Consider the following 69,144-nt stretch of genomic DNA (forward strand, 5'->3'; position numbering starts at 1 on the left):
AAAATTATGATGCTGTAAGTTAGGGAAGGAAAACTACTTCTGTCACTGATGGAAACACCTGAAGTGCTTGAGGATGTTTCTGAAAAAGTCTGAAATATTCCCAATTTACAAATGAAGAAGAAATCTCATCTGATCCTGTCTGTCTTAATGACAAGGCCAGTAACACCAGCTGCAAACAGAATTTGGGAATGCTCAGAAACTGAGGTTTTGATCAGATTTTAAGCACCATTTGTAGTGCAGCACTGAAAGGTTGAGGCATCAACCTGATATTCCCTCCCCTCACTATTGCCATGGCAAAAGTGCCCCCAGGCAGTGATGCTTTATCAGCTGGGGCTTTTCTGGTCTAAAGGTAATAAAGGTTTAAAAGGTGGCAGACACTGAGCAGGGAAACAGCAGCTGTGCTGCTCAGGCTCCAAAAAAAAAAAAAAGTGGGTGTTTGCAAATAGAGAAATTTTAAAAATCCTGCTGAGCTGCTCAGCTAAAAGTTACAGGTTAGAGCCAAAATTCAGAGTTTATTTTTTTTTTTTAAATGAATAAATTTCTCCCAAGCTCAGCCCAGCAAAAGTTTCGTGGTGCTGCTCAAGCTGGGCTGGAAAAGTTTGCAACCAACCTCTGTGACCAGAATCTGATGTGAAAAAGTGACTTGAAACCTCAAGGAGAAAGTTGCATTTAACCCAGCCAGCATTTTATTTTTCAAAAGGCAGTGAAATGCTGCTAATGAAGTACTGTTACCCCTAAAAACCTTCCAGTTTTTGTAAATTATGTGGATTTAGAACATAAAGAAGAAATTTTGGCCTTTTATGGTGTTATTTTTCTGTGTGAACCCCCCGTGGTGAGGCTGAACTTACATCAGTATAATTCCAATTAATCACCACCCTAAACCAGGCTTCTTGCAGCAGGAACCTTTGTACATATGTAAAGAATCTTGATGTTCACCTTGTAAATATAATGTATTTTTATCAGCAAACTGAAAATTCTGCTGCAGAGGTGGGAAAAGAACCAATTTCACTGCTCTGCATCAAGCAGCCTCTTGATGATGCAAATTCATTTTGCTGGTGGTTTCTTGTGGTTACTTTCCACAAGTCTGGGTGATTTAAAGTTCAAGCAAAGTTTGTCACCACTTCCTGCAGATAACCTTGTCCAGAAACGTTCAGTGCAGCTGAATTTCAACGCAGCAATTTTCTTCTTTATTGAGTGTATTTTACAGCTACTGACTACCTGGGTGCTTGAATCTTCAGTAACAGAAGTGTATTGAATACACTAATTATCAATACACAAATCAATAGTTGAAGTGTACAGGGGGAAAAATGTCATTTTTTTTTAAATTTTAAAATCTGGCTGTAGAACCCTTTAACCAGCTGGCACCTGCTTAGTAATGGGATCAGAGGGCTATGGAAGAAAAAAGAGATTTAGTTTATATCTTTAATTTATATTTCTACCCACATGTAATAAGAAAGATTATCACAACTAATAGAAATATTGCCTTTTCTCGCCCCTTACTTAGTTTTATTACATATATTTAACATTTGAACCAGATCATTGCCCTTTCAGTCATTAGGAATTTACCAATTACTGCAGAGTTGCTTAAAATGTTAAGAATTTGCTAAAGCAGTAGAGTGCTAGAGCAAGAATAAGCTCATAAAGCAAATATCTTTCAGCCCAGAAGATGCAGAACTTTCATCCTTGGGTGTGAGGAAAGGGGAGAGAGGAAACATTAATTAAAAGCCCCATCCCTGGAAGTGTCCAAGGCCAGGTTGGACGGAGCAACCTGGGGTGGAACTGGATGAGCTTTAAGGTCCCTTCCACCCCAAACCAGCCTGGGATTATTAAACCTGTGTTTGTACAGTGATGAATTACTGTTATTAGCACTCAGATGCTGAGCTGTGTGTGCTGGGACCAAAAAACCTTCAAATTACCTCGTTCAGAGCTGCTGGGAGCTCGTGTCTTAATTAGGGTGCTCGGAGAGGGCGGCTTTTAATTGTGCCCCTGCCCTTTTCGGGGTTTGCCGCGTGTGTGAGGTACGGACGTGTGTGCGCTGGGGCTGTGTGAGCACAGCTGCGCTGTTTGGGCACAAGATTCCCGAGATCACCGCTGGAAAAAAACCGTGGGATGGAGCTGATGGAGATTTCCAGCAGAAATACGGGATGTCTTCATTTTGCAATTAGTCCTCGGAGAAGCCGGGGCGGTATTGGTGGATTTTCGGGCTGCGTCCGGGAACCGCTCGGACCCCGGAGCAGCAGGCACCGCTAATTACCGCCGTTTATTAACGCCAATTACCCGCGCAGGAATGGTCGCAAATAACGCGCAGCCACTGGAAAGCACCCACAGCCCTGGCCTTGGGACCCCCGGAGGGGCGGGACCGCGGGGGCCATGGCGTGGTGCTGCGGTGCCCCCCGAGCATCCCCACCCCGCGCGTTACCCCCCTCCCAACCCGAGCATCCCCCTCTCCCCGCGCGGGCGGACGCGGCCCCTTTAAGAGCCGTGCGCGCGCGCGGGGCCCCCCCCCCCCCCCCCCGTCCTCCCCCCCCCCCCCCTTCCTCCAGCTCCCGCGCTCCCATTGGCTCGCAGTAAATGGGCTGCGGCCGCGCGCGGCCAATGGGCGGCGTGTTGCTATGTGGCGGCGGGCGGCGATTGGCCCGCGGCGCTGCCACTCAGCCGCGCGGCCGGGTATAAGAGGCGGGGGGGGGCGGGCGGGGGCGGCGCTGAGGGCTCTGTGCGCGTCGGCGGCGCCGCGCTCGCTCCGCGCCGGGACGCGCTCGGGGCGACCGCGGTGAGTGAGGCACCGGGAGAGGGGGGACAGCGCTGGGGGGGGCTGAAGCCGAGGATCTGGGGGGTCCCGGCCCGCGGGGCGGCTGGAGTTGTGTGGCTGCGCGGAGCTGCGCCACAGCCGCGTCCGTGTGTCGCCGTGTCCGTGTGTCGCCGCGTCCCCCCTCCATTCACCTCGCTGGCCCCGGGGGGCTCCCCCCGCATCCTTCACCGGCACTGACGGAGCCCCTCGGGGCTGACGAGGGGCGAGCGGCCGCCTTTGTGTGCGGGGGAAGGCGGGAGCGGGTCGGTGGGATCCCCCCGGCTGGGGATGGACGGGAGGGACCCCCGGGAGGCAACGAGGAGCAGCAGCAGGAGGAGGAGGAGGAGGAGCAGAGACGGTCCTTCCTCGCCGCCCATCTCGCTGTAAACGCTCGATAACCCCTCGGTGGCCCCGCACGGAGCTGTGCGGGAGGCTCGCGGTGGGACCCCTGCCATGGGACCCCCGGGAAGTGCAGCATCTTCTCCGGGAGCGGGGCGATCCTGCCCCGTGTCCCGCACCAGCAGCAGCAGCTCTGTATTTATTTACCAACACTCCGGAGCCCCTGGAGACCGGGCCCTGCCCGCTGCAGGCGGTGGCTCCGGCGGTGACATCACGGCACGGGTGGCACAGGGCACCGGGATTAGCCTCTGCAAGGGGCATTCCCGGCCTTGTCCCGGGCACTTTTGGCTCATGGAGCACCGAAACCAGGCGCAGGGTGGCTCGGCCGGGCTGTGCGGCTGCTGTCGCCGCTGGTTGAGGGTGTAGCAGCCTCCCCTGCAGGGTGACAGGGTGAGGGGCTTCCATAGAAACCTCTGGGTTTGATCCACAAGTCTGAGCTGACGGGAGTAGCTCTGGGGCGAGCTGCGGGGTCGTAGCTTCAGGTTTTAACGCTGATTTTTTTTTTTTTTTTTTTTTTTTTTGAAGCCGAACCGATTCGAAACTCTGCGCTTTGTAAGGTGATTTTAACGGGGTGAGGGGGGGAAAAAAAAAAAAAAAAAAGAAGTGGAATCCTCGCCTCCTTCTCCTGCAGTTGACTGGAGCGAACCTGCCCCCGCCTTTGTGTGTAAATACAGCCCGAGGAGGGCCTGTCAGAGGCCTGTCAGCCCGGTGACAGCAGCTGGGAAGGGAGGGACACACACAGCACCTGCCCTGCTGCCAGTGCCTTCCTCGGGGCCTGCTCCTGCTCCGGAGGAGGATTTTCTCCTAATGCGTTTACAGTTACTTAAAGCTTATGCCGGGCAGTGCAGAGAGGCCTGTGTTGAGTTAGAGGGTTGTAAACAAGCAGATACTGAGGGAGCTTGACTTCTAATCCGTGAGAGGATTCTGCCTGGAAAGGATGTGTTTTTGTGACTTCATTCTTGCAGAGCACTCCCACTGATTTTTCTCTGAGCTCTCATCGTGTCGGATCCACGCCTCTGGTTCCTTGTAAACCTTGTTTGCTGTGTAACTGCAGTGCTGGAATAGGGAATTAAGATGTTCTCCTTTTCTCCCTGGATCCCTGATTCTTGTTTCCTGCTGAAAGGCCGTGTACAAGTGAGCGTTGTGCTTTGAAGCTGAGGTTGGGAATGCTCTGGGGAGGGCAGAGACGTTGCTTTCATCTGATGAAGATGTCAAGTACATCCTTTATTTATTTATTTAATTTTTTTTTTTTAGCCTTCTTTGCAGGTGTATCTTTCACAGTGCCAGGATTGGACTAACTGGCAGAGCTGTGTTGGGCCTTGAGCTCCCTCATGTCCTCCAGGTTCAGAGATTTTAAAAAAGGGATTTCTTTCTTTGCTGCTTGGCGGCTGTAGTTGAGTCAGGGTTGTGTTGAGGAAGACAACATCCCTACCTGTAAATCCACATTCCCTCAAAAGCTCCTTGACTCATGGAATGAATACCTGTTGCAGAGAGAGAATTTAATTAAGGAACTGGTCACTCTGGGTAGGTCCTGGCTGGCAGTTTAGAAAGTGGGAGCTCCTTGATCTTGCTGTGGTACTACAAAAGCATTGTAAGGATTGCAGGGGAGCAAAAACCATTTATTTTGTGTTCTTGCATCACCACGTGCGTGGAAGCCTCTTGAAGAGACACCAATAAAGCCAGGCTTTCATTGGGCTTTGGCCATTAATTGGCAGAGGTTTGTTTGCTTGAGCTTAAGCAGAGTCTTCATTAGAGGTCAGCTGTGGAGTGCTGGAGCAGAGGAGTTTAGGAGGGGTCACTAAGTGGAGTCTGGAATGGAGAAACTCAGTTCTCTTGGCTGCTTTGAGGCTGATCAGGGTGTCCAAGGCAGAACAGGGGAGCAGAGTCTATTTATCACACTGAAATCAGGATATTCAGCTTTCTTTTTCCCCCCTCCTTGATAGAGACCTGTAAGTTGGTCCTTCAGGATCCTTTTTTCTGTACCTGTTTATTTGCAGATCTTCTCTTCCAGATCTAATCACAGTAACTAACAGCTAAGGACAGGTTTCCCTTGCCTTCCAGAAGCCAAGGCTAGTCCATGAAGAGATGGGCTTATTCCTTCTCAAGGGTTTTTGAGTTCTTCAGGACAGGTTTTTTAGCTCACAAATCATCGTGTGTGTTGGTGGTGTGATGCCCACTGAGGATCTGGATTTCTGTCTCCCAAAACAAAGACATTTTATAGTTGGTCTTTTTTAGGAGAATAAAAACATGGTTTTCCACAAATGCTGTGTCTTGGGCCTGATCACATTCCCTGTTGCCCCCACTGGTCCCTGCTCTTCATCCTCCCTGGAGTTTGGCAGTTGGTTCTCCCCGAGTCTGTTTTCTGCCTTGTCATTTTGCCTTCTTGTCCCCATTTGTCAGGGCCAGCGGCTGTTCTTGCCCTGATTGTTCTGGATTCTTCTTCTCTGTGACCCTTTACTCAACAGCCACATCTTCCAGGCCTTTCTGAGAGCGTTTTCCCCTCTGGAGTGGGATGTGTTGGACATCAGGAGCAGCTCCCGTCTCCGGAAGCGTCACTGGACTGGCCAAGCCACTTAAGGCTGCAGGAAATAACATAATTAATGAGACTTAGTTCTCCCACATCTTGTACCTGACAATCTCAAGTCACTTGACAATGCTAATTAAAGCTAATCACGCTCCTCTGTTTTTAGTAAATAGCTATTATCCCTGCTTCACTCTTGCTTTAACAGATGATAGTGCCAGGCAGTGTGAGTCAGTGCAGGTAAGGGAGTGTAGGAGCTGCCTTCCTGTCTCCTCACACATCCAGCTAGACATCAGTCCTTTTACACCTGCTCAGGTGTTGTATGGCACATTAAAATGTGTGGTGTTTTGCCGATTCACAAAAATAAATTGGTTTTTTGACTCTTTTTTTTTTTTTCCCACTGACATCGTGACTCGCACAGAACCAAACTCCCGCCGTCGAGCGAAGGCTCAAAAAAAAAGTAACTTAAAATTTCAAAAGCTGGGGATGCTTTGAATTTGCCCTTCAGAGGACTTTGGGATCCGCTGGGAAGGGAGGCAGAGTGGTGTCAGAGCTCTCTTCCCTTCTCCTGTTTCATGTTGGCACTCGCTGCACCGTGAGGACAAAACCGTGGTGTGACCTGGGCATTTCGGAGCCCTGGAGCTCTGGGAGGTTGAGGTTTCACTGATGAAATATTGCTAAAGGATGGCTCAGGCAAGATGTTACTGAAAACAGACTGTCCAGCAGCACAAAAAAAAATAAAAAAGGAGTTGGAGTTAATAATTAACTGTGGGGAAATAAGAAATCTCCACGAGAGCCCCAGGAACTCCCATCTCAAACATTGGTCAGGGCTGTGAGGGGTGAGTCAGTTCATGTACCTTGGCAGTCACATCCAGGCTGGAGAGGATATCCAGGAGGAACTAATGACAAAAACTGGCAAGGTAACAGCTGACTTGACCTTCTTAAACTAGATTCAGTTATAAAGTGTCTGTCATGTGAAGAATCAAGCTCTAAATCTTCACCTGACTTTGCCCCCTTGACACAGTGTTGCTAAAGGAGGGTGAGGACAGTGGCTGAACTGCCACTGGAAGTTCATCCCTTGTTAGTACAGTAACTGTTGCATATAAAAAGTGTTTCTGGCAGAGATGGGTCAGAATTCACCACCTTGGCTTTCCTGGGAGAAGAGTGAGATGTGCCAGAGCAGAAAGTAAAACCCCTGTCTGTCCTGTGACAGGTGAGCTGCTGGGCAGGGAAAAGATGCTCCTGGGAAGAACCCTCTGAGCAAACAGGATTTGTGAGCAGGTGAAAACTTCCAGGGCTCAGCAAGGGCAGCTTGCAAATAATAAGTCATGACAGGCAGCTATGGCAGATCCTTCTTTAGTGTCTTGGAGGATATTGGAAGGATCCTTGGAATAGATAAATGTTCTCACCGTGTTCCCTGTCAGTACCCAGCTTTTATCAGGGAAACAGATGATCCACCCAGCAGACCCAATTAATTGAATCCTAGTCATTCCTGCATTTGCCAGAAAGGGAGATAATAGAACCATCTAAGGAGCACCAAAAAAATGTAATGATAGGAGATTATTTGGACAGCCAGACTGTTCTGCAATTAAAACAAATCAAGATGAGAAGTTGGGAAGATAAAGAGCGTTTCCATTTTGTCAGTAAATGGTCAGTTGGGTGGGAAGAGCTTTTCCTTGATGCCTTAGTTCATATTGGTGCTGGAATAGCAAAGTGAGGGTCTTGTTTCTTTTTCTAGAAGTCTGTATGTTGGTAATACTGGCCAAGGCCTTGATCTGTGGCTCCAAATGTGACCATCCCTTGAATGTGGGGCTTTCCTGAGCTGAGGAATTGTGTTCTACAGTGTGTTGGAGCCATTGCTGTTCCCTCACTCGATTATCTCCTGTCTCCTTGGCTGCTTCAGATGAAGGAAGGGCTTTCACCCCATCCTGGGGGTGCTGGCACGACTTTTGCAAAATGTAAAGGAGAAAATAGAGTCATTTGTGTGTTAAATTTTGTGGGATTTGCTTGTAGGAGCACAAATAAGTGCTCCTTGTTTCCAAGGAGCCCTGCCCAGCTGTGGTGCCTCTCCGGCCTCTCCTGGAGCTGGACACGGGGTTTGGCTGGAGGTGTTGGATTTGGAGGTGGGCAGCCTGCAGCTCTAATCTTGCCATGCTGCTCCTTATCAGCAGCACAGCCTCTTCTGCATTGCAAAGATATTGCTGCCAGGCAACCCCTCGGAGAGTGGGAAGAGAATTCAGCCAGAGGTGTCACTCATTCCTCGGGAGAGGCTGGATCCTGCACTCCGTGTTCCTGTGGTTTCAGAGACAGGCCTGGAAAAGGTAATGAATTAAGAAGCCAGGCCTGTGAGGTGATGCCTGTCCTGGCTGTCCTGTGCCTGTGGAGGTGAAATTGGAAAGAATTTGATTAAAATTTCCAGAATTCTTTCCCTTCCCTGCTTCCCAGTGCTGTCCATGGCATGGCTGAGTGGGTTGTTTTGCTCTGAAGCTCATGGAGAGGTGAGTGAGCAGTTCTGAAAGAACCATCTTTGCACCATCTTCCCTGGGTTACTTTAACCTGTCCCTTCCCAGCTCTCTGAGTGCTGTAGTTCATACAAGAAAGGTTTTGCTTGGAATGCAGGAGTTTTCTGGACTTGCTTTTCACCACGTGGTTGCATCTGAGAACCTGAAAATGTGCTGTGTGGGTGTTATTAAAAAAAATAATAAGTGAGACTTTTAAATTTGGTTCAATCTCCAAATTGCCAGAAAGGAAATCAACTGTGTAAAGAACTGATTTTTAAAAAAATATTTTTTTAAATTACTTTGTTTTTAATAAGTTTAATGGATTTCAATGGATTAATAGTCTGTACAGTGACAAAGCCAGACAGACTTACATGAAATTCTAACCCAAAGTGAGTTTTAAAATTTACTCTTTGTTCCTTTGAAGTTTCAACTCATTTTTCTGTACTTTCTTTCTATAAAGTCTCTCCATCAGAGAGAGACCAGGGGGTTTGTTGTGGGGTCAGTGTCTGTTTTTGACGAGGAGAGTTGTGAGAGACCATGAAGTGACACATTGCTGATCTTAAAAAAAAAAAAAAAAAAAAAAAAAAATCAAATCCAACCTTTGAAATGTGGTTGGTGTAATCCCCGTGCCAGTTCTGCTGGGTTTGGTGTTCTGGCTGTTCAGCAGGGTAACGCTGTGGGGTTTTTCCTGCTGGGCTGCCTGTGGTATGTGGGGCACAGCAGGTGCAGGGGGTTGGCACCCTGCCATCCTGGATTCCCTGTGGACACACAGTCTGGGATTGCCTCCTGCTGCAGCTCCTCTTGAGGCCCTCTAGTGGTTTCCTGGCAGATGTTTGGGATGTTGTTTGCCATTGGTATCACCCTTTTCCATCCATCCATCCATCCCTCCCTCCTCTTTTCCCTCGTGGTGCAGGATGTTGTCTCCAGCCTGCAGAGATGAAGTGCCTTGCTAGGAGATACCCAGAGGGACAAAGGAGGTTAAATATATTCCTGGTTGAAGGAAGTCTAAGTGAGGAACCTGCTCCATTCTTTGTCTTGTAATTGTGTCCTTACATCTGATAAAAGTAAACACAGAGGATTCCTGCCCATCTTCTGCTATTTCTTGTTTTACTTTCCCGTTTCCAGTGTTTGGAGGATGAGCTGGAGGAGCCCAAGGTGTTAGAGAAGGACACTCATGGTTCATGTCACTGCTGTTGGTTGTGCTGGTGCAGCTGAGCTGCTTCCAGTGTCACCTCAGAGAGAGTTTGATGCCTTCCAGCAGCTCAATGCTGAAGGAGTAAAGCACATTGTGTTCACCCATCTGCTGTTTAAACTCCTTTCTGGCTTTCCCTTGTGTTCCATGTTTAAATTCAGAATGCTCATCCTTCCTTCCAGGCCTTTCCCAATGTACATCCCACCCTCCCACTCTCAGATGATCTGGTTCCCCTTTCCCAGAGCTGTCGCAGTCCTGTGGTGCTGAGGAGCTCCAGAGCTGCCCCAAACTGCCCCAAACCAGGAGCTCTTGCTGCTGTGCTCCATCCCCAGGGGATGAAAAGCTCCTGAGCTGTGCCAGGTGTCTCTGAGGGTCCAACACCTGACATTCATAACTTCCATTCCACAGGGAAGGAAAACTGGGCAGCAAACCCAGACCTCAGTTAGAGACCAACCTTCTTCCTTGAAACTGCAGTGCACTGAGTGATGTTAAGGCAGCTTTTGTCAAGAAAACCCTGGTAAGGGAGTGTATTTACCTCAGGCATTTTCTTAGAATCGTGCTCAGACCCTGGAGCAACACAGGCAGCCACAGTTTGGGACCTTGTAGACACAGAAAACTCTCCAAACCCAATTCCTCTTGTGCTTTCCTTGTGCTGGGCATAAGCACATCTCAGGCTCTTTCTATATTAATGAGAAGAGGCAAGGAAGAAAGGTTGAATTTCCCAATAGCTGGATTATTCCAGAGCTGTTACAGGCAGCTTTCTGTAGCATTTGGTATAATTCAATAAGCATTTCACAGGCTAAAGTTTATCTTTAAAATCAAATAATCCATAAAACAAACCCCCAGACCCAACAAACCTGTTGTTTGTCCTGCCACAGTGAACAGGAACATTTGCATCTGACCCTCGTTGCAAATGGGTTCTATTCAAAATGGGACTTGTGGGTGGTGGTTTTGGTCTCTACCATGTGACATATGGACATGCAGTGGCCTTGTCTGGCAAGTGTTTGGCACAGACTTTCTCCTTTTTTGTGTTTCCTGAGTCGCTGACAGCTTCGTGTGGAAAGTGGGTGTTGGACACCCACAGGTGGAGGGAGAATTCTGAACCAAAAATTGCCTGAATGGTGAAATGTGTGTCATGATTTTTCCCTTCCCGGAGCTGAATCTGCTTAAAACTCAGCAGGATTAGGCAGAGCAGCCCCAACATCCCCAGTGCAGGCAAGCAGAACACTCAGCTGATTCCCTCCCTGATAACCACAATAAATTGAAAGCTTTTTCTTTAGAATTCCTTCCTTTTGTCTAAACCTGTTACGAACTAATTAATAGGCACAAGTTTCTGTTCCGTTGACTCAAGTGTGTCCATCCCAGAGACAGATTTCTCTTCATTCTAAAAACCAGAGGCACATCCTAAGTTCATCCTCATGCCCTGGTTCTGCAGCAGAATGACTGCACCACTAGCTGTTAATTGTGTTTTAATTCAAATGTGTTTGTCACTAGTGCTGAAAAAATCCAGGAGGTTGGTTTTAGTGTTGCTGGGAGCCACAGATAGTCCTGAACACATCTCAGGGTGATATTTAAGACAGAAGTGGGTCCTTACAAGCTGCTGGCTGTGCTTGTAGGATGTAAGAATGCATTTCCTAGTGGTTTTTCTCTCCTCTGCCATACTGTGATGAGGTCAGAGGTCTTGGCAGATGAAGCACAGGTGATCAAACTGCCAGGCTGAGCCCTGGGTGAAGGCAGTGCTTTATAAATGATGGTCACCTGAAGTTTTTATTCAAGGCACTTCCTTAACTACATTTCCCACCAAGATCCTGGCTCCCAAATCTTTATTCCCTCCTTGCCTAAAGCAGAGAGATGGAGTTTGCCTCCTCAGCATAACCCAGAGAGCAGGAACTGCAGTTCATCTTAGTCTGTGCTCTGATATCATCTTGCTTTTTTTTTCCCTTTTCTCTGAAAGGTCAAATGTTTTTGCTGACGTTAACTGTGTTATGAGGTCAAACAAATGAATGCTCATGAAATGCTTTTGCAGAAAGCTGTGTGCAGCAGATAATTCTCTGTGTGTTCATCTCTCTGTCAGATAAATGCAGCTGTAGGATTTCCTGCTTTACTCATTGTTCTGGGGCAGTGATGCTTGGCAGGCCTGGACAGAGGGGTCAGCAAACTCCAAATTAAGGGCTTGCTGGTGTGTTGTTCTGCTTGGGATTCATTTATGTCTCCAGTGGGCTTGGGAGGGCCTGTGGGTTCTCCAGTTGATCAGGAAAGGAAAGTTTGGCATGACAGTATAGGAGGGAAGAGGTAAAACTCTGTGTATTTAGTGATCCATGGTGAAGTAAAGGAGAGATTGCACCATTTCATTACAGCTCAGTCAGGTCTGAGGTTTAGGCTCAGTCTGGTTTCTCACTCAGGAATCAGGTGAAGTGGTTGCCAGCCCTTGCTTGTGCTTTGCTCCAGATGGTCTGTCCCTGGAATCCGCGTGTCCCAGACAGGGCTCGGTGCTGTGCCTTGGGATCCGATTGCATTTGGCCCCAGAAGGAGCACACTTAGTCTCCTGCTTCCGTGCACTTGGAGGCTCCCAGATTCCAGGTTCTGAGCTCCATCAGGGCTGGGATGTAACACAGCAGCTGCTGAATCAGGGGCTTGGAATTTGGGGATGGTTCTGTTGCCTTGTGACTGTAAAGGTTGGCCCTTGGTTAGTTCAGGAAGGCTGGGAGGTGTTGCTTTTACTCCCACCTAATCAGCAGAAAATAAGGAAGGATTCTGCCTTGTTTTACATCTGGTTTCTGCCCCGTTGCAAATTTAGGGTGCAGTCCTCAAAGTGCTCCTCACCTTGGAGGGGAACTCAATGCTCTGATGTAAAGCTGACTCAGTTTTGACAAAATCCTGGTGCCTGTGGAGGACTGGGGTAGATACAGGTGAGGACTGTCTGATTGCTGATTAGAGCCAAAGGCAAATCCTGCTGAAATCCAGAGGTGCAGCTGTGGAGCAAACAGTGCCCAGGGAGCCTGCTTGGCAAGTGGGCAGATCAATTCATGGCAAGACCCCCTTTTGAGGGAGTTTAGCTTCTGACAGGCTGGGAAGTGAACCCTTCTGTGTCAGGATGAGCCCTGCAAAGCTGGGGCTGTAACTTTAATTGGAAAAGGTTAATCTGATTAGTTGGTGTTTGCAAAGAGCTTTAAGAATGAAAACTGCTGTGGAAGTGCTGACTGCTATGATCAGGATAGATATGATCTATCAGCAGTTTCATGGATGAGTAAGACTCTTTTTTTTTCCCATTTGACTGTGAGGGAGCTGCCTCCTGGAGAGCAGAAGAAAAATATTTAGGAAAACGAGGTAAAAACGGGTGTCCTGTTGTCATACTGGTGTCCCCCCCCCCCCCCCCCGATGAGCAGTTGGTTCAGTGGGTCACACTTCCAGAAGCAACTTAAATACTTTGAATCTACTTTTCCAACCTTGGGAGAAGTGTTGAAGATGGGGGTTTCCATAAACACCACTTTGGTACCCGAGTGCTTTGTCCACTTCAGGAATTGCCATTGCAGGTCAAGTGGAGGGGGGTTATTTCTTGGTGTTCTCATTTTGGGGGCGGGTGGTGGTGGTAGGGGAGTAGTTGGTGTTGTTCCAGTGTTTGATGGACAAAGTGCAGGCTCAGAAACTGAGCAGAATCACATGTTTTATGGAAAGGGAAATCCTCCTGGGAGGAACAGGCAGAGTTCATGATTAATTTGTAGCAGTGCATGCACGCCATGGATCAGGGAAAGGGCCCTTCTTCCTTTAGGCTTCTTCCATCCTCAGAAGAAACATTTGTAGTTTATAGGTGTGGGATCTGAAAAAGGGATTTCTGCCCACACAGAGAGACCCAGCCTTGAGCTGCCTTGCAGGTGCTGTCAGATGATGTTGCACTGTAAAATGGTGTTTCCATCCTGAATAGGGTTTTTAACTGTCTCTTGCTATCAGGAATAGTCTTCAGAGGCTGTGCCTTGCTTTGGCTGCTGTCAGATGTTCAGATAAAAAAAATAAAGTACTAGAGTGCAGTTTATAGAGTGGCTTCAACCTTCAGAGCTTTCAGGGAGTTATGAAGGAGAGTGGAATGCAGGAATCCTCCATTTCCCATGTGGAAACTAGGGCAGAATGGAGAGAAAAACTGGTTTGGTGACTCGTGTGCTTACCTGATGGCTGAGAAAACCCAGGTCCAGCTCCCAGTTTTCCCGTGGGCTTCTGGGGTGTCCTGTCAGTGAGTGACCCAGGACAGGAGCTGGCAGGGCTGACTCTGGTCCCCACTTTTCCTCTGGCTTTGTCAGGAGCTGGGCCTTGACATGTGCAGTTCCCCAGAGGTCTTCGGGAGACCAGACTTGATGAAAGTCATCTCAGCACCTCTGTAGTCATTTCCAAAGCCATTAAGTGCTGGAAGAGTGACTGGAGATTGCAGTGCTGGAGCGACAGGGAGATGGCAGATAATGGCAGCAGGGAGAGGTGAGGGCAGTCAGCGAGTCACTGCTGAGCTGTGAATAAATATCTGTGCTCCTGATCTAATCCACAGACATCACTCCTGTCTCCTGACTGCTCTGCCTCTTCCCTGCCCTGGATCAAACCCTGAACCATCCCGTGGGCTGGGAGACCGTTGTCACCTCGGTGAGCTGAGCGCGGTGTCTCTTGTTTTCCGAGCGCAGGTTTGTGTGAAGTCCCCTCTCCTGTGCCCGAGTCTGTTCCTCTGAAGCGTCACCAGCGTGTGGAGCCCGCCCCACACACCCATCCCCTGCCAAACCACGGCCTTTACCTGCGTGTTCCGGTGTTTCCCGTGCGACCCGTCCTGCGGGAGTGCCTCCTGGGCCGCCCCAGAGTTCCCCCAGCGCTCCGTGGCTCCAATGGTGAAGATGACAAGGTCCAAGACTTTCCAGGCGTATCTGCCTTCGTGCCACAGGACCTACAGCTGCATCCACTGCCGGGCTCATCTGGCCAACCACGATGAGCTCATTTCCAAGGTATGTTCCCGACCTCGCCCGGGCGGCGGAAGGTGCGTCGGCTCACGCTCTGGGTCACCTGCCATGGAAGGGCCTGGCCTTACCCAGCGCCTCCATTTTCACTTGGAAAGTGGGCCCTCAGCCCAAAGGATCTGTTTGTGAGCTGCTGTTCTTGTTTTAAGTGATTGTGGTCCTCAGCATCCTCGTGAGGGGCGGGTGCTGATCTCTTCACCCTGTGACTGTGACAGGACCCGTGGGAACGGCTGGAGCTGAGTCAGGGAGGTTTGGGTTGGATATCAGGAAAAGGCTTTTCACCCAGAGAGTGGTTGGGCACTGGAACAGGCTCCCACAGGGCAGTCAGCAGTCACAGCACCAAACCTGTCTGAGTTCAAGAAGTGTTTGGACAACACTCTCAGGCACATAGTGGGAATCTTGGGGTGTTCTGTGCAGGGGCAGGAGTTGGACTCTGATCCTGATGGGTCCCTCCCAGCATATTCTATGATGCTATGACCTTGAAAACAGTAGTGGAGACAGGATTCCAAATCCAGCCCTCTGGAGTGCTTACAGGTGGTCTGACCCTTCCTGTGAGCCTCCTCCCTCTCATTTCCAGCTGGGAAACCTCCCCGATGGTCAGGACTGTGGAAGTCACCTTCCCAGTGCTTGCTGTTCATGTCCCACCAGCAGAGCCAAGGGGTTGTTGCATGGTTGTGATTTGGAGGAGAAGTGTCTGGAGAAGTTGTCTCTGTTAAACTCAGAGCTGCACCAAGAGACAAGACTAAGGGCCCTACTCAAGGGAAGGTGCTCTGATGCCTCTGTCAAAATGTGGGGTGGGTTCCAAAGACTCCTGAGTTGGTCCTCAAACACCCATATTTTTGGCACTCTATTACCAGGACACTTTGCAGTGAAAAAGCAGGGATGGGTGGTGGGCTGTGCTCTGAGCTGGGGAGGGTGCAAAGGTTCTGTCCTGTGTTCTCATCTGTTGAGCAGAAGGTGAAGGGTCTCGAGGATAAGGTAAATTAGAAGCTTTCAGAGCCAATAAATCAAGGGCCTTTGATGCAGAGGGAGCAGGGCAGTAAGAGGATCTCGTTCTGAAGTGTGAAAACTAAACTTCCTCAGAGTGTGTGTTGGAGCCTGCAGTGCCTGGCTGTGGTCAGGCCTCGAGCTTCCAGGATTCGGCTGCCTTGGAATAACTGTTCCGTAAAGTTTATTCAGCTTACAAAATCTGTGTTCAGAAAAAACAGACACAGCAGAAAGATTTATGAGCTGAGGTGACTGGAAATTGGTGCTGTGTCTGCAACTTAAACGGCTCAGCTTCCTGGAGCAGCCTTGGGAGGAAGGCTGGGATCACCAGAGGTGCTGTGTCCATTGGGAAAGTGTGCAGTGCTTCCCCTCTTCCTGCTGGCACAGAATAGATTGCAAGGTGTCACCTTGCACTGAGGGCATCTGTCCTTGCAGGGTTGGCACCAGCAGCCGTGGAGATCCTGCTGGATTTCCGTGGTGGGAGCTCAGACCTGTCACCTCCCGTCAGAGTCTGTCTCCTTCCTTTTTTTCTCCTGGCTGTTGTGTGGGCCAGGTTGATGTGTTACCTCTGTGGTGTTGTCTCCATGCCAGAAACTGGAATTTAAATATTCTGGGATGAATAATGCTGATGGCAGACTGCTCAGGTTTGGGGTTGTGCAGTTTCTGAGCAGACAGGATTCCCATTAGGATGTTACTCTGGAGCTCCTCCTGTCCTGGTACAACTGCAGTGGTTCTCAGAGCTGTCCTTGAGGGACTGCAAAGCCTTCAAAGAGGAGGAGGTTGTGCATTTCCTCAACAGAAAGGAGTTTTGAAATGTAAATGTAAATTTTGAAATGTAACCGCAGTCTGTGCCCTGGGGGGGAAATACCTTCAGCCTTTTGGGGCAGCTCAGTGACTTCAGGCTCCTGTGGTGACTTCAGGCTCCTGTGCTCGGTGAGATGGGGCAGGAAAACAGGGCAGTGACTCCCCTGCCTGTTCCCTGGGAGAGCTGATCCCCTGGGTTTTGTGTTGGGACACAGAAGGTGCTTCGCTGGATGAAGAAGGAGCTTGTTTTCCTTGCTGCTTTTGCAGCACATTTGAGTTTGTGCTCTGCTTTTTTCTCTCGAGGTGGCTGGTCCCCAGCCAGGAAAAACACAAGGCTGTGCATTCCCAGTGCTTTCACCTTCGGTGTTTCCTTCCCCTCCTTGTTCCATGTCCGTGCTCCAGTGCAGCCAGCTTTGCAGGCTAAGGAGCTTCCAGCAGGGCAATGCCAGTGCTGCCAACTGCTTGGAATTTTAGCTTCTGTCCTGCAGAAACTGCCCAGGAATGCTGACTGCTAAAATACAGACACGAGGGAAAGTAGGAAAACACAATATAAGGCTGTGTGTGAATTGTGGAGGTGTTAACTCCAGTGAGCTGTGGGATCTGCTCATTCTAAAAGTTCATTTAGACTGAGGTGTAAACTAATACTTGGGACCACAGTGCTGGTGGAGCACTAGCAAAGAGTTTGGAGGTTGAGGATTTATTTCTCAGGGTTGTAAACATTAATAAGGTACATCTTTGTATAATTGAAAACCTTATGAAAGTAATTGTGCTGCAACCATGATTTGTACAAGTGGCTGTTCAACAGAACAGTCCCTGCCTCGGGGGGGTTGGGGGGGGGGCTTCCAAAATGTGTAGAAACTTTCCCAGGCAAACTTAAATAGTCGGTGTTTGATCTGTTTGAGTTGGAAACATCTCCCCGAGGCCTTGTGCAGTTCTTTCATCACAGCCTTGTGGCAGCATCGAGAACCAGGCTGTGCAGTTGTCGTGCTTGTTTTCCATAAGAAAATGTGGCAAACGGAAGGAAGGAACAAGCGCCGTGGGGATGGAAAAGGGAGTGGGAGACTCTGCAAACTGGAGTGTTTCTCAGCCTGTGGTGTATCTCATCCTAAAGCTGACTGTCACTTGAATCAAAACAGCCCAAATGACACCATCCTTGGAAACATTCCCCAGAAAACAGGCTTTTATGTAACAGCAGGGTGGTGGGGGTTTGGCTCCGTGGAATTAATTCCTCTGTTCCTTTTGCCCCAAGTTGTGCAGAGCCCACAGGAGAGCTGGGCTGCTCTGCCTGCTCTCAGCTTTCAGCTCCTCTGCATACACACAGGTTGCAGCCCTGGCTCATGCCCTTGGCTGAAACACAAGCTGGAGCTGAATCCCAGTATTGTTCTGTGTCAATCCATACTTTATTTCCTCTCCATCTCCCGAGTTTCCCCTCTTAGCCCTTCAGCACCAGTGTTAATTTACTGTAGCTTCAAAGTCACAGCCCTGGGTATCTGAAACTCTTTGACAAATATGCCTTGGCAGGGCAGTTTTTGCTTTCTTTTCTACCTAAGGAAAACCTTGTGCCTTGAAAGGGGTAGAAGGTTCCTCAATAAGCCATTGCTATTTAAAGAAAATAATCAATGCTGAGGCTTTTAAGAAAATCCAAAGCTGTTACACGAAGCCCAGCTACCAAAATGTTTCTTACTTGGCCTTTTATCTTCTGCAGCCCCAGGGAGAAAGTGGTTTAGTGGGTCTGATTTGTAACAAGATCTAAATTGTGGGTTGGACCGTCTGGCCAAGAAAGGCCTTATTGACTCAGGAAATAGGAAGGTGATCAGATAGATTGGGTGGAGCTGAGTAACTACTTTTCCTTTGGTGTCTGGGCTAGCATGACTGGAGGTTCTTGTTCCCTTGCAGCAATGCATCATTTAAAAGGCTGTGCCAAATTTAGCACATGCTCTTGTTTCACTGATTTTTCCAATGCCTGAGTGGACTGAGACTTCAGGAACTCAACAGATTCCTGTGTGACCTCGAGTAAGTCACTGGGTATCTTTGTTCCTCCTCTCCCCACCTGTGCAGTTGGAATGCTGCTGTTTTGTCCAGTCTGCTTGGAAGATAAAGCTCTGGAGCAGGTCCTGTCTGCTCTTCCAGGTTGGTACAGTGTGTCCCAATCCTCCTCCGTGGATTTGCTGTAAAAACAAAGATACTGTGCCAGGGGACTGTACTTAAAAAGCACATTTCAGTGTCTTCCAAATTGCCAAAAATTAAGTGAAAGGTACTTCTTGTTACATCTGTCCTTCCCAGGCACAACATCCCATGGCTTGGAGAATGTTTAAGAAAAATATAAATTCCACAATCAATGGTGGCAAAACCTCTCCAGGAAGGAGACAGAGTGGCTTTTCTTGAGAAATGTGCCTTCTGCATCGTTTTCTCGTGGGGCCTGGAGGAACAGTTAACAAAACAGACATTCAGCAAGGCAAAGAGCACCTTTTCCTTCCCAAAATGGCAGATGAGATGCTGATTCCTGCTGATTCTGTGTTACTCCAACTTTGTCAGCCCTTTTTCTGTGTAATTGGTGCCCAGTAAAAAAAAGGATGGGAACAAGAGCAGAAAGATGCAAAGGCCAGAATTGCCACATCAGTGTCTTGGTTGCTGATTTTCTCTTGCCATGTGAACAGTAATTCAGCAGAAACGTCCCTGCTCATGGAAATATGTGGAGAATGTCTTGTGGGCGTCCTGCAGTTTCTTTTTTTTCCCTGCCTTTCTGTGATCCAACTGCTAAACATTATGCAGTGATGTATCTTCTGAAGTTGCCTAAAGGCTTGTGAGGAGGTTTAGTGTTTCCCTTTGATGTCTGCGTGGAGCCTCTGCTGAACAGGAATGTGCAATTCCTCAACACAAAGGGCTGCAGCTCCTGCAGCACTGAGAATTTAGGGAAAATACAGGACTCCTGTGTGCCTGACTTTCTCAGATGGGGTTGGGTTGTTCATGAGGGAGCACTTAGAAGGTCTTTTTGATCTTCTCAGTCAGGAGTTGAAAGGTTTATCAGCAAAACTCACTCCCAGTTGTTGTGGCCTGGTTCCTTCCCAGCCTGCAGGCTGCTGGAGCCTCCAACAGCCCCTCAGTGAGACTTAGGGCACTCTGAAAACATCACACTTTGCTCCATGTTGCAACTGGGGGATCTTTAAAAGGATCTGAAGCTTTGGTGCAACATCCAGATAAGTAGTAGATGAATTCAGCTACTTGGAAGCATTTGAGGCACCACGTGGAGGTGAAGTGGAGCAGCAGTTGTTGGGCTTTTGGGTTTGGCTCTTTGCTTTTTCCTTTCTTGTGTGTTCCCAAGTTTTAATGTTCTTGGTTCTTTACTCCCCAGGAACCAGCTGGTATTTGTGTGTCAGCTCACCTTGAAGACAAGGAGTTATTTGCTGGGTGGGGGGAACATGCACAGAAGCTGAAACAATAATCCTAAAATTACAACGTGGTGATCTTTAATCTAGTGGAAAAAGGAGTCTTTCAGTGTTCAAGACAAGCCAAGAGAAAATCCTGCATTTCCATCATGGGGAAAAACAGTGTGTGAGCTGAGACGGGTACTCCCTTCTCATGGGTCAGGTTCTTACTTTTCATTACACAGCTTTTATTCTTGCTTTGAAAGTAGATCTTGCATCTTCCCAAATATGAATTTAAGTTCCCAGCTCCATGGTAAGGAACTCTTAAGGCCAGGAGGAGCCATCACATCATCCCATCTGACCTCCTCTGGAACATGGACCAGTGCATTTCACCAGGATTGCAGCAGTTCTTTCAGGGAAAGCATTTAGTCTCCATTTGAAGACTTCAAGGGGGAAAATTCACTGCTCTCTTGGGCCATTTTTTCCCAGTGGTTAATCATCCTTACCATTAAAAATCAAAGACTTTGAATTTAGGTTTGTCTGACTTGTGCTTCCTGTCATTAGCCATTATTTTTCTTCTTTTCCTAATAAAATACATCTCTAGTACCTCCTATTCCTTGCTGTAAAAGGCTGGGATATGCAGTCACCAAGATCACTCTTAATCACTTTTTTGGACAGGCTAAACAGATTCAACTTTGTCATGGTGCAATCTCATTTTTTTTTTCCAAGTTCCATTTAATTTTTGTGGTTCTCTTCTCCATCTTTAACATTTCAAGATCCTTTTAGGAATGGGGACAGGGCTGGTTTTATTGTTCAGACTCAGCAGTAGCACCTTCTCAGCACATCATTTCATAACTGTGCTGGTCTCCCTGGCTCAGCCCTGCACAGAAAGCTGCTGTTCATTTATTTCCTGTAGCTCCTCATGCACCAGGTTTATCAGTTTTATGCACATTTCTAGAAGCTGTCCAGCAGCTCTTGGATCCTGCTTTTCAGCTCTTGTTCCCTAATGAGTTGCCACTTCCAGGTATTATTCAGAGCTTGCCCTTAATTGCAAGTATCAGAGTTGGAGCTGTAAGTGATGAACAGCAAAGTTTGAGTGTTTTTTAACTTCCCATTTCGCTGCTGTGAACGTGAGGGAAAAGGTGTCTTGTAGTTCTTGGCTTCCCTGAAGTTTAAAATTAAATTAATTCTAGAATTAAATGCAGATTGAGAGGCTTTCAGTTTGTTTCAGGTTGTTAAATGGGACTTTTCCTTCACAGGAGGTCGAGTGTTTATTAGGCAGGAGTGAACTTTTGGAGACAAACTCATACCAGGGCATTTTCCAGACAGGTTGGGGTTTGCAGTGGGTCTTTTATTTGAGCCCCTCTGAGCAGCCTGTGTTGGAGAGGGAATAAACAAACAATGCCCTTTGCAGGAAAAAAAAGTCAGGATATGAAATCTGAGCTGTGCCATGAGAATTTGTGGTGCCTATTCCACAGCCCAGCCACCTCAGTTAGACCTTTCTGTCCTGTGTAATTGCTTCCTCTGGGATTTACCCTACAAGTCCCTGTGTTCCCTGGGATCCATAGTGGGATCAAAGACAGGCAGGATCAGGCCTCTTATTTAGTCAGGATGTGGTTGTTTAATAGAACAAGCCCGAGGTACTTTGTACCTCTTTGTATAACTGTGTTTATGCAGCAATTAACTGGTGTGTGATTTTTAAAATACTTCATTCTCTTCCAAAAAAAAAAAAAAAGAGAGAGAAAAAGGTAATAAATCACAATAGTTTTGAATTCCCTGTCAAGGAAGAAGAACAGGGTAAAAATGGATTTTTCTAATCCATCACTTTCTTTATGGAAACAGCTCTCCTTTCATCTGCTGCTTCCTCTGCCGAAGAATTGATGACCTGGGCATAAATAAAATATTGTTCCCATTTATTATCCAGGGAACTGCCAGGGACGAAGGACAGTGAATCATCAGGGTTTGTGCTGCAACTGCTGCAAATCCTGAACAACTGGAGCACGGAGCTGATCAGGTCTGAGCCTTCCTGGGTTTTGGGGGGGGTCCAGTTGGAAGAGGAGGGAATGCCAGCAGGATCCAAGGCTTGCTGATGGGGGGAGCTGCCCTGGGAGCTTCCCGTGCAGGAGTGTGCTTTTAATCTGATTTATTGCTGTAAAAACTGTAATTGTCACACACACACTGGAGAGTGGGGGGGGGGGGGGGGGGGGGGGTTTCACCTGCTGCCCCTGGGGAGGAGGCCCTGACTTCTCAGGAGGAGTCTCTGGTGGTAATTTTTATTTTAGAGCAGCAGGGAATGCTGTCAGAGGGTTTCATATCTGTTTTAGGGAGCTGTTGGAGGAGTCTGTCCTCACTGTTGGGCCTGGCAGTTTTTCCCATCCAGCAGAACTGGAAGGGGAAGGATTGAAGCTGGAGCAGACAAGGAAACTCCACCCAGAGTCTCCTCTCTTAAAACACACAGCAGTGTTCCCATGGCAATCACAACTGTTGGAAATACTGTTGTAGATACTTATTCTATCCTTTTTCATCTTAAAGTCAAGTTTTGAAGTGCAACAACAGCAGCAGCAACCAGAGACCATCGAAATCACAACAGAAGCCCCAAAATATTGTGCAGTTTTATGGAAGTAATAAATTCAGTGTGGGTTTTTTTCTGTTTTGTTTGCCTTCAGTGGTTTGAGCCTTTAGCGTTCACATTTTGAAATTCCACTTTGAAGTCTGTGAGCTGGAAACACATTTCAAAATAAATAGGAACAGAGTCCAGGGTCCCAGGGCTTTGGGAAGGAGGGGGAATAGCACAGGGCTCGTGATAACAGGGTGAGAATTCAGTGTTGTGATGGAACTGAGGCAGAGCCTGCCAGGCATGTGAGGGACCAGGGGACAGAGTAGATGGCAACTATTTTCTGAATTTTGCCATTCTTTATAGAGTTTAGCTCAGCTTAATTTGTGTTAGAAACCCCTGTGCTCGAGGCAAAACAAACCCCTGGATCTGGGGCAATTTGTGTTCCCCTAAACACTGATCTCCATTAATTACAGACATCTCCTTCCAGCTGCAATCCAAAACATCTCCCCTTGGAGAGAAACCTCCTGCCCTCCCCCGTGGTGCTAATGGACAGTGACACATGGATTAATAACTGGGAATGTGCCCCCGGATCCTGACCCACTTAAATCCCTGGGTGCAGTTTCTGTGCCCGGGGGCAGCGGCCCCGTGGGAGCGTCGGTGTCACCTTCGTGCTGTGCTGACGTGTGGCCGAGCACGGCTCCCATGGATCAGGCAGCACTTCCCATGGGATCATCCTCCTGGGCAGCAGGGATGTTATGGAGGTAACACTGCAGAACAGTGTTCTCAATTTTCACAGTGTTTTTGGGAGTCTTGTGAACAGCGAGGATTTTTTTTTTTGTGAGGGGATGAGGGAATCTCACTTTAGAAAACTGAACCAACCAACCAACCAAAAAAAAAAGAATTTGAGGATTATTTAAAATTAACTGCTAATTAAATTTTCCTGAGTGTTTTAAGGATCAGGAGGGGGCCGTTGGAACATGTGGATTGCAGAGCACAAGGGCTCTTGCAGATTGGAGTAGGGATAGAAGAGGCTTCAGTTTCCTCCTCTCAGCATCTTTGGAACTCTGCCCTTCAGTCTCAGGGAGGGAGGACTCGGACCTGGCTCACACAACATGGATGTTCCAAGGGCTGAAGGTTCTCCCCTCACAGCAGAGCAGGAATTGATGCTTTCCCAACAAAAGTGGGATGTAGTGGAAGCATGAGGTTCTTCAGGCACTGATAATTTGCCCTGTTAATTGACTTTTTTTTTTCTGGCAGTGTCACCATAAGCCTTTGTCAAGCAGCATTTCATGGCAGTGATGCCAACAGGATAAGGGCAGGGATAGGGATAAAGATTAGGGATAGGGATAGTTCATGGCTGTGTGTTCAGACCTTTTGCACTGTCTGGTCTCTCCCCACCTTTCCTGTGTGGTGAAAGTGCTGAGTGGGTTCCTGTCTGGACAAAGGGCTCTTATCAGGACACAGCTCATTCCAGGAGCAAGGAATGCCAGGGTTGTTTGGACACCTGCTGCTGCCAGGAGGCAGGATAAAAAACTACCACCACATCTCCCACCAGCATTAAACTGGATAAAAGTCTTTCATCTCCCCAGCCTGAGCACCTTCCTGCTCATAGGCTGCTTCACCTGGGACACAAACACAGTGTGAAACTGCTGGGATGGAGCTTTTCCAAGGATGGAACATTGGGGTTGTTCCCTGTGTGTTTGCACAGCAACATAAACTGCTGGGGAGCAAGGCTGTGCCGAATTAATTGAATTATTTCAGAGATGAGTTTGGTCCACTAATTCCATATCGATTCTGGGCTTTAAATAGCATTAAGGACCCGTGTTAAAACTCAATTAAAACTCAGGAATGCAGTGAGAACAGGGTAAGGTCACATCTGTGCACATTCTGAGGTGGAATAATGTAACTGTTTCCCTTGACATGGGTCTGTGTCTGGTGTAATGGGAGGTAAATTGAATCTCTGTTTAATCTGATCATGGGCTGCCCCTTCTGTGAGGAAGAACAAGGTGGAATTAATGAGCCCTGAGGAGCTCTCTGAGGTCTGCGTGGATACAGGGACCAAGTAATTGAACTTGTGCTCCCTTGGGAAATACTTGAGTGTGATGTGAGTAGGTGTTTGAAATGGCTCATGCTGGCCAGGGCAGCCCCAGGATCTGCAGCAGGGATTTGATGAGTTGTATTTTCCAATTTTCTTCCCACTGTGCAGTGACTCCCAGGAAACCTCCTGGCAGAGCCACCTGGTGTGGTGGCTCCTCTGAACACACTGCAGGGCCAATCTTCTTAAACAAACCATTATTGCCATAATTAACAGGGCTTGAAAGATGCCATTGAGGCAGAGCTTTCTGCAGAATATTGGCTGATAGGTGGGATAACAGCTGGTAGGAATTGGGATTAAGTGTTCCAGGGAGTGGGATGAGCATGAGGAGAGCCTGGGGATTGGGGCATATCTTCATACACAGACTCATGTGCACTCCAGTTGCACTGACATCACACTTTGTCTTACTTAGAGGTCTCCTCTCCCTGCTCAAGGTGTATTTTATGGGAACACCTCACCCTTGGATGTTTAAGGGTCAAATCAGTAGTGGGAACAGATAAATCTTGCATTCAATGTTGTGCAGGTGGCTGGAGCAACTCACAAACTAAAGTTGTACACTTGATGGTGGGAGATAAATGATCACAGATCTTCTGAATGGGTGGGTGGGTGGATTCTTCTGGCACAGCCCCCGTGCCCGGGAGTTCATCAGACACCTCCTCCTGCACTACTCTGTCCCAATGGAGGTATCACAAGCATAGAGAACATATCCTTTTTTTGCAGAGTCCTGGTGGTCATTTGGCTCCCCCTGAGCTGCTACTCCACACTGCCAGGCCATGCTGTGGCTCTCTGGAGGTGGCTCTGGGCCGTCTGTTCCATTTGCTTCCCTGCAGGGACAATTATCTGTGGCTTTCAGGAGCATGGTGTGAAGGGGCACACTCTGTTCCTTTTCCCTCTCCTACCTCTTTGGGACCAGTTGCCTTTTCATTTTTGCTTTATTGGATTATTAAAAGGCTGCCAGCTGGACGTAGGTAAGTGGAGGTTTTCTCTGCTGCAGTCTGCAGAGAGCAGGCATCAGTGTGGAGCCATTTAGTCCTGGCAACTGCTTCCTATTTTTCCAGATGATTCCAGCCGGCTCTTTTTGTGTTTAGCCTATTGTCAGATACAGTCACAAAGACTCAGGGTATTAATCCTGTCATCTGTTCAGTGTGTGGAGCTGCTGAGTGGGCTGTGCCGTGAACGAGGAGCTGGAGGTGCTGGGGGAGAGCGGGGTGGGGTGTGGGCGTGTTCGGAGCGCCTTCAGGATTCGTGCCTTTTTCCCTGGCGTTGGTGATTGAGTGTGAAAATTCCCTTCTGCATCCCCAGGGAGGGGAATGTGCAAGTGTAAAGGTCTGATGGTGTGAAGGCAGGTGGAACTGGGGCAGGCTGCAGTGGTGGAGGGGCACAGCCCTGCCCTGCAGCCGGAGTGGCTCCCAAGGAATGCTGAACCGTGCTCGGAGCAGACAGAGCTGTGCATTCAACACTTCGTGTTGAGACCAGAATATAACAAATGGACTCAACCAAACCAACAGCTCCCAAGGTCGTGGGTGCTGGATATACCAGGATTCATGGCCTTGCAGGCTGAGTCCCTCTTAGTGGCTGCCCTGGAGGAGCTGGATCCTGGCTGCATGTGCCGCTTCCTCCTGCGGCAGCTCTGGTTTAGCAGCATCTGTGAAACCCAAACTCCCCTGCTCTGTCTCTCACCAGAGCTGCAGCTCTGCACTGGGCTCCTCTGCCAGCAAACTGGGAGAACTCCCTGCTCTGAAGGACTTGTGTCTGCCCCATCCCGTGGTTACAGAGCAGTCTGTGGGATTGGCCTTTAACTGGGTCCAGGAGAGGGGAAAGGGTGAAGCCAATTCCCTCACCGCCGCCCAAAGCATTTGTTTTTTTTAAATAGCAATTTCACAGCTCTAATTTGGAACCAGCACAGCTGAGGGGACCATGATGAGTGTCTGTACATTGGGTGATAGGAACTTCTTAAACCAGAGCAGCTGCCAAAGCATCTCAACGTGGAGCTTCTGCTCTGGGAGGCGGCTTGGCAGGAGAGGATCCAGCCAAACTGCTGACTCCAGGCTCGTGCTTTCCCACCTGGATACTCAGATCAGCACTCCTTGGGCCCTGCAGCTTTGAGATGCTGAGCACCCCAAGGCAGGGAAGGTTTCTGGGTGTGAGTGTCGGGAGGAATGAGCTGTTGTGCCTCTCAAATCCCCGAAGCCTGTGTTGTTTTTTTGGAGGGGTTTGGTGCTGGCATTTACAGATGTGTTTCCAGCCAGACACTGAGCATTAGCAGTGCAGAGAAAAATATGTGCTTGGGCTTTCAGTGGGAAACAACAACAGCAAAAAAAGATCCTTTCTGTTTCTTCCAGCTGGAAAGTGATGCCAGGAGCTGTTATTTCAGAGAACAAGAAGTCTGGATTTCTCTGTGTGTGTGAGAGAGATGCACCTTTGAATGTGTATCAGGAAAATCTACCCAGAGAAAATGCAGAGCATAGAAAGTAGGTCTGGCTGTCACTTCAGTGAAAACCAAATGTGTTTTGGAAATGTCTTTGTGTGTTTCTTAAAAAAAACCAAACAAACAACAACAAAAACAAAGACAAGAACATCTGCTTGTGTATAAATATACCTGTTTTTTCTGGGTTTGTGCTTTCCATTACAGCATGTGCCAATTTTTCTGGAGTGCCAGAAGAGCAGGAACATCTCCAGAAAATACTCAGGTTACAACAGTTGGATAAAACCCTCCTGTGCCACCTTTGTAGGGATACAGTCAGCAGAGGGCAAATGCACTGGGAAACTTGTGGTTGCCAAACTTCTCCAGCTTCTTTTTATATGTTTGGCCAAATCCTCAGCTGGCTGGAGGGGGAATATTAAGACAGCAGCAGCCCTGAGAGCTGAGCAGTGGTTTGTTGAGAAGTTCTGCTTGGACATGGGATAATTAATGTGATTTTTTTTCCCAGTGCCCACCCTTCTGTCCCCTAAAGCACTGGCTTGAGCTGGAAGGAAGGGCACCTCTGAAGGGATGCTGCTGTGCCTGGGACTGGAATGGAACAATGTCCAGTGAGCCCCAGCACAGCTGATGGGGTTGGTTTTGTTTATTAAAGACAGGCCTTTGTGCAGCAGCAACGGAAAATCCTATTTCTGTACCAATAAAAACTTTGCTCCCATGGTTGTTGTTGTTGGCAAACTCAGTCCCTTTGGTGTTTATGGAAAAGTATTTACTGGGAAGGCCTGGATGGTTAGCAAGCTTCATCTGCTTTCCTTTTGCTTTGATGGCACACGTGTTGCTGTGGGACTTGGTGTGTCATCCCTGAATCTATGTTCCCAGGCTGGTATCCCTGTCCTGCAGCATGGACAGCCCCTGTCCCTCCTGTTCAACAATTCCCAGGGTGTTTTGGATCAGCCAGGCCAGGCCTAGTTGGACGTGGGGTGTGAGCCAGCTGACAATGGCAGTGACACAGAACTGCTGCAGAAGGATTAAAAGAAGCTTCTCTAATAAATGCAATTACCCAAACATGCTTGAGCCATGTTGTCCTGTTTAATTTCTTCCCAAGAAAAGAGGCATTCCTCAGGGCACTGCTTTTGTCTGGCTGACAGAGATATCCAAGTGCCTCGGGCATCCTCTCTGGATCCAGAGTGGCTCTTCTGTGCCCTGAGTGGCAACTAATATTGGGCTTCAGATCCCTCTGAAGAAGTTATCCCTCCAGGAGCGAGTGGATTCCTTGCCAGGCAGTGATTTTGTAGCTGGCAGAGCCCTTGCTGCCATGTAGACCTCACAGGCAGCTGGCACTGCTGGCCCTGGCTCCCTGCCCGGGTGCCCAGGGGCATTTTTGCCCACTGCTCTGTGGAAAGGATCCTTCTGCAATGGGGGATCTTCCAGGAGGGAGCTGTCATGGCTTTGGCTTTGTTTGTCCACGAGGCAGGAGCTTTGCAGGGGTGTATCCTTAGGGCTGGACTGATGGAAGGGGACACCCCAAGGAAGGCAGGGACCCCCCAGGGTTGTTTGATGTGGTGTGAGGTTGCTCTTCACTAAATAAACGACCAGTGTTTGAGTTAAAGCCTTGCACGTTTCTCCTTCCCCTCAAAACCCTGTGTCCCACCTTTTTAAGGGTATTTAGTCTGAAATCATCAGCTGAGTTTTTAAGAAAACCATTAAATATTCAGAAGTTCTTGGTGAGGTGCAAGATAAAGGATTAAATAGCCCAGAAAAGCTGCTGGTTGACTTTCCCAGCTCCTGCCCCTCAGTGCAGACATTCCCTGGGGTATCCCACAAGGAAACTTGTGTACAGACAACTGTGCTCTTGCTCCTAAGCACCAAATGTTTAATTCAGTGTGTGCTTGTCAAAGTGCATTAAAAATGCAGGTGGCACTTGCTGGTGTCAGGCAGTTTTTGTCAGCTAGGCACCGTCACAGGGAGATGTCACCGAGGTGGCACAGTGGAATCTGCTGGCTCTGGGAATGCCAGGAACTCCAGGAACACAGTCCTCAAGATCTCCTGGACATCAGTGGGAATGGGAGGCTTGCAGACACCTCAGCAAGGGTGAGGTCTTTTGTAGAGCCCCTGGAGCAGAGGTTGTGTTTGTGTTTGTGTGCACAAACAGACCCCAACCTCCCCGCTGGGCTCAGCCCCTGTCCCTGCAGCTTTCACGTGGTGGTTCAGTTGTAACAGTGGAGTGGGAAACCTCTGTGAGCACCTTGTTTTTAGAAAAGGGATTCAAAGCAACATTTGGCAGCCTCTGGGTGACGTTGGGGAGCGGCGTGAAGTTCATAAACAGGAGTGGAAAAGGGTGAAAAGAGACATTGCTGGGATAGAAAAAACAACTCAACCCTTGAGCAGCACATTCCTGTGTGGAAACACTGGTGATTCCAGGTGGTTCCCAGTGGTTTCCCACCTGTGGAAGGGGCAGGGGTTAGAGCTGAGGCAACTGCTCCCTTCCCATCTGCAGGACGAAACCTCTGCTCCTCCATGCTCATCTCCCAACATTTCTCCATGTGCTCTTTCCCAAGGGCCTGGATCAGAGTTTCCATGACCACCACTGATGCAGCCATGGAGGGCAGGGCCTGCTTGGGCCTCTTTTCTCTCCCCTAGCCGACTGAACTTTGTTTTCTTGCCTTTCAGTCCTTCCAAGGAAGCCAAGGACGTGCTTATCTCTTCAATTCCGTGTGAGTACCGTGCACACAGCACCTGCAGCCCGGGGTGGATGGGAGAAAACAAAGGGATAGTTTCCCTTAGAAAACCTCTGCCTGGCACTTGGGAGCTTGGTGGAAACATTTGGAGAGAGAGAGGCAGGAAGTAGCACTGATTCATGTTTGATTCCTGGTGAGGTTGCAGAGGAGCAGCGAGGAAAAGGTGATTTTTTTTTTTTCATCATCAGATTGAGAAATAAGAGCTCGTGGATGAGTCACTCTCTGCTCCAAGGATGTAGTTGGACCAAAGAGCCAGAATTTTGTAAATGTAGAGATAAATGATCTCTAAATATGCACTTTTTAGAGCTAACATAAAACCCAAGTATAATTTCCCGGCGACTGAAAATAGTTTGGGTGAGGTCACTGCCGGGATGTCTTTCCCGAGAACTGCTGATTTCAGTTCCATTTTTCAATTTTCCATTCGGGGAAAGCAAAAGCACCATTTTATCAATTTTGAAAATGAAAATCTTTCTCAAACGCTTAATTAGCACGAGTGCCTGGAGTGTTATTAATCTTCTGCTCGGAGCTTCTCGAATAAGAAAAAAAAAATCTCATTTTTACCTTTGGAACTGCGAGAGAAACCTTCAGGGCCGCTCGTTGTCCTGAACCTCCTGCTTGATGTTTTTATGGACTGCAGTGAATCGTTGTCAGCTTTGCTGGAGGGGGTTTTGGTGTGGAAAAGCACTAATAGGGAGCATCTCTTGCTTTCCCCCCCAGAGTTAATGTGGGCTGTGGCCCTGCAGAGGAGCGGGTCTTATTAACGGGATTACATGCGGTGGCCGATATTTACTGTGAAAACTGCAAAACCACACTGGGGTGGAAATATGTGAGTACCAGTGTCCTTTGTTTTGCCTGGGGGACAGCTTTGCTCCGGCCCTTTCCGAAAGGTGTTTGTGTCATGTCATGGAAAGACCATTAACTTGGGCACATCCATGTCTTTTTTATGTTTTCCCTCCTGCCTTGTGTCTGGTGCATCCCTTCAGAGCAGCTCTTTGTGCTGAATGGAATTTTTTAATTAAGAATTATTAAGAATGTATACATTTATGGGCCTGGTTTTGATGGGTGTCTCTCAGGGCTACTTACCATAAACGAGGGTAAATGTGGTTCCTGCTGTCTTTTTTTTCCCTAGATGTTATCAGAGTAATAGAATGCTCCATTAATCCCATGTCCTTCCCACTGGAAATGCTATTGAACACGGGTTTATCCGTTTGCTGCCTCCCTCCTGCTCTTCATAAATTCAATTAGTTTCAAATAAAGGCTTGTGTTACATCCTAATTTCTGCTCCTGCAGGCACACACCACACTGGTTTGTCCAAATGTTGTGACCAGTGTCTGAACAAACCCCATTTTGTATCCGTGGCCTCTGGACAGAAATATTTTTTACTAAATCAGTTGAAAGGCTGTGACCAGGAAAACATCAAAAATTGATGTGGGTGGAATCCATGCAGAAACACGGCATGGATCCCACAGATGGAGCAGGACACTAAGTACATCATCTGAGTTCGTGGTAAACAAACCCCAGCATTCCATAACCAGCAGTGAGCCCAGGCCTCTCCAGCAGGGAATGACCTTTCAGGTGAGTTACAGGCAGCAAGGAGAGCACCTGAGCAGAGCTGAGCTGAAGTGGAGGGTGCAGCCTCCATAACTGAGTCCCTCCTGGTCAGGGCCATCAGGGATCCCAGGGATTTCCCTCTCAGTTGTGTGGTGTGGAGGCACCGTGTGTTTCCATGGCTGTAACCACGGATCTGAGCAGAGCTGGTCCTTCTCCTGCTCCTCCATCTCCACAGGAAGTTCACCATAACCCATCCCATTCCCAGTGTTGGTGGTTTTACAGTGTGTTCCATCAGAGAACCTCTGCATTCTCCACCAACTAATAAATTCTCCCTGGAGAGAGGTGGGTTTTATCACCAGTGATTCCTAAATCCTTGTTTAGTTCCATTGGCCTACAGAAATCTGCACCTTACAGGGTGCCAGTCCTTTTTTCCCAGCCTATAGACAGCCAGAAGCAGGATTTAAGATTCTTCCCACATCATTTTCCTGAAAGCCAAGGAGCACCTTGCAGTTTTACTCCGTAGACAAGGCCAAGACTCACACCAGCATTCCCAGCTCTGATCCATAACTCTGATTTACCTTCACCTCATTTTTTCTCCTTTTTTTTTTTTTCTGTTTTGTTTTGTTTCAGGAACACGCTTTTGAAAGCAGCCAGAAGTATAAAGAAGGCAAATACATCATTGAACTAGCTCACATGATCAAGGATAATGGCTGGGATTGAGTGGGAGAGCCCAGCCCTAGCAGCGTGTAAGAGAATGCCATCCAACCGAACATTATATCCAAGAGTGAGAGAGTGACTGAACGCTTGGTTCCATGCATTTAGAGGCTCTGCAACCCGGGAGCATCTTCACACCCTTCTCCATCTTTATTGGTGACTGGCCTCTAAATTTCTGTCTCTCTGTCTCTTTGCTTTGTATCTGTTTGTGAGTTGACCCTGGCTGCTTCTCTCTCTGTCCTGGCTCAGAGAACGCCCCGAATGCCGAAGCCATTCCATGTGCCCAGTGCTGGAGGACGTGCTGACGGTGGCTCTGGGGTGGCATTTGTACCAGGAGAGCTCTCGGTGCGGGGGGAGGACCCGAGGTTTGGGCAGGAGGAGGTGAGAGGGGGGTGGGCCCCAAGGGAATCATCCGAGGTTGACCCTGCGCTTCTCCTCTCAGTGCTGGTTAAGCAAGGCTTGAAACGTCTCCTTGTCTCGGAGGACAGACAAAATACCTCACCCTCCCCATCCCAACCCACCGCTCCGGCCCCGGCTGGCTGAGCACGAGTTCCCCCCACAAGCCAGTTGCAATCTGTGTCGTGTTTGCTGTTTATGAAGTTGTTGTTTGAGGGGGCAGGGCCTGAGGGCTGCAGAGGTTCCCTCTGCCTCTCCTTGTTCTCGCTGCTGCAGGGTAGGGAGGGCCGAACACCCCAGCAGAGCATGGCTGCAGAAACCAAATCCTGACTCCTGGGCCCTTCAGAGAGGAGGGGAAAACCACTTAAGGCACAAGGAGGCTGGAGCTGCAGCTTAGAAGATATGACAGGGGTGGGAAAAAAGGCATATGTGAGGCAAGAAAGGAAATTGCCTAGAGGAGGATGGGGACAGACTTAGTAACAGAGGGTACCCCTTGATTTCCCGGCCTCCCCTGAGCACCCCTGGGGGTGTTTCACCAATCCTTCACAAGTGCAAGTAGGAAAATGCTGTTACAGGATCTTTTCCTTAAATCCCAGGCCCCAGCCAACGTCTCCCCTGAGGGAGCCTGGCAGAGAAATGGGGCGAGAGTGGGGAGAGGAGGGAGCAGAGGAGCTGGTGGTTGAATTGCACAGGTGGATATTTCAAGCCATGAGGTATCCCCCCAAAACCTTCCCCCCGCCTTTTCCCACTCCCAGAAGCCTGCTGCAGGCACGGGGGAGGGAAATGGGATAGAAAAAACTTAATAATCTTCCCCCTACCCCTGAAATTACGCCTGGGAGTTTAAAGCAAGGGGGGAGATGTGGGCAGCAAAACTGCAAGGGGATAAGTCCCTCCCATTTTAATTTTTCCATTGTGATTCCTGAGGACCTTCCTGAGGTGGATGGAAGGGAAGGGGCGTCGTGTGTGAGAGGGAAAGGCATAAATGACAATGTGAAGTTTGCTCTGCAACAGTCCAGCCAGTAACTGGTGCATAACTCAAGACCATTGAACTGAATTAGTTTTATCTCTCTGAGTGAATTTTCTTTTTGTTTGTGGAATTCTTTCAAGTAGGTTAATCCATGGGGGGGGGGGAGAAATCTTTCTTAATCCAGAAGGAAAGAGTATTGTGCAGGGGATTGTGACTCCTTATGAAACGGGAGCTTTGGAGCTGTAATCTGGTGTTGCTGGATTCCACCCCGGAGAGGCTCTGAGGGGATCAGGCCTGGGGGGCTGCTGGGCCAGAGTCCTTTGGTGTTAAAAAATTGGCAGGGAATGTGAACAGAGACGCCCCTGAGGGATCAGGGGGGATCTGAGTGTTGGGTCCTTGTGCTGAAACCCAAACCTGATGAAGCTCAGGCTGTTTTTTTCTCTCAAACTTCTGGTTTTGATGATCCTGGAGAGGGAAGGGAGGTGGGGGCTGGTCCCAGTGGAGTTGGATCAGTTTGGGACCAATCTGAGGTGGCTTCTGCCCTCCCCCTTCTCCTGTGGCTGTGTAACAGTTGCTTCAGCTTTGGTTTCTGGTTGTGTCTGCTTCCATCATCCACGTTCCCCTCAGTGATAAAAACCTACTAGAAATCAAAAATTCCACAGTGCCCACTGTCTTGTTCACCATGGCACTGAGCTGGTCCCATTTCCCTGTCCTTTGCTTGGGGATCCATGACAATTTATTGGGTTTTGAGCAGTGGGAGATAATTTCTGTTCTTCAAGGAACTCTTGAGTCTCCTCAGATACAGAGCCTTCAAAGGGGTCTGGTTGGAGCTGGGAGAAGTGAGGGATAATCCCAAATCCCATGGGTTTGAGGAGAGCACACAGGGGCTCATCTTTTGATGTTGGTATTTGGAGTGACTGCTGATAAAAACTGATATAAAAGGCAGGGCTGTGTAGAGAACTGCTCTGAGAAATAAGAACTACAGAGAGCTGGTTTTATCTGTATATTTGGGACTAGAAAGGACAGTGATCCATCAGATGGGACTGTTTTTAACTGGTCACAGGTGTCAGGCTTTTAATGGCAGCCAGCCTAAGCTTGAATATGAGATCTTAATCTGCTTTTAATTGGTTTTGTCCCTCCAGCATCCGCAGTCACCCACTGCTGGGTGGGAAACACCCACTGCTGGGAGTGTGACAGGAACAAACCTGGGTGGCTGTGACTGTCCCCAACACCTCGACAGTTCCCTGGGGGGAGGGTACAGTGCTCTGCCCAGGGAGACAAGGAGAAAGGGGCTGGTGTTTAGTGCCCAGTAAACCTGAAGGGCTTTAGTCCAGTCCTGACTCAGCTGTTGGGAGCTGGGAGCAGGGGTGGGATCCGTGCTGGGGCTGCCACGGCTTCACCTGGAAGTGTGGATGGACCCAGAGCACAACCAAAGAGCCTCAGTCACCACCCCCTGCTCCTGGGGGGGCCCATCCCTGAGGGAATGGAGCCAGGAGAACCAGCTGGGAGATGTGGCCCATGGAAAAACCTCCTTGTCCAGGCAGTGCTGCTTCCCATGGGTGACATTCCTTGGGGAAACACGGGCAGCAGTGGGTTTTCCTTCTCTTTTGATGTGGCAACCTCGTGTCTGGCAAGCTGTGAGTTTACACACCCCCACCCCCACCCCATCTACCCCAAAGCTCAGACTTGAGTTCAAAAGTTTAAAACTTGAGTTTAAAAGTTTAAAACTTGAGTTTAAAAGTTTTAAAACTTAAGTTTAAAACTTAAGTTTTAAATTGTTTTCTCCTCTGGTGGATTATCTGGCATGAAATCCCCATCCCTGTAATAAATATTCAGATGATAATATATACAAAGCAAAAAAAAAAAAAAAACCAACCCAGACGTTATCTTGTGAAATATACTTTTGTAAATAATATTTAATTTAAAAAAAAAAATAATAATATATTTGGTGCTGTTTTCTCAGAGCCCCTCCCTGAGAGCACTTTTCTGTTGTTTATAAATGATACTGTTTCCTTCTGTATTTGTTGGAAAATATGTTTAAAGGGAACCAAAACTCATCATCCGCGTTGTCCGCTGAAGGTGCAGGCGTGGCTGGGTTAGGACAGACCCCAAGGTGGGATGAGTGGGATGGGAGGAAGCTGGAACACCTTCCCAAGGAGATCAGGTGTGTAGGATCCAGGCCTGGAATTTTCTCTTGCACCAGTTTTGGCTGGAGTGAAGTAGATCTGGAGACAGGATTGAACATGAGCTGCAGCCCCCAAGTTGTTGGTGGCTCAGGGGCAGCAGGAAGGGAGGGTGGAGGTTTTTAACTAGTCCTTGTTTTTAAACTAAACCACAAACCTCTGGACATGGATCCTGGTTTTCTTTTTGAGGTTTATTTTTATTTGTTGTTGTTGTTTGTATTTTTTTTTTTTTTAAACCAGGCTGCTACATAACAAATTAGAGTAAAAGTTTACCTCTCTGGCAGTAAAGTTCATTTATTTCGTTCTCCTTTCTGTCTCTTATCTCCCCTGTTCTCCCCCTTCTTTGTTTTTAATTCATTGGGTCTCTTGTTTATCCCGAAGTGGACCAACAGCACAAACCACTGGACTGTGTTTTGCTGAGCAAGGAGCAGTTTTCAGTGCTCAGTAACTGTTGCACGCTCTTTAATTCTCCAGTTTTGGTGCACACGATTTAAAAACACGCAGGAAAAAAAAGCAAACGAACCGACCCTGTTGCTCTCGTGAGGATCGAGTGAGGATTTTCTCTGTATGCATTTCTCTAACTGGTCTGTGAGAGTGTGTGGATCATGCATTTCACTGCACTTCCTTGTTTTCGGGAGGAGCGTCGTGTTCCCGTGGGATCCAGCTGTGGGATGAGCAGGTTGGAGACACCCCGAGCTCAGCTCAGTGGGAAGCAGCTCTTCCCACCAGGTGAGAGGCCTCAGTGCTCAGAAACAATCAGGTTAGACAGGGATTTTTTTTATTTTTTTTTCTGGCAGAATCCTGTTTAAAAAAGAATAAGCAGAAGAGGGAAAACAAAATCATCTTGAATTCAGAAAAAAAAAAATAAAATAAATCAACTTATTTAAAAACAAGCAGAATGGCATTGGGTAAGGTACAACCACCAGTAAGCTGTTCTCATCGTTCCAACTGTGTGTATCCTTCGTTTTGTTGTCCATAAGGAAATGGGAATGCTTTTCCCCACTGACAAAACTAAGGACAATTATTTCCAATACCAGCCTGTCTATGGATGCTCTTGTGTTTACAAATTGTGTATACTTTTATTTCTTTGATCTTATTTTAAATTTTTTTTTTTTTTGGTGTATTCTTTCAGGTCATTTGCTTCAGTCATAAATGCAGTTGTTTGTTTTCAAATGATTGGTTTTCACCTTTTCCTGTGTTTGTACATTGTATATAGTTCTTCAGTATTAGAGGGAGGCGTATTGTTTGTCATATTTACAATATGTGTTGGTGCTCATTTGAGAAAATAAAATTTTCAAGTACTAAAGCTGCTGGTCCGTGTTCCTGCTTTCACCTCGTGTGCTGTGTGCAAACCACTGAAATCCCAGAGCTGCTCCCAGCTGGGATCCAGCCTTTCCAATTCCTGGAGCTTTCACCTCGAAACCACGTGTGGTCGGGCTGAAAGCGGTGCTTTATTTGGGATTTTTTGGGATGAGCTGATGCAATCCCTCTTCATCCAACTGAGGACAGCTGGGACCTGTCCTGGTGCCCTGTGCCAGTGCCCAGCAGTGCTGTGAGTGCCCTTAATTCCACCGTGTGTCTGAAAAAGCAACTTAACCCTCTTTGGAGAGGCCGGGGCCGGGCCCTGAACTCAGAGTGAGCTCAGGCCACGGCAGGAAAAGCTGGAGCTGAGAGGTTGGAGGAGCTTCGTGGGGGGGTGGCTGTGGGAGGTGAGGAGGAGCCAGAGGGTTCTGGGAGGTGGTTGAAGGCCAAGGAAGATGTGGCTGTGAACTGATGTCCCGTGGGTGCTTGTCCCGTGGGTGCTCATCCCGTGGGTGCTCATCCTGTGGGCAAACAGGTTCAGCAATGGCACAGTCAGTGCAGTTGGCTCTTTGCCCGATGGGGTCAAGGTCACTGGAGTTCCTGGTTTCACCACAACCTTGATGTGCCATCCTTGGCTCCAGGCCCGTGTGGGATGTGCTGGGTGTGAGCTCTGGAGCCCCCGCCCCGTGCGGCAGGAAGGGCTCGGGGTGAGGACACCTCCAAAAAATGTGAGGCTGGTCCTTCAGCCACCTGTGCCACGAGCTCCTGTTGCTGGGATAGTTCCACAACCCCTGGAGCTGCTGCTGGGTCACTCAAAAAGCCCAAAGGTGTAACCCCATTCCCATCTCATTGTCCTGACAAGCGACTGCTCCACACAGAAAGCGGAGACCTGAGCACTGGCCCCGTGGCCACAAGTGTGAGCACGAGAGGAGGGGTTTGGTTTCCACCAGAACCAGCTGTTCCTTTTGGGATGAGGACACAGGGAACTCATCCAGCCCATGATGGCACAGTTGGAGCCTCCCAATGCATCCTTTGAGGTGCAGCAGGGTCAGAGCCCAGCACGGTGTTCCTGCCCCCAGGACACAGTGACACCAACCACAGCCAGGCATGGGGACACTGAGGCTCTCACCCTTCTATTGACTTCAATTCTATGTGATTTAGAGAGGGAAATTAAAGTATTCTGGACTTGTTTCCCCACCTTTTCCCTGAAACGGGCTGCTGGGGGAGGAGGGCACGATCCTGTGGGCGCTGGGGATCTGGAGGGATGGGGAAGGGACCGGTGGGATGAGGGGAAGTGGCAGGCGTGGCCTTTGGCTGCTCCTCCCCGGTGGGAACGGTTGTTATTTACCAGCCGGTTGTGTAAGACCTGCAGGGAAATTCCCCCCAGGAAAAAACTCGTGCTCAGTATTTCCCACCCCGAGCATCCAAGTAACAGCAGGAGGGACGACTCAGGGGTGTCTCTGAGCAACGGCCCTGGGAAGAGCCTCCAACCCCACGGCAGCACTTTGGCTCCAGTTTAGGATGAAGGTGGAAAAGCGCCAGAACCACCACACGTCCTCAGGCTGCGCTTACAAACCCCTCGGGATGGGGGCACCGTCGCAGGTCTGCCCCACTGCCAGGGTCTGCCACGGGAATCCCAGGGCGATTCCCAGCCGAGGAGGGGAGCAGGGGGCAGAGCTGCTGTTTGGGATCCAGGGCAGCCTCTCCCCGGCTGCACTGGATGTTTTATTAAACTGCAATTGGAGCGTGGACGAGCCCAGGCAGCCTATTAATAGCTGGGGGAGATAAGCTGACTCGGGCGGCAGCAGCCCCGGGCTCTGCCGCTGCAAACCTGGCCCGGGGCTCTGCAGGAGGGAGGGAGGGACGGAGAGAGGGAGAGATGGGTGCTGGATCCTCCTCGGGCCCCACGAGGTGCTGCAGGACTCGCCCTGACCTTCCCCCGTGGCCAAGGACGGTACAAAGTGTGCCCCCTGTCCCACCCTGCCCCTCACAATGAGGGTTTTTTCAGAGGATGATCACAAACTATAAATACAGCAGTGCCAGTGGCCTTTAATCCCGGTTCAAGAGCAACTCGACACTCCTGCTTTGCTTCCCAGCCCTTTTTTTGGGACGCTGGCACTGGGGAGGGAGGGGTGCTGCCAGTTGTTCTCCATGGGTTCACTTCATCCCTTTCCTCCTTTCCCGGGTGAACCACTCCAGGCCCAGCCTCACCAACGGCCCTGGGCTTCCCCCACACCACCTCTCCCAGTGGGACAACGGCTTCAGCTTGGGCAGGAGGATTTTCTTGCTGACAGGGAGGATTTACAGGAGCCTGTCCAGGCTGCCAAACACACCAGGGTTATTTTTACCCGGCTCCAGAGTGGGGTATAAATAGTGTCGAGGCCACTCTCCGTTGCTGACTGAGAAATGTCCCACAGAAACAGGCCAGGCACGGAGGAAATGTCACCTGGAATGTGGTCACCACGGGGTCACCCTGCCCTGGCAGCAGAGAGGGATCCCCAGGGGGGAAATAACAGAGCCCTGGTGCCACCCTTCTCCATGTGGCCCCCAAAAGCTACCAAGCCCCACAGCCAGACAGGTTTCTGCTCTCTCAGAGCTGTTTTGGGGGGTCTGGGGGCATTGTGAGCATAAACCTTGTCCCGGGGGATGATCACCTGATTATACATTAAATCCCTCCAGGACTGATTCTCCCCGGGGTTAAATCCCTCCATCAGTCAGGGCACCCCAAGTCTGTAGGGGGGGATCATCCCTGTGAGGGCAGGCACTGGGGGGCTCAGGGAAAAGCTGCTGCAAGGACAGCAGGGACAGGGGTGACAGACATCACTGCCCTATGAATAAAACTGCTGGAGATTTTCCAGCCTGCCCTGTTATTTATGGCTCAGGATCAAGCAGCTGCTCCTGGCGGGGGCTGCCCCACAGCCCATTTGTTCCCCGTGTATGGAAACTTCTGATCAGGTGAAGTGAAATGCTGGGGGGAAAAAAGAATGAAATCCTTTAGCAGGGCCCGACCTCGCCCCCCTGGAAATGTGCCCCTCGGAGAAGGGCTCTGGGAGAGGCTTTGGATGCCTGACAGGAATAGCAGAAGGCTATAGGAGCGCTTTTATATAGCTCTGCTTCCTCGTGAAACCCAGACTGGTGTTTTCTTTTCCACTTGGACAAGGATTTTCCCATAATTGTGCTATTTTTATGTGGGTTTCAGACAGAAGCGAAGGGCCTCTCCCAGCCCAGCCCCGGTGTCGGAGGAGCTGGAACGCCGGAGGGTTCAGCTCTGACGCAGGTTCCCCATCTTTGCCAAGTCCCTGTGCTGGCAGATGTCTCCCCCAGTCCAAAGGGGGGGGTTTGCTCCATCCCTCCCTCACAGGGATTGGTTTTTTCAGAGTTTCCTGCCTGGAGATGGACCATGGTGCAGTTCTGTGCGAGCCAGGATGCCCCAGGGGAAGAACTTCACGGCACAAACCAGGGGTGCTTCAAAACTGCCACCCCGAGGGCACAAAAATTAACACCTCACCTGTCAATATAAATCTCTACCCAGCAGACAAGAGGCCTTTAGCTCCCCCAGGGCAACTCATCAGCACCCCAATCCCCGCAGATGGGGTGCCAGGAGTGAGGGCTAAGGTGCCACTGCTGAGGTACCAGCTGTGCCCATCACAGGGGCCTCCTCCAGTCCCCAGGTGCTGCTGGTTTCTGGAGAAGCCAGGAAATATATTTGCTGGGAGGGAGCTTTATCTGGGGTGTTGGTGTTGCTGCTGAAACCTCAGCAGGATTTTGTTGCTCACTCCTGTCTCCTGCTCTGGGCATTGGGGCAGGTCAGTGGGAAGGAGCCAGGTGGGAGCAGATTTCACAGGGGAGGGAGGGAAGTGTCTGAAGGGATGAGTCTCTTGTTATCTTTAGTTTGGGGTCGGGTTTCTGTCTGAAAGCAGGATTTGAGCTGGTGATTGAGCTGCTGTGTCTCTGTTATCAGGGCTGCAGGAGGAGGTTGTGACCGTGGCTATAATGGGGGACTGTCAATGTAAATCCCTTTCCAGGCTTGGGGAGGTGAATTTAATCTTTAAAACACTGAAGCCTGGTGGGAATGAGCTTCCCTGAGCTGGAAGCTGCCGGTGCCTGGAGCCACCAGTGAGGCAGGAATAATGTCCTTTATTAAATCCCAGCCATGTCATATGTGGGGTTTCTGGATGTCACTGCTTGCACGGCCCTTCCCAGGGTCCCTTCCTACCTGGTGGCTGCCGTGGAAGTCAGGGGCTGTTGATTTTCTCCCTGGGTTCTCAGCAGCTCTTTGCTCTGGGGCTCCATCCCACACAAGGGGCTGTTGTTCCCCTCCTCAATCCCTCCCCTGCTCCCAGTGGCCTCAGATATTCAGGGAGTTGCTTTGGCTCCGTTTGCTGTCAGCAGGAGGGGTCTGCACTGTGCCCCCCAAGAGCTCCTGAGCAAATCCCTTGTGCCAAACCTGGATTTCCCCCAAACACAGATCATTCAGCCCAAACTGGGCTCTTGTGCACTTTGACCCTGCCTCACACCAGGCCAGGCTTTGCTGGGCTGGTTTATGGGAGCTGCTGCCATCAGTCCTTGCCACAACTCAGCACTGAATGTCCCATGTGCATCCCATGTCCTGGGTTCCCAGTCCAAAACAATTTGGGATTGTTTTGGATTTTGATCCAGGCAAGGTTCAAGCCTTAGGAAAAGCCCAGCCTTGCTGGAGGTGGGGGGCTGATGGGGACAAGGCTCCCTTTGGATTACTTGCCCACAAGGAAGAAAAGCTATTTTGAACCAGAGGCTGGGAATGTTTGAGCTAATCCCAGGTGGAAGCTGATTAAGGGCTCTGGGGGGAGATTTGGAGCAGATCCTGGTGGCACAGGGAGCCCTCTGGTCACGTCCCACAGCTCTGCCTGCCCAAACCACCCTGCTCACCACAGAGGGAGGGGAGCTGAGGCTCAGCCAGGCCTTTCCCAAGGTGTTGGAGGGGATTTCATTCCACAAACTCTCAACAAGGGCTGTGGAGCTTAATCCTGACCTTTGGCAGCAGTTGGTGCCGGGGAGGGCAGAGCTCTGTGCTCCTCTCCAGGCTGGGGAGCAAAGGTGGCACCTTCCTTAGTCCTTCAGCTCCATGTCACCCGTGGCAGTGCCAGGGCAGAGAAAGTCTTTGCCCTGCTCTATCCAAGGGGAATATTTAGATTTTGGCCACCACTTTCAGGGGGTCTGGGGAGTTTTACACACACCCTGGGCTGGGTGAGCTCTGCTCTGTGCTGCAGGTGCCCTGAGTGGGCAGTGACTGTGCCAGGGCCAAAGTGCTCAGGATTTGGGAGGATAAAGAGGATGCTCCACGGTGACATCACAATTTATTGTCCAGATTAAAGGGAAATTAAAATTAATCTCCCTGGACTCTGGGGTTTAGCTTTTTTTTTTTTCCCTCCCCTGCTCATTCATTATTTTTAGCAGATGCTTTTTTTATTTTTAGCTCCTCATACAGGCAGCAGGTACTGGAAATCCCATTCCCATCCCAGCAGCCTCATCATCTGAGCAGGAGAGGGATTGGAGGAAGGATGTGGTGCTTAAGCAGCTCCAGCTTTGAAAGGATGTCCATGGTTGGCACAGTGGGGGTTCTGCGGGGAAACACAGCCACCAAAATGCTTTGGATGTCACCTGGATGTAAAAAAAAAGTCTGTTTTCCTCTGCTTTTGCACCTCCTTTCTGCGAAGGGGGAGTTTTGTGGGATTCTCTTGTGAAGGAGCCACCAGCTTTGGCACCACTGGGCTGGGATGACCCCCCAAAAATCAGGGTTTCCCCGTGGGAAAAGGGAACTGGGTCAGCCTTTGGAGCAGGTCAGGAGTGACCATTGTTCAACCCCAACAAACAGGAGGTTTCTTGCCTGACCTGGTGGGGCAAACCCTTGGCTGTGCTCAGCCTCTCAGCATCCCGAAAACTGGAACAAAAAAGGGAGGCGAATATTTAATTAACTTATTCTTTTCTGGGGATTGCAGGAGCTGTGCCCGGTGTCACACCAGAGCAGATCACAGCAATCCCAGGATTTATGGGGAATTCCACAGGCTTTGCAGGGGCAGGAGGTGCTCAGGGGCTGTGTGGGAGGTGGGAGGGGGTAAAGCCACACGAGGCCTGGAAATGCAAATCCCCTTCCTGTGCCCAGCTGGGCACAGGGGCACTAAGCTGGCACACGAGGGCTCCTGTGCTTGGTGGTGGGGAAAGAAACCATGGAAAAACTCTGTGGGCTGTGCAGGGATCTTGATTAAATAATTTACAGGTTTGGTAACCAGCCCTGTACTGGCATGCACTGCTCCTGGATGCCACTTCCAAGGAAGGGAATCAAGGAAAGAAAAAAAATTAAGTCCGAGAGAGTGAAATTAAATCTACCAAATCTGGCAAACAGTAACTGCGATTACATCCCATCCTGGCTGAAGGACAACGTGGCTGGAGGAGATTTACATCTGGTTTTGCTGTGCAGTGAGGGTGAGCATCCCAAAATAAGGCTGAAATCTCTCAGTTTTGCATAGGTGGGGTGGTGCAAGCCCTGCTGGATCCCCAGGGACACACATTGTCAGGATGGATCCCACATATGCATCACAGGAGGCAGATTTCCAGGAGCCACTGCAGCTCTGGGTGTGAGGTGGCACTAAAATGATTGTTGTGGGTGTCTGGGGTTGTTCTGTTTAGAGGGGTTTCCATCCCTCCTCCTCTGGAGGGATCCAGAATGGGATCTGCCAAGGCCTCAGGAGCTTCAGGTTATTGTAGAATGACAGAGTAGTTTGGGTGGGGAAGGACCTTAAAGACCATCCAGTTCCACCCCGTGCCATGGGCAGGGACACCTCCCAGTAGCCCAGGTTGCTCCAAGCCCCGTCCAACTTGCCCTTGGACATTTCCAGGGATGGGGCAGCCACAGCTTCTCTGGGCAACCTGTGCCAGGGCCTCCCCACCCTTCCAGGTTCTCCTGGGCTGTAATGAGGAGTCCAGGTAGGGCACAATGGTCCATCATGCCCAACCCAGATGGTGAGACAAGGATGTATTTTCAGGTACCAAAGTTCATACACTCAGCTGTGCTAAATACCAAGATTCTCACCCCAAAAAAGTCTCTAATCTCACACAGTTCAAGCACTCCCTTAGTGCCTGTGAGCATGTGTAGGGAACAGAGTGCACCTCAGCTGTCAGGGAGCAAATCTAGTTCAAACACAGCAAAACACAGAGTTCTTAGGCTGAAGTCATTAAATCTTTGGCTAAGCTAAAAAGGCAGAGTGAATAATGGCTTGAATATGCTCAGGAAATCCTCCACGTTGGACGAGATCAGACGAAGCCATTAGTGAGGATGGACAGGGATCCTTCTCCAAACAAAGGCTCATCCTGAGTAATTGCAATTCTATAAACAGAGCATCACTTAAAAAATTCAATAACTCACTGGCATCCAGGGCAGCATCAACCCCTGGTGTTTAATGCAGAGGTGGATGGATGGAAAATAATTAGGACCCTTGCAGTTCCAAGCTTATTTTTCTAATCCACATTGTCCTCAAGCCATTATGTATTTAACAGGTTTGTTCTGCACTGATGGGAATGGCTTTGCCAAATTCCAGTCGTGCTTGGGGACCAGCCTTCTCCAGCTTTGTTCTTTGGAATTAAAGGATAGGCACAAGGCTTTTATTTTTTCCTGAATATGCTCACTTTTATTTTTCACAAAGCTAAAAATCTGCTTGCTTTATAGATTAGAGTTTTTTTTAACATCAAACTGCAGCAAAAAAAACCAGCAAAAAGTGTAACTTAACAACTAGGAGGGAGAGCCAGTGCAGATTTTTATTACGAGGAGCATGAGTGGCTGTCAAACATCAGTTAACCCTTCAAACATCATTAACCATGAGTGTTGGGATAACAGCTTTATGGGGAGCAGAGAAGTGGATCAACTTGTTCATCAAGCCATGAATCTGTGTCCAAGCACCTTCCCAGATTAGCCATCAGCCACCCTGCAATGTCTCCCTCCTTCACTGCTGAGCCATAAATCCCAGTGTTCAATTTAGGGAACGAGTCCATGCTGGGCCAGCAGTCAGCACTGCTGGGAATGGACTCAGGCTGCAAAATTTGGATTCAGAGCTGGGTGGATTTAGGGGTTTAGCTTGCCTGTTATAGAAATAAGGAACAGATGGGATTTGCAGGCCTGGTTCGGGCTCCGCACTTCTCATCAGGTCAGTGTTGTTTAAGTCCAACCAGATTTCCAGTCAGATTCATTCCTGCCTCCCCCTGCCTGACTGAGGCACTAATGCCAGCAAAACTATCCCCAGGGCTGGAATCCTTGAAAAAAAATCCTTAAAACACTAAGGATGTTGTGTATATCTTGGAAAAGAAATAATATTAATGCTGGTTCTGCAGGCCATGTGGAATTAGAGGCAATTGGGAACATTTGTAGTCAGGGCCAGAGAGGTCCTCAACACGCATTCAGACATCAAAGTTCCCATATTTTTAGAACTTTATAGCTGAGAACTGTACAGTGTTTGTTTTTCATCTGGTAAGGGTTCTGTGAGACACATGGAAGGGCAGGGCTGGAGGGATTCTGAGCAGTTTACACGAAAAGAGCATCTTGCCTCAATTTGTTGGGGACTCCACTCCCCAGGGCAGACCTGGCAGACCAGTTCTGAGGGAAGCAGTGGTTTCCTCATCCACCCAAATCGAGCCTGGGTATCTTCCCTCTGGAAGCATCACTTAAGCTGAACAAATTACTAAATTTAGTGGTGAAAGAACAGGCTCAAACTGCATTTTTCAGAAGGCTGGATTAGAGTGTCTCATGGTCCTGTGTGGCTTTCAGACCTAAATATCATCTGAAATAAGGCTGTTGAGCCCCTATGGTGGTACAGAACTGCCTGTGGTTTGCTCTTGTGTGTTGCTCGCCGGTAATTCTTTGGAAAGGAGAATTTCCTGAAGGGATTCCACTTGTTCCTGATGACTTGTGGAGATGGTTTTAGTTGGAAAAAAAGGGATTTACAAAAGCACAGCGCTCAGGATTCGCAGACAGGCGTTGTCTCCAGTGCTGCACAACTCAGTAGATTGCCAAGCCTTGGGCAGAATAAATAGCTGCTGTTCCCAGGGTGTGTGTTCCCTGCTGCCTTTGCCAGGGATGCACAGAGCTACAGTATCCAATAGGAAAACACTCCAATGTTGGCTGGATGTAGCTGTCAGCCCAGCTGGGACAAGGGCAGTGCCTGGGGACACGGGTGCTGCAGGGAATAAACAGCTAAAGGAGGGCAAACGTTCAGTCTATAAAGGCTTCCAGCCTAATGTAGGATTAGCGGGAAGAAAATGGACTGCACATTAAAATTCATGAAGGAGTACAATTTAAGATCCATGAATAACAGGGTCGCAGTTATGCAGGATTGGGGATTTGGAATTGTTTTTGGTTTGGTTTGTTTTTTCAGAGCTGCTGGAAGAGATGAAGTCATTAGCAGGACATGTGTGGCTGCCACATGCTCTGCCCTCGTCACTCTGGACACACACAGCTGATGACACCCAAAGGTTAAACACAGGGACAGAGGACATGGGGAACTGCAGCCCCTGGTCTGTAGATTCCCAGACAAAATATAAGGGGGTTTTTTGTGATCTATTTGATAGGCTGCTGTCCTTGTCCCTGGATCTCAAGGCTCAGTCTGGTAATGAGGAGTTTTAGTATTTGTTGGGTCTAGGCAGATCTCTCAAGTGGGGGATGTGGCACTTGGGTGTCTCTCACTCTGAACACCCTCTGTGATTCCTGTAACCTTGGGCAGGTCACTGGATCCTGAATCACTCAGCTCCCCCCTGCACTAAACTGGCCCCAGAAGGGTCTAAGGGGTGAGTTTATTCCAGCATCTATGGTAAGGGATAGGAGGATTTCATACCTGCTTTTTGAGTCTTAGTTAAGCTGCATGAACCTCAGGGCCTTCAAAAGGGAGCTGTGGAAGGAAATCACAGGTGAGCCTTGAGCTACAGTCCATGGTGAGGGCCCTGGGAAAGGGAGGAAGACAACAGGCACCCCCAGGTCATCACTAATTGCAGGAGAGCATTAAGGAGATCTGGCTTTTCTTAATGACTTATCATGAGAAAAGTCCATGCCAGGGGTTAATTCTTCTGTCCACGAGGACAGAGGTTGGGAAGTCAGCTGCTGTTATTCCGTGGTCTTAATATAGAACAAAAGAGTAGTATTTTGTCCCAGATTTAACAGCTGGGGAAATAAAACTCCTTTGGATGGGAGGAGGTGCTGTCACATACAAAAGGACAGTTCAGGATATCTGCCTGTTTTACAGTCATGGAAATGCATTTAAATCACAGGTACGGTGCACTCAGATGGGAATGTAGAGCCTGAGTGAATTATTGATTGTTTTTCACATTTGATAAGGAAGTCAGGAGAGAAATGATGTCTAATATACAGAAATAGGGTAGAAGCCTCCCATGGGTTGTAACAGAAGAGCAAGCATGTGAAGGTCTTAAAATAGCCACAGCTTTCACTTCTGGAGGTACAAAAGGCCATGAATCAGTGAAATACTTCAGGTGGGGATCCAGGGGGGTGGGTCTGGTCCGTGCCCCACGGATTTTTTCCCTGTTTTCTCTCAGTGTACGTGTTAAGTGCCCATAAGCCGCCTTCCTTCATCTCCTTGGGCAAACGTGGGAAGAAAATGTTCCAATTTAACACGAAAATCTCAGACACTGTTTAAAGGTTGAGGTATTCTCCAATCCACCCTTCCCCAGTCTCCGGGGAGACCGTTCCCATGCCATTCTGCATTTATATATCCCCGCAGGGATAATTTCACTCATCCAAGGGGCTGCTCGGAGGATTTGCTGGAAAAGCTTTTTTTAAACCACAGAGAGGGGTTTCAAATCTTCGGCGGTGGCTTTGTGGGAGCGTGACCGAATTGTTTCCAGCCCTGAGCTCCTCACCTGTCTGGGTCGTGCGTGCGGCTGACAGACAGATGGACGGACAGCCCGTGCTCTGTGTGAGAATGCAAACAGCTGAGCCAAGGATTAATCCTCCCCCCAGCCCTGACCTTTTTATTCATGCCTGCACCTGGCAGGAGGAGCAATCATTCATGGCTGTGGCCTCGGAAACAGCTGTAGATAAACACTGGAGCTAAATTTATAAAGGGTGCTGCAGGCATATGGGGGGGAGAGTAAATGAACAAAATCACTTGCTAGCCCATCACAGACCAATTTTAAAGAGAAAAGAGGTTTTTAAGAACGTCAGTTTAGGCTTGCAGTGAGCATGGCAGGTCTCTTGTGCTGAATGCGATGATGGTTGTGCAGAAACATTTGCAGAACTGGGGCACAGAGACCTGAGAGTGTGACTGACTGAGGGCGGGTCAGGGCTGTGGCCATGAGCACACGCAGCTCCAGCACCTTGGGACCAGCTGGCTCGGGAATGGGAATGGGGATGGGTTCAGCAGGAGCTGTGCAGGGCTGCCTGGCAAACAGCAAGAGGACAGACAGTTGCTGTGGCAGTTCTCTCATCCTCTGTGCTGGGGGATGTGGCTGAGGAGCCTCTGCAGGGGCTGTGTCGTGCCCGGCGCTGCGACTGAGACGTGCCCTCAGCACAGACTGAGCTGCAAATCCTTTCCCGGCTCAGGAATAGCTGTGTTTTATCCCAGCAGAGCAATTCCCAACCTGGATCTGGCTGTACACTCTCCCTGGCCCCCTGCAGAACAAACCAGGCTAAACCAGAAGAGCAGATTGATGCCAGGGCCGCGTTTTCTGCAGCCTCTTTTAGCAGGAACCTGTGAGTGCACTCAGGAGGAACCTGGCTGTCCTGGCAGGAGGCTGCACTGTGGAAATTGCTGTTTTCCATGGAGCTACACACCAGGAAAATCTATTCATTATATAAGAGAAAGGCTATGCCATCTGATCCTGTCTTCCAAAAGAAGCAATTTTCAAGAAGCGGAGCAAAATTTGAAATGAAACTTGTCAATTTGTAAATGTTTGGTAGCAAAGGCACTGTAAGACAGCAGATGGAGCTGTGAAAGGGGGTTTGATTCTTTTCTGTCTACCACCTCCTTTCTCCAGCACTCTTCCTCTGTTTTAAGAATAACACTCCCTCAATAATGACTCACAGCCAGTGCCACAAAAATCCTGGCTGTCAGAGAAACTGCTGCTTGTCTGACAGGAGTGCAGGGAACGTTGGTTTGTTCTGTCTCTGCTGAAATCACAGCTCGGGGATGGTTCTTCTAGAAAGTGGCCCTACTTAGAGATTCCAGGCACAAGGCAATTATCTGTCTTCCCTTGCTCAGTGTAATTAATAGATGTGGTTTTCTTCCTGGGCACCAAGGGATGCCATGTTTGTCATGGAATGGACCGTATTGTCCAGAGCAAGGAGATGAAAATTCCCTAGGAAGTCAGACCTCTCCTCTGGGAAGATGGATAAACCCATGGGCATACCAGTAGGGACTGGAATATTCCCCCTATCCTGCTAGATCTCTGCTAATCAGAAAAGAAAAGATATCCTCTGCTCAGAAGGGAATAAAGACATCCTCAGGGATAATCCGGGAGAAGCAGCTGGCAGAGCTACAGCCCTCTATCACCCCATGGAATTTGCAGTTCTGTTGGAAGCTGAACCTTAGGAAAAGAACAATTTCAGACTTCCTGGCTGCCTGAGGGTGATGGTGCTGCCCTGTGCAATGGAGTTACTGCCAGAGCAGCTGCAGGGGTAGAAACACCTTTTTTCAGTTACTGGAGCAGGGAATTGTGCTGGGATTCCTGGGTCCTTCCCCCAGCTCTGCCTTTGATTTGTTTCTGTTCTCCCCATCTGTGAAACTGAGATAAGATCACGGGGGAATTGTAAAGCAGGATTCATTAATGTTTATTAGGCAGAGGGAGATCCTTCGATGAATGGCACTGTATTCCGGGAGGACAAAGTTCAAGACTGCAAAGAGGTTGATTAAATCCAAATCTGCTATTTCCAGACTAGGAGGACAAAAAAAGAGAATGGAAAAACCTTACCCAGGCCTGTGTCTGCCAAAAGCAGTATGTGATTTAAATAAAGTCAAGCAGACTGTGCAAATGTGAGCACATACATGCTTAAATATGAATCTACTGAAACCATTAAATATTTCTTAGTAAATGTACACAAAGAAAGTGTAATGAGGATGTGTTTGAAGTTTCCAGTGTGTATATGATCACCATGAACTGTGAGTTACCAGGGGCAACATGGGATCATGAGGCGATAAATATGGTATTTCCCATAAAGGGATGTAACAACATCCAGGGAATTGGCACATTCCACTGTGTACCTGGATGAGGGAACAGAGCTATGGGTTGGTTAAAGGACTCTCTTAGTTGTGGTGCTGTAATGAAAGTTACTGCAGTGTTGTCTCTTCTCTGTAAGGAAGGGCAAGAAAAACAGCTTATCTGGGGGATTTTACAATGCCAGTTTGTTGACAGATGAAACAAATATTTATAGGTTAGACACAGCTGAAGGTGGCAACTTTTGGACCATCTTCCATCAGAGTGCATGTTCCCAGTGGGGAGATATTCGTCCTGTTGTGCCAGAGGTAAAAATTGATTTGTTGTAGCCGGAGCCAGTGGGTGGCCTGAATTCACTCCTGGTGTGACAATAAATTTATTGCGTGATTCTTGTCACCGATAGAGCCTAATGGAGGGTGAAACAACATATCCAGGGTGTGTGAGGGAAGCAAACCCTGACAAAACACACCCCAAAAGCCGTGCTTTGGCGCAGACGGTGTTCAGCTGCAGCCACCACAGACACTGGGAGCTGGACTGGGGCCGGTTTGTGTTCAGCGTTCAGCGCTTGCCACCTTCAGGCTTGATGTGAATCCACAGATGGTGCTGCAGAGGTGGCACCTTAATTCCTTAATCACCCGGAGTTTTGGTGCTACTGTTGACAGCAAAAATCGGATTTGTTACTCGCTGTGCAACAAGCCCGAGAGAGACACTGGTTTTTTATTTCAGAGCCAGGCGCTCGGTGGAATTCCACAAATCCAGCACCACAACTATTAATACTTTTCACTCCTTATACATTTTAGCAAACAAAGGAATGAGTGTTCATTGGCTGCAAGTTACATAGTTCTCCTGTTAATTAGTACTCTATCTTCTGTTGGTTAATGACTCTCGCTTCTCACACTAATTATTCTTATGCTCGGTCTCTCTCTTCTTTTGGGTCGGTGGGTTTCTTGGGTCAGTGGTTCCAGAACTATTTTTTACTCAGCTGGAGCTGATTTCAGCACAGTTGCAGAGTTGCCTTGGGAGTTTTGCCAGATGTCCCATAAATTCTGCATTCTTCGTGTCCACTATCAGTGGACATCCTTTTTTTCCAAGCTTTGTTAACCCTGCCCTAGGTCTGAGGTCACTGAAGCATGTCCAGCCCTAAACTTTAAGAAGGCAATTCTAATTCTATCAACAAAATTGCAGTACAAGACACCAAATACCATTTTTTGCAATGCAACTCCAAAACTTCTACAGTGTCATCTGGGTTATCATGACGGGCTGTATAAGCTCCAGAGGACTTTTTTTTTTTTTTTTAAGAGAAATATTGCGTGGAATCCACTGAAACATTTAAATCTTAGCTTTGGAAGTGTAAGAACTGTGAAGAACAATTACTACTGTTAGTGGAAGTGATTAAACAGCAACAGGAAAAATCGTTGACCATAAGCAGCAGTTGGCACAGATTTCTCGCTTTTCACACAGAAGAGGAAAAATTTTGGTGTGAGGATGAGAGCGGCAGGATGTGTGTCTTTTAATCAAGATCGCTTAAACAGGACCTTAATTTGCGGACTCAAGGCTCGAACTCTGCCAGAAAACAATGTATTTTCGGAGGTGGGTGATTTTATGATTATATTTGTGATTTTATTTGCTATTTACGACTCCGAGCCGAGGCGAAGCGCTGAGGGGAGGAGGGGGCGTGGCCTGGAGGGGGCGTGGCCCGGGCCGCGCACGCGCGATGGGCGGGTAAACAGCGGCGGGTTCCGTGAGGGCCCCGGGGGTCGCTCCAGGTGAGGGGGGGTCCGGCAGGTGAAGGAGGTCCCCAGGTAGGGGGGGTCTCCAGGGGGTCCCCCGACCCCCCCGGGGACCTCCGCCATGGACGGCCCGGCCCTGCCCATCCGCCGCTCCCGCCGCGAGCTGGTGGAGGCCGTGAGAGAGCGGCCCTTCCTCATCGTCACCGGCGAGACGGGCAGCGGCAAGAGCACGCAGCTGCCCAGGTACCTCTTCGAGGCAGGTAACGGACCCCCACCCCCCGCTGACCCCGAGGGTGGGGTATGAGCAGGGATAAACGCGGATGGTCCTCCGTGTCCCCTCAGCTTCGGGCTGGGCTGTGCTGAGAGGAGGGTGATTGGACCCTTTAAATAAAAAACCCCTGTTGCCATGTGTATGTTGTGTAGGTAGGGGTGTGTGAGCTGACTCGGAGCTGCACAGCTCACGGTGCCGATAACTCCAGGGTCGTGGGTTCGATCCCTGTACGGGACATTCACTTAAGGGTTGGACTTGATGGTCCTTGTGGGTCCTTCCCAGCTCAGAATATTCTGTATAACCTCAGTGTCCCAGTTCATCTCAAATCACTGGGTTTTTTTGAAGCTGGAGAAGGCTCTGGGGTAACCCTAACGTGGAGAGACACTTTGGGCAAGGGTCTGGAGTTACACGACAAGGGGAATGGCTTCCCACTGCCAGAGGGCAGGGTTAGATGGGATATTGGGAAGAAATTCTTCCCTGTGAGGGTGGGGAGGCCCTGGCACAGGTTGCCCAGAGAAGCTGTGGCTGCCCCATCCCTGGAAGTGTCCAGGGGCAGGTTGGACAGGGCTTGGAGCAACCTGGGACAGTGGTAGGTGTCCCTGCCCATGGCAGGAGGGTTGACACGAGATGATCTTTGAGGTCCCTTGCAAGCCAAACCGTTGTGTGACTCTGTGCTCTCTGCAGGCCTGGCCAAGCACGGGGCCATCGGTGTCACCCAGCCCCGGCGCGTCGCCACCATGTCGGTGGCGCAGCGGGTGGCCGAGGAGATGGGCTGTGCCCTGGGCACTCTCGTGGGGTACCAGGTCCGCTTCGACGACTGCACCTCCGAGGTAGGGCCCTGGGGGCTGGCATCCTGTGGGAACAGGGGGGGTCAGTGGGCTCTGGCTCAGGGTTTTGCCCCTGGGCCTCTCCGTGGGGTGGCACAGCTCCGGTGCTTTCCCAGGGGCTCTGTGTGTGGAAGGTCTCGGAGCCTCGGGAAGCACCAGCACCAACTGTGGTGGAGCTGCAGCTGTTTGTGTTGTATAACTTATTTGGTGAAGTTTTTCGCACCATATAAGTTATTTGATGAAGTTTTTTGAACTCCTCGCAAGTGAAACGTTGCTGAGCACCTGTGGTGTGGTGTATGATGATCACCTGTGGTGCAGTCGAGAGTGTGTCCGGGAAGAGATGTGATGATCCAAGTGTTTGCTTGACTTTGAAATAATAATCCAGGATAACAGCTGATTGTCTGATTAAACCTTTCAGGACACTGCCATCAGGTATATGACTGATGGTTGCCTGTTGAGGCAAATCCTGACAGACCCCCTCCTCAGCAAGTACAGCATCATCATTTTGGATGAAGCCCATGAGCGCAGCCTCAGCACTGTGAGTGTCACCTTATTTCTGTCCTTATTTCTGTCCTGTTTCTCCTTTTTTATCGTCTGCTTATACCTCCTTTTCCCTTCTGCACAATCTCCAGGGATTTTGGCTGACTTTTGCTGTCCTGAGACCATAGAACTTTCTACATGCTCAATAATCTGAAAATAAGATGTGACCTGTAGTCCCGTCGCAATTGGCATAGCTCTTCTTGTGTTTGAAAGCATTCCAACAACTTTCCTGGCTGTTGGATCTCTCCCAAAATGTCCAGGAGTTTGAAGCGAGCACAGTGAACACAAACTTTCTAGAATCTTTATTTTTCCACTCACTAACAACACCCTGAAACATCTTTCTTGCTCTAGTGTTTCTTAGGGTGTGTTCACAACTGTGCAAAGAGATTATGGCTTTTAGGACCATGGAAGTGTCCAGACTGACCTAAGTCCCAAAAGCTCTCAAAAGTCACCCTGACCCTTGTGTGGGCAGCACAGGGACACTCAAGTCACTCAGTCCTCAGGAGATTGTGTTGTGTGTCAGACTATCTACTGCTCCAGCAAACAACCTGCCAGCCCAGCTGTGGAAAGGGGAAAATGTTCTCTGAATCCCAGTTCTGCCCTCAAACATCTGAGGGTATGGCACATAAACTGAGTAAGGTGATTTAAGAAGTTACTGCTCCATCACCTGTGTCCCTGTAAGGAGCAGGTTTTTAATCCAGAGCACCCCAGAGTAAAATAAACTTGCTGAAATCATCACAATAAGTGGTGAACCAAAGGAGGGTGCACACACAGTCAGGTGATATGCTGAAAAATGGGGTGAAAAACGGGTCTGAGGTGACTGCTGGCAAATGACTTGACCACGAGAGTATAAAAATGAAAAACAAAGAATTTAGGGTATACTGGTTCTGTCTATGGGCTGTGAGAAGAGCTGATAAAAAACTAATTAAATTCTAGAAACCAATTAGTGTGCTTACAAAATGACCAGGGTAAAAAATAAGTTTTCTTCTGAGTGCTTAGGCCTGGAATATGGGATTTTCATTGGAAAAAAACCAGTCCCTTCCAAGTGCTTCAGGCACTTCTAGTAAAGCTGGGGTGTTAACATCAGTTGCTTCTGTTTTTCTCTCAGGATATTTTGTTTGGTTTGCTGAAGAAACTCTTTCTACAGAAGAAACCCCCGGACAGGAAGACGGAGATGAAGGTGGTGGTGATGTCGGCCACCCTGGAGGTGGACAAGCTCTCCGAGTTCTTTGGGCACTGCTCAGTGCTGCACATTCCAGGGAGGAGTTACCCTGTCAAGGAGATATTCTGCAACCTGCTGAGCCCCAGGGACGTGGGCAGCTCTGCCTATGTCACAGAGGTCTGGTGGCTTTGTTTTCTGGGTGTGTTCTCTGGTTTTGGTGTGATTTTATCTGGGACAGACCACAGGAATCAGCTGCTGGATTGTGTATCTGAGCATCCCTGCAGGAAATAGGGAAGAATTAATTAGTATGATGAGTTTGAGAAAGGTTGCAGCTGTTATTGGCTTGTCTGTTGTTTGTTCCAGGCTGTAAAAGTCACGCTGGATGTCCACCTGAATGAACCAGAAGGCGACATCTTGGTCTTCCTGACAGGTGCGAATTTTTCCTTCCACAACCCAGGGTTATTCCAGGTTATTCCATGGCACTACCAGCAAAATAGACTGTCTGCTTTGTCCCAGAGCAGTGAGTGGAGAAGGGAAAGGTGGGGGTTGATGCACACAGTGATCATTTTCAGAGCATTTTAGGAATATCTGTACCCCTGAGACCAGATAAGAAAATCATTAACTTGAAAATTTTCATGTTCTCTTCCCTTCTTGTGCCAGATTGACTCTGTGTTGTCTGCATGTTTTATTTTGTTGTTAATTCAGGAAGAGGGAATTACATCAGTGTATAGGCCAGGCCCTTAGGCACTCATCCTTTCAGGAACAGCCTGGGTGAGAGGCACTGTGGAAAGGCTGGATGTCACCTCCTAAACTAAACTCTCATTACACCCTTCTTTTAATGGTGTTGACAGCTCTGTAATATTGACAAACCAATCTTGTTTAAAGATGTTGCAAACTAGGAAGGCAGAGTCATGACTACTTCAGTGCTCTTCTATGTCTTTTAGGTCAAATTGAGATAGAAAAAGCCTGTGACTTGCTCTTCAAGAAAGCAGAGTCTATTGATTACCGCTACGAAGTGCACGATCAGGCCGTGGAGGGGTTGCTTATCCTACCTCTGTATGGCTCAATGTCAACAGGTAAGAGCTTATAATGTCACAGGGAGCTTAATTCACACCAGTGTGAACTGCAAGAGTTGTTACAAACAGCATCCTCATCAAATCTTTCTGAAAAAAATGCCGTTAATTAACCCATTTGTTACAATACTGTGGCACTACTGGGTTTTTTGGTGGTGGTCATAAACTAATCAAACTTCTCTGGGCTTGCACTGCAGCCTCCAGTTCAAATTCATATCCACTGGACAAGGCCTCACATGGCATCAGGATCCTCAGCTTGGGGAGGGGATGGTGTGTAACTGAAAGTTCAGATGCCCTCACTCTTTATTTTAGGTGGAAAAAACGTTGCCAGGAGGTTTTTGGTGATGAGAGCAGAGCTGGGAGGGAAGATAGCAGTGGTGCAGTGTCACACAGTGTAGGAAGGTGCAGGTTATCAGAGACAGGCACTCTGTTTTATTTGGCAGCAGTACCACAGTTAATTCCCAAGAGTTAAAACCAGAACCCTCTTGACCTTTGCTGTATTTTCAGATGAATTTGAGGGCAGTGTTTGAATATGTGGGTGCAGTTTGGAGGCTGCCAAGGGGCTGAGTGAGTGTTCAGAAGAGCAGAGCAGCAATTTCCCCTTAAAAGTGCTGCTGAGATCTTGTAAAGATCTGCAGAGGGAGCAAAACTGATCTTTTGGAAAGAGCAAAGTTGCATAAAAGAAAAGTGTAGCTTCTTCATTATTCCATGAAATTGATTCCTGACTGAGAGGGATATTTTATTTTATTTTTATTTTGTGGTAGTTCCTCAGAGGATGTTGTATTTCAATATGTCTAAGTACACATTAGAAAATGTTCCTTAAAGAGATTTTTATATTTTTCAAAAATAATAAGTGAGAAAATTTCAGGGGAAAGTTAAATTTCCACCTCTTTTTTTTTTTTTTTCCTTGGAAAGCCAAATGAATGGATGGGAGCTGCATGTGCTGCTTTGGTACATGTTAAATGAAGATTTGCTGGAAACATGAGGGAGTTAATTCATTTTTTTTTAATGTTCACATTCATTTGCTCTGGTGGTTAAAACCCTTCGAATCCTTCATGAAAATTCTGTTCAGACCAGACATCTTGTTTGTTTTCCTGGTTAGGAAACAGCCAGGAGAGTTGGCCTTTTCCCAAATCTGGGATACTTGAGCAGTAAAGAAAATATTATCTGATTTCTGGCATTTGCTGAAATAACACCAACTATATTTTAGGTTGTTGTGTGATTCACTTTCTAATGTCATTCAAGTGACTTTCACTCAGCATTTGAGTGAATTTGGTGGAAATCAGTGCTGTAACATAAACTGTTGGACTGACTCCCTGTCGTTTCAGATCAACAGAAAAGGATATTTTTGCCAGCTCCTACGGGCATTAGAAAATGTGTGGTGTCCACAAACATTGCTGCAACATCTCTGACCATCGAAGGAGTCAGGTATTGTTTTGTGTCCTTCAGAAAAGCTGTGACAGAGGGGATAATTCAGGAAGTTCTGCCTTCCTTCATTTCTGTACCTGCTCTGTTGCCCTTTTTCATGTGTGTGCGTAGTGAGAAAACCCTTAATACCATTATATAGTCTTAGAAATAACTGATGATTTTTGGACCCTAATTTGAAATCAAATCTTGGCTTCACTAAGTAACCCTGTGGTACCTGTCTGTGTGCTGAGAGCTCTGTCCTTTCCCTCTCTGAATCTTTTTGCTCAGGTACGTCGTAGACAGCGGGTTTGTGAAGCAGCTGAATCACAACCCCCGTGTTGGCTTGGACATACTGGAGGTGGTTCCCATTTCAAAGTAAGTTTTTTAAACATGTCTTGGTTTTCCTGGGAGTTGCTGTGACAACACCATGTATTGGTGGATCTTTAAAAAAAAAAAAAAGTAAATAAAAAGATGAGGAGCAGCCTTGAAGTTCTGTGATTTAAAGCCGTTTTGTTTGTTGCTACGTAGGAAGTGGTTCAGGATGTATAATTTCCTATAAGTTTCAGACGTTAAGAAGGAACTGACAGTGCATTGTCTGCAGCCTGAACAGGGGCTCACATGTCCTCTTGTGTTTGAATACAACAACCTGATTCAGTGAAGCTTAAAAAAATCTTCCGTGCACAGAAACGCTGCTCCTGCCCATCCTCGTCCAGCTGGAATTCTCAGCTGCTGCACAGTAAAATACCTTCTGCCTGCAAGCACAGAAATTGCTGTTATTTGTCATAATCACCCTGTGGGTGATACTAGAAGGGATTCAGAGTTTGGATGTTGGTTTTTCTGGAAGGAGCGAGGCGAAGCAGCGAGCTGGCCGAGCCGGCAGGACCTCGTCCGGGAAGAGCTACCGGCTGTACAGCAGGGAGTTCTGGGAGCAGTGCATGCCTGACCACACCGTCCCAGAGATCAGGAGGACCAGCCTGACATCTGTCATCCTGACCTTGAAGTGCCTCTCCGTGCATGATGTCATCAGGTGACCTCTGGGCAGGGGATTATCCCTGTCTCCCCGAGTCTGGGCAGCGCGGCACCCGGAGCCTGTTGGCAGGAGGCAGGATTAGGTTCCCCAGCCAACTGTGACACTTCAATCAGCTTTTCTGCTGTTCTCCCCAGCCTGTAATTCCAGGTTGGATCTTGAGCTCAAGTTTGGGCTTCTGCCAAAGCTGGCTCGCTCCAAAATTCAATATATAGTTTGTAGCATTCCTTTAAAATATTGATGTTTATGCCCCAAAAGCTTCATCTCTGGAGGATGGCTTAATTTTAAGATCATACAAGTGCAGAAAATACAGTTGAGCTTTGTGTGTGCCATGCTGGGATTTGTCATCAATCAGAATTCCCCAGCTTGAGGCAGAACATGCAGTAACACACCCTTATGCTGCAGATGATTATGTGCACTTTGGTCAAAAACCTGTACTGGGAGGTGAAAGAAGTATTCTAATAAATATGAAAACTAACAAAGCTATTCTGGGTCTGAACAGATATTTTTTTTTTTTACTTCATTTTTTTCTACAGATTTCCCTATTTGGACCCCCCTGAAGAAAGACATATTTTAGAAGCTCTCAAGGAACTTTACCAGTGCAGTGCTATTGACAGGTAAAAAATAAAGTGGTGCAGTCACTACAGGAATTTAATGGTTTGACTGGTGTCAGTGTTTGTTTGTGTGGACTAAGGGACTTCCCCAGCAGTAGAATGTGTTTCCTCATTTAGCTTCCAGGAAGTTACTACTGGGGTTTAATATAGGCTGTAAAATCAGGGTTAGAGTTGGGCTTGGGGATTGAGAGATACAGATCAATTTGTCCACATTGTCCTGGAGTTCCTGAGTGACCTCAGACAAATTACCTCAACCCAGTGCTGGAGCTCCTGATGGCAGATCCCAGACTGTTGTGACGGAGGAATTTGGGCTTTAGCTGTGAGGTCCATCCAAGAACTCAAGGCAGGAAGCAAGATCTTATCCTGAGCTTCCAGGAATTCTTCTTGCAAGAATTAAATAAAAGCTGGCTCTGCCTGGCATGGAGCAGGCACAGGCAAACTGGGGACACTTGTTCATGTCTCCAGCACCTGTCTGGGCACACACATCCAGAGGGAAATGCTTATTCCATGCCCTTAATCAGGATGTGGTGGCTGACTTAGGTGTGCATGCTCCTATTTACATTGAAACACAGATCTGGTGTTTCTGTCTTTTTTCCTGGGATAAGGAGAGGCCATGTGACAAGACTGGGAGAATTCTTGGTGCAGTTTCCCCTCCCTCCCAACCTGAGCTGTGCTGTCATAAAAGCTGCTTCCCTTGACTGTGAGGATCTCCTGCTTCCCATTGCAGCCATGCTGTCCGTGGAAAACGTCTTCATCCGGCCAGGTAGGAAGCCCCTTATCCCCAAAGCAGCCCCATATGTTTTTAAAGCTTTCCATGAGCTTGGAGTCAGGGCACATTGCATGCCAGGAATTGGACAACAGCTGTTCCAAAGACTCCAGACCAGCATGGAATTGGGTTGCCTTTGTCCCAAGGCTGTGAGCTGGGAAGCAACGTTTGCGTAAGCGGGAGGATGCTGAGAGGTCATGAGGGGGAAACTGTGTTACAGGAGGGAAAAGAGTAAAAAAAAAACAAACCAGAAAACCAAAATTCACCACAGCAGATGTTTTGCTGTTGGTCTGAGTACAGACAACAGGGACTGATTAATTTATTTTTAATGAACGGGGTCACCTCTGGATTATCTTTCCTGTCAATAACTCTGTTCAACCAAACAGACCTTTTAAGTTACTGTGAGAAGCTCAGCTTGTCACTGCCTCGTTTCCAGTGTTTTTCTAAATGGAAAATACAGTTTTGCTGTGGTTCCAAGGTAGCACCTTTCATAGTGCTAAACCCAGTCTCTCACATCCTCCTTCCCATCTCCTCTCCCCTCCTGTCTGTCCCCCTTCGTGCTCCATATATTTGTATATGTCCTGTCTTTGTGGGAGACCTTTGTCCTTCCCAGTTACTCCCTGGCTCTTGTCCAGTTATCCCTGTAGTCCATTAACTGTCCCTGTTAGCACAACAGCCCCAGACACTGCTGACACCACTGGAACCTGGAATCTGCTCTGGGGTCCTTCCCATTCCCCAACTGTCCCTGTGCTTTCCCATCCTCCCTCTGGCAACGTGCCCTTGTTCTCTGATGCATTTGTGACCCTTCAGCAACCCTGAACACTGGGAAGAACATGGAATTCCCACCCTGAAGGCACCTCAGGGTGTGTAGGATCAGGCCTCCTTCATCCATGGTACCTTTAATACCCACAAACTTCTGCCATCCTCTATAACAGCAGCACTGCAAAGGCCTTTGCAGTTGTGTCTCCCTCTCCTGAGGGGAAAAGGTTGTGCTGGAGAAGAAATTCTCAGGGTATTCAAACCTTGAAATAACACTTTGGAAGTGTTGCTTTTGCCCAGCACATTCCTAGCACTTAGTGAAGGTGGATTCCCACTAAACTCACAGATGCACATGTTTTTCTAGACTCTTTATTTAAGACCTCCACTGCTGTGGCCCTGGGACAAAAGCTGAGTTAAATAGATTAGATGGGGTGGTTTCAACAGTCTTGTTTTTTCTCTCTCAGGGTAAAACTTCCACTTGATCCTCGGGAGCTGTTTGTTTAAGGTCCCTGTTCCTTTATCTTTCCATGTCACCATCTGAGCTGATCGTGAGAGAGAAATATGTAGAACCTTTCCAAGAGAGCAGAATTCTTCATCTCTATTTGCTGACTGATGAGATTAATGACAGATTTAATAGCATCTACATGCTCTTGTTCAGCAGGAATGGAAGGAGGAAGAGCTGTAAATGCAGCTGTGGAGGAGAGACAAATCTAAAAATAACATGAATAAAGAGTCCAGGCTGCCAAACACACTTTGGAGAGATGCTAACAGGACATTAGGGAGCACTACCTAAAAATGACTTTAAGTGAGATATAACTTACTTCCTCAGGTGATCCTCAGAAGCAAAAGGAGGCTGAGCTTCAACACCAGGAACTTTCCTCACAAGTGGGAGGATGCAATGACTTTGCAACCCTCTTAAATATTTTTGAACAGTGCAAAGCAAGGTATAAAATGATCCCTTACAGTAAGTGGTTTTGCATTGCTCATAAATCCCAGGTGCTGCCAGTCCTTAGATGTGCTGCACATACACGTGTGTCCTCGTGCCTAATTGCAGATTTATTCCTTCTTTGAGCTGTAATTTCTGTCATTATTTAAGCCAACAAAGTATCTGCTGTGTAGGTTGTTGCCTTTGTGTGACCATAACGAAAAACAGAGGCAAGTTTCTGCCTTCAGCTTCCAAAGGGCTTCTTTATAATACAAGTATTTCTGTTCTCAGCAAGTCTCCCTCAGCCTGGTGCCAGAGACACTGGATCCATTGGAGGGCTTTAAAATCTGCTTTTAGCGTGGAAAAACAGCTCCGGGAAATCACCAGTAAACTGAAAGAGGTAAAAAATGTAATTTCTAGTTATGTTTGAGTTATGTAAGTTTATATTTCAGACACGTACTGGACCACTGAGCCTTTGCCAGATGGCTGCTGCCTTCCTCCTGTAGGAACTAATCCACTTAAATATTTTTTTAGAGCATCCTTGCTTGTGTAACTAACAGGTATGATGGTGGGAACAGGCAAGAAGGAGAGTTTTCCCCCCCTTTCCTCATGGTTTCTGTACAGTGAGAAACCCAGAGTTTAAAATCCATGGGGGAGAGGGGGTGTAACTGCTTTTTCTTTAGGAAAGATCCTGATTTGTGTTGTTTTTCCTTTGCACAGCTGCCAGACTTCCCCAAAGAGACATTTGAAGGCTCCAGAACTGAAATACTGAGGAGGTGCCTGTGTGCAGGATACTTCATCAATGTAGCTCGGAGGTGAGGAAGGGACTTTGGAGAATGGGATGGGAAAGATGTCACACACATTATTTATATACATTTATGTACAGAGGGCTGTGTGTTGGGAAAAGGAGTAACTGCAGCTGCAGGAGGTGTTTCTGTGCAGGGCTGGAAGCTTTGTAGGGTCTCTGCTTTTCACTGTCATTACTATTCCAAGGATGTAAGAAATTTCCCCAGGAATGTCATTTTTCTGTCTGTGGGATGAACTCCCAAGCTGATGGTTAGTTCCAGACATTAAACTGGAAATTTTCAGTAATCATGGCTGTCAAAGGCTCCACTCCCAAACCCTGTCCTTATTGTGTTGCTGTATCTGCAGTGCTACTGTGGTAAATCAGATAATCAGATATATTTTATTCCTCGTTTTGTTTATTTTTTTTTTAACAGTTTAATTCTGGAATCCCCATTCTCTCCTTAAATATTTGACTTTCTCTACTTAGATATTTGACTTTTGATTTTCTCTAGGTAGATATTTGAGTATTTTGTCTATGGTGCAGCTGATTAGTTCAGTTCAGTCTTGCTGTCCCTGTCGCTGTCTGATCACAGCAAAGTGTGTTTCGTTATTTGTTTGTTTATTTATTTTTTCCCCAACCCTTTCAGATCTGCAGCCAGGACATTCTGCACAATGGACGGACATGGCAGCATTGTCTACATCCACCCCTCATCCACAGTGAGTTTCCAAAGTCTGTTGGTAAAGTAGCAAAGGGTCTGTAACAGGAATAAGAGGCAGGTCCCACAAACTCTTCCTGGTGCTTGGTATGGTGCAGTGTTCATTTGGAGAGTGGGGAAGAGCCTCTTCAAAATTCTCTTCAGAGAACTTCTTCAAATTTGGTGAATGTTTGGCTTGTGATATGAGTGTAACACAGACTGAACTTTCTCTCTGGGCAGTTTTAAGCAAGTCATTCCACCTTAATTTCCCCTGAAAATTAAGGATAATGTCACCTCGCATCTGAAGCGTTGAAGAACGCTCCAGTGAAGGGGGTCTCCGGAAGTAAAAAAACCCTTTTCAATCAGCTCAGAAATAACCTTTTTTAACTGATTTTCCAGCTGTACAACCAGGAGACTCTGCTGGAGTGGATCATCTTCCACGATGTCACCGTGACGTCCAAGATCTACGTGCGGACGGTGTGTCCCGTGCGCTACGAGTGGGTCAAGGACCTGCTGCCCAGGCTGCACCAGATCGATGCCTACGAGCTGAGCAGCGTGGCCAGGGAGGAGGTGACAGAGGAGGAAATCACCAGGTGGAAGCACAGGGAGGACCTGAAGAGGCAGTTTGGTGAGCACAGGCAGTCCGTGTCTATGGTTGTGTGGACTCCTGTTATGTCACTGGGTTCATTCTGGCCCGGAATGAATTTTTTTCATGTCTCCATGTTTGATATGTGTGGTTCTGGCTGTTCTCTTTTCTCTGCAATCCTTGTTTTCTGTCTCTGCAGTGTGAATAGTGGTGTTTCCTTGCTGGCTCTTGCCGAGGTCCTCCCTTCTTCTGGCTTCCTAGAGCTCACAGGGGCAAAACTTTAACACAGAATTGACTAAAAGCATTTTGAATCTGGTTATTTTGAGTTATTATCTGATTATTTAAGTTTATAAAGGCTTAATTAGTGGAAGGAAAGGCTGCAGCATGAGCTGAATTATTATTTGACTGCAAGATGGAATAATTACAAATATTCTAATGGAATAGAATAGAAATATTCCAATAATTACAAAGAGTCTATTAAAGGGTTTCTAACCATAGATACCCAAATAAGACTGTCCTGAGAGAGAGAGAAGTCCTAAGAATTATGGAGAGGAGGGGAGGGAAAAAGATCAACCCAAAAAACCTCACTCACCAAAAAACATGAAGGAAAAAGCATCACATTTTGGTGAATGTCTCCTTCTGACAGTGAGTTTAATGCCATATGTTTCAATAGTTTTAATTAAGACTGGTGCCTGCTGACTGATCTGCTGCTTGACATTCTCTGAATTCTTCTGTCAGCAGGTCCCTAAAGCAGCCAAGTATTCCAAGGGCCTCTTTCCTCCCAAGCTGACCCTTCCAAAACATCCACTTTAATGCACAGCACAGGCACTGGCAATATTGATTCTCTTCCACTTCCTTAAAATGGAGACTGCTGGGCTCAGAGAGTGTGCACTGTTGTATAAACCCACCATTTTAAATGATAAAAATGTGGATTTCATGTGGTTATAAATAGGATAGGAAAGGATATTTGCATTATTAGGTAATGCAGAGGAGCACCATCCAGCTGAAGTCCAAGGAGCTGAGGTTTGTTCTCTGTGTCCCTCCTAACTTTGTGACTTCACCAGGCCATTGTTAATTCATTTGAGATTAATATTGACCTAACAGATGTTGTATTTCTGGGAGCTTCATAAAAATAGGTGGCTGAATAGCTGAGAAAGGCTTAATTAGTGGAAGGAAGGGCTGCAGCATGAGCTGAATTATTATTTGACTGCAAGACAGAATAATTCCAAATATTCTAATGGAATAGAATAGAAATATCCAAATAATTACAAATATTCTAATAAATAATCTAATGTTGATTAAAGCCCCAGGGACAGGCTGCAGTAGCTGCTTCATTCACACAGTTTTTCGGCTCTCAGAGTCTTTGATTAATTTTTTATTATTGTTATTTTAAACTGAAAATATTTCTTGCTTTTCTTGCCTCCTGGGAGAAGCCCTGCCAAGGTCTCAGTGCTGGGGGAGAACCTGCATTCCTGATGGTGTCTGATCCCAATATTGACTTTTCCCACTCCCTTATCTCCTTGTTGTCCAATCCCTTCCCCCTCCCTCTGGAAATTTTTCAGAGATAGTTTATTCTAAGCTTATTTCCTGTCCCTCTCCTGCCTAAACCTGAGTTTGAGATGTGTGATTTAGAGAGGAAAGGGGTGCATAGAACACGAGATGCACGTTCTGTGTTCCAGTAAAACCCAAGGTACACACGGGATGAGAAGAGCCCAGCTGCAAACATTGACATGGGATTCAGGCAGGGTTTTAGTTTTCATTTTTTCCCCTCCCTGCTGTGGTACAGTCTGTCCTCTCTGGAAGTCATTCAAATGCCTGGGACTTGAAATAAAAAAAAAAAGGGGATTCTGTTGGGTGTTTTTTGGGGGTATTTTACCAACAGGAAGAATTGTAGTGCTGGGGGGTGGGGGGTGTGACACAAAAGAGTATTTTTTTTTTTTTTCTCTCCTCTCCCCCCCCAGAAGGAGCCACAGAGAACTCTGCCAAGAAGATGGAGAGAAGGAATGATGATCAGTCCATCCTGGATGCCAGAGCCCGTTACCTGGAGAGGAAGCAGCAAAGAGCACAGGGTTTAGGTGGCCCAGTGAAAGAAACGGGGTGATTCTGGTGGCAGCTCCACTCCCATGTGAGGGAGGGCGGTTTGTGCAGCTCTGGGGATGTTTGCACGATGCAAAGTGACTCACAGGAATGGAGGGAAACTTCTGCTTTGTGGTTTTTTCAGTGCAGAAGAGTAAAACACAACCTTCCTTTGCTGCATCCAGCAGGGAAAAGTGACCAAGCTGAATTTTGTTGCTGCGTGTCACTGGCAACAGTTTACTGGCTAGAAAGCTGTGGTGCCAATTCTGCAGCATTTAATTGACTTAGAAAGGTCTCAGTGCCAACAAAAATAAAATTTTCTTAAAGATTGGCTGGGGTTTTTTTACTTTTTTGAGGAGTGGAACTGTAAGTTTTTATCCATTTCACTCAGTATGATGGTTGTACAGTCTCAGTGCACATCCACTCCTCAGTTAAATGTGTGGGAAGGGCTCTTTTGATGATGGAACCATCAGGATTAATTCCAGAAGGACATTTGTCCCCTGCATTCCCTGCTGCACCACGTACAGGGATGGCTCTGGGTGAAGATGTCTTTGAGTGCCAAGTGTTCTGGCAGTGTTTCCACATTCCTGCTAACAATGCATAATTTTTGTCAGGGATGACTTAGCACTGTGGGTTTTCCTGCTGGCAAAGGAACCCACCCCAGCAGTGGATCCCTTATCCCCCAGGGCTGGCAGCAGGGCTGCTCCTAATGGGCTGTTTGTCTGGATTTGGGGACTGTTATTTTTAAAAGATACGGATTTTGATCTCAAGAATGACTGTTTCAAATGTGTGGGAAGAACACAAAATACAAGCTTTTGTCCTTAAGCTGTGATGCTTTGTCATCATAAAGTTTGTCTCCTTCTCAGTAAAGAAATAATCCTGTTTTATCACCTCAATAACTCTAAAATGTTCCAGTGTGGAGCTTGTACAAGACAATTTCCAAATAACTGGAGGAACATGCTGTCATTTTTTCCCACCTCTGTGTGTCACCTTCTTGCTTTCCAGGTCACTTGTTAAAAGGGTTGTTGTAAAATATTCACCATTCCCCCTCTGCTCCACCTTGAGCATTCCAGGCTGATCAAAAGCTCTCAGAAACCTTGGGATTCTTTGTGGGAAATATAATATTCCTCATAACAAAAAAGTGATAGATCTGATAATTGTTCCTCTTTTCTCTGATTGTGCCTATTAAAAGGGAAGAGATGGAGAAAGATGGGGAGGGACTTTGGACAAGAGCCTGGAGTGACAGGGCAAGGGGAATGGCTTCAAACTGACAGAGAGGAGGTTTAGGTTGGATATTGGAGAAAAATTCTTCCCTGGGAGGGTTTTTTTTCACTCTGGTGCTCAAGCTCTGCTTTGGAGCAGCAGCACTTTTCCTTGACTCAACCTGTTTTGCTGTTTAATTTAATTCATGATATATTTGCAAGTCATGGTCACTCCTGGGTCTGAAATGAGCAGCTGGAATGGCCACTCTTCCTTGGGGCTGGAAATCTCTTGGCACATCCTGCTGCTTTCTGATTCCTTTTGTTGTTTTCACTCTCTTAGTAGCAAAAAGGGAGGGTTTTTTGTTTTCCCCCTTGTGTTTCAGGGCTGCTCAGAGAGTTGGAAATGGGGAATTTAAGACAAATTACGTGAGGAAATAACCATGAGATTGCAAAATAAGGTGTGAGGAAAGCTGGGGTGCCCCAAGCACACCCAGCTCTGGGCAGAGCACTTGGAATGCTGCATCATCGCAGAGAAACAGCTAAAACTTAACTCTTTTTGTGTGCTGGAGGTAAATTGTGAGTTAATAAACACGGGAGGAAAGTGGGAGTTTGATTGTGTTCCTGCACTCATTAACAGTGGGCCGTGGGAACAGTCCCAGGGACCATCCCCGGGGCTTATGGAGGGACAGGGACAGTGGGGACACCCTGGGGGGAGAACATCATATCCCGGTGCCAGGGACACCCCAGTCCCTTGGTGTGTCCCCCGGAGGGTGGATCCATCCCATCCCAGTCACAGGGACACCCCTGTCCCTCGGTGTCTCCCCAGGAGAATGGGATCTATCCCATCCCTCGGTGTCCCCAGAGGGGGTGGATCTGTCACGTCCGGGTGACAGGGACACCCAGGGGAGGGGGGGATCCATCACATCCCGGTGACAGGGATATCCTAGGGGGGGGTTCAAGGACACCCCTGGTGACAGGGACACCCTGAGAGGGGGGGATCCAAGGACACTCCCGGGTTGGGGGATTCATCACAGGGACAGGCCGGGTGACAGGGACACCCCACGCGGGGGTGGATCCATCACATCCCGCTGACAGGGACACCCGGAGGGGGGTGGGATTTATCGCATCCCAGTGTCAGGAACACCCCGGAGGGGGGGTATCCAGGGACACCTCCGGTGACGGGGACACCCCGGAGAAGAGATCCAGGGACACCTCCGAGGGGGAGTACCCATGTCCCCCCTCCCCGGTGTCAGGGACACCCCGGGGGGGGTTATCCAGGGATACCCCCGGTGTCAGGGACACCCCGGGGGGGGTTATCCAGGGATACCCCCGGTGTCAGGGACACCCCGGGGGGGGGGTTATCCAGGGATACCCCGGTGTCAGGGACACCCCGGGGGGGGGTTATCCAGGTGTCCCCCCCCGGTGTCAGGGACACCCCGGGGGGTGTTATCCAGGTGTACCCCCCCGGTGTCAGGGACACCCCGGGGGGGGTTATCCAGGGATACCCCCGGTGTCAGGGACACCCGGGGGGGGTGTTATCCAGGTGTCCCCCCCCCGGTGTCACCTTGTCCCGGCCGCGCCGCGCGGTCACGTGACCCCGGCGCGGGGCGGCGCGCGCGGAGCGGAAGTGACGCCGCCGGCCCCTCGGTCGCATGATGTGGCAAAAAAAAAAAGGCCGGGAAGGAGCGCTGAGTGATGCGTCCCCAAATAGTCCCTTCCGGCGGCGCATCACCCCGGCCGCCCCACTGGCGCCGCGCGCCGGCGGATCCCTCCGCGCGCCCCCGGCGCGGCTGAGGCGGCTCGGGCGGGCGGCAGGTGCGCGTATCCTTCCGCCGTGGTATCCTTCCGCCGGCGGGGGCAGCCCTTCCGCACGGCCCCGCTCCGCCATCGCGGCCCCGCAGCGCCCGCAGCGCCGAGCCCGGCCCGGCACGGAGCCCCCGCCGCCACCATGGCACAGATCCTGCCCATCCGCTTCCAGGAGCACCTCCAGGTGGGCGCCGGCGCGGCCGCGCTGTTCTGTCCCCGCCGTGCCGAGAGGACGTACCCGGGCCCGCCCGCGGTGCCGCCGTGAGGGCTGTGGGGGGGCGCGGGGTGTTGGTGTCCGGGAGGGAAGCGCTGCCCGAAGGGCACCTTCCTGAGGGGCCGGGCCTGGCCTGCCGCCCTTGCCGGTGCCCCCCCGGGCTGGGCGAGGCCGGGAGGGGACGGGGAGCGCGGGTGGTTCCGCGGCGTGAGGGGAAATCCCGCCCCGGCCCCCGGGTCTGCGAGGGACGGGGGCGAGCCGGGCAGGGCTGGGCTGCCTCCCTGCGCCGCTTCATTCTAGATATATTAATGATCTTAACACCTATCCTTGTGAGGGCGTAGTAAGTGGTTCTCCCGGTGCTGTCTGGGTGTAATGTCACGTCCCGGAAGGGGAGCTGCAGTGAGTGCGGGAGCTGCCGCGGCTCCCGCAGTGCAGCGGGGGCAGTGCAGGTGCCCAGGTGCCCTCTCTCAAATCCAGGCTCTCGCTGCACCGCGGTTATTTCCTTTCGCTTCCCTGACACGGCTCCCTGAAGGCAGCGGTAACACGTCCTAGATGTGCAGGAACCCGGGGCTGCCTTCCCAAGGAACGCACCTCCCGCGTCCGTGGGTGCAGGCGGAGCGCAGGGAGGGGTCCGGAGGTGCAGGTCCGGTTGTGCAATGGGCACTTCCCCTCTGGCAGGTCTGTGGGGCGAAGTACTGCGAGCCGTGGTGTTAATTAAACTCGGTTTCACTGCTGGGGAGGGGTTTTTTTGTGTAATAAAAGCTACACTGACACACCTGGCTTCTGTACCTCTTCTGCCCCGTGGTTCCAGTGCCTGTGTTTAGTTCGTGTTTGTGTAACCGGGCACTGATGTACTGATGGATTTCCATCATTTGTAGTGACTTCTTTTCCTGACTCAAACAGAAAAATTTCAATTCCTAGGCACCTTGCAAAATACTTGTTTTATGGTGCAAATTACCACTCTCCATAGGGTTTAAAAAAATGGTGCCATGATTACTTTCTGTCTGAGTGACTGTTGAGTGTTGAGGA

The 69,144-nt window shown here is 48.7% G+C and overlaps 3 protein-coding genes across 8 annotated transcripts in view; all 3 read left to right on the forward strand.

Annotated features, from left to right (window-relative positions):
- Positions 1-2,713: 2,713 nt before the first annotated feature.
- Positions 2,714-31,804, forward strand: YPEL2 (yippee like 2). The gene is made up of 5 exons (XM_027660283.1): positions 2,714-2,770; positions 14,063-14,374; positions 29,284-29,327; positions 30,069-30,177; positions 31,533-31,804. The coding sequence occupies exons 2-5, from the start codon at positions 14,258-14,260 to the stop codon at positions 31,620-31,622; spliced, it is 360 nt and encodes a 119-aa protein (XP_027516084.1). The 5' UTR covers positions 2,714-2,770; positions 14,063-14,257; the 3' UTR covers positions 31,623-31,804.
- A 19,591-nt stretch (positions 31,805-51,395) lies between these two features.
- DHX40 (DEAH-box helicase 40) lies at positions 51,396-65,222 on the forward strand. 3 transcript variants are annotated; one of them, XM_027660309.1, is made up of 17 exons: positions 51,396-51,639; positions 52,335-52,480; positions 52,896-53,015; positions 54,126-54,356; positions 54,543-54,609; positions 55,124-55,255; positions 56,581-56,680; positions 56,948-57,034; positions 57,504-57,686; positions 58,223-58,303; positions 58,906-59,063; positions 60,655-60,769; positions 61,042-61,150; positions 61,471-61,565; positions 62,184-62,253; positions 62,631-62,859; positions 64,782-65,222. In XM_027660309.1, the coding sequence occupies exons 1-17, from the start codon at positions 51,501-51,503 to the stop codon at positions 64,916-64,918; spliced, it is 2,199 nt and encodes a 732-aa protein (XP_027516110.1). In that variant the 5' UTR covers positions 51,396-51,500; the 3' UTR covers positions 64,919-65,222. The 3 variants fall into 3 exon arrangements, with proteins under 3 accessions (XP_027516110.1, XP_027516109.1, XP_027516111.1); XM_027660308.1 differs by having other exon boundaries at positions 51,398-51,639; positions 64,779-65,222; XM_027660310.1 differs by lacking the exon at positions 51,396-51,639 and adding an exon at positions 51,771-51,789 and having other exon boundaries at positions 64,779-65,222.
- A 2,732-nt stretch (positions 65,223-67,954) lies between these two features.
- The window catches only part of CLTC (clathrin heavy chain), a 30,121-nt gene continuing 28,931 nt past the window's right edge, over positions 67,955-69,144 (forward strand). For all 4 annotated transcript variants that reach the window (XM_027660260.1, XM_027660263.1, XM_027660262.1 and 1 more), the window contains exon 1: positions 67,955-68,085. In XM_027660260.1, coding sequence (XP_027516061.1) covers positions 68,044-68,085 — 42 coding nt within the window. In that variant the 5' untranslated portion in view covers positions 67,955-68,043. The remainder of the gene's footprint in view (positions 68,086-69,144) is intronic.

Source organism: Corapipo altera, unplaced genomic scaffold (genome assembly GCF_003945725.1).
Source record: "Corapipo altera isolate COAL_440 unplaced genomic scaffold, ASM394572v1 271, whole genome shotgun sequence".
In the NCBI taxonomy this organism is placed as follows: domain Eukaryota; kingdom Metazoa; phylum Chordata; class Aves; order Passeriformes; family Pipridae; genus Corapipo; species Corapipo altera.

Bases quoted from the DNA above. Each gene is read 5' to 3' on its own strand.
- YPEL2 (XM_027660283.1), top strand. From the start codon at position 14,258: ATGGTGAAGATGACAAGGTCCAAGACTTTCCAGGCGTATCTGCCTTCG. The intron at 14,375-29,283 runs GTATGTTCCCGA...CTTGCCTTTCAG, and splicing joins ACGATGAGCTCATTTCCAAG to TCCTTCCAAGGAAGCCAAGG. The intron at 30,178-31,532 runs GTGAGTACCAGT...GTTTTGTTTCAG, and splicing joins CCACACTGGGGTGGAAATAT to GAACACGCTTTTGAAAGCAG.
- DHX40 (XM_027660308.1), top strand. From the start codon at position 51,501: ATGGACGGCCCGGCCCTGCCCATCCGCCGCTCCCGCCGCGAGCTGGTG. The intron at 52,481-52,895 runs GTAGGGCCCTGG...TAAACCTTTCAG, and splicing joins TCGACGACTGCACCTCCGAG to GACACTGCCATCAGGTATAT. The intron at 62,860-64,778 runs GTGAGCACAGGC...CTCCCCCCCCAG, and splicing joins GGACCTGAAGAGGCAGTTTG to AAGGAGCCACAGAGAACTCT.